This window comes from Zea mays, chromosome 6, assembly GCF_902167145.1.
Source record: "Zea mays cultivar B73 chromosome 6, Zm-B73-REFERENCE-NAM-5.0, whole genome shotgun sequence".
Taxonomy (NCBI): Eukaryota; Viridiplantae; Streptophyta; class Magnoliopsida; order Poales; family Poaceae; genus Zea; species Zea mays.
In genome coordinates this window covers 144,502,241-144,573,793 of record NC_050101.1, presented here as the reverse complement: position 1 = coordinate 144,573,793, position 71,553 = coordinate 144,502,241, and the positions used below count along the sequence as shown (strand labels likewise).

At 46.3% G+C, this 71,553-nt stretch overlaps 3 protein-coding genes across 7 annotated transcripts; 1 reads left to right on the top strand and 2 right to left on the bottom strand.

Moving 5' to 3' along the window:
* The first annotated feature begins 14,338 nt into the window (after positions 1–14,338).
* Positions 14,339–20,885, top strand: LOC100275296 (protein kish). Of its 5 annotated transcripts, none has more exons than XM_008651231.2 (5): positions 14,339–14,549; positions 14,644–14,750; positions 15,589–15,623; positions 20,026–20,063; positions 20,586–20,885. In XM_008651231.2, the coding sequence occupies exons 1-5, from the start codon at positions 14,354–14,356 to the stop codon at positions 20,651–20,653; spliced, it is 444 nt and encodes a 147-aa protein (XP_008649453.1). In that variant the 5' UTR covers positions 14,339–14,353; the 3' UTR covers positions 20,654–20,885. The 5 variants fall into 5 exon arrangements, with proteins under 5 accessions (XP_008649453.1, XP_035816070.1, XP_035816071.1 ...); XM_035960177.1 differs by having other exon boundaries at positions 14,339–14,561; XM_035960178.1 differs by having other exon boundaries at positions 14,339–14,561; positions 19,976–20,063.
* A 2,727-nt stretch (positions 20,886–23,612) lies between these two features.
* Positions 23,613–27,058, bottom strand: sm1 (UDP-rhamnose synthase). The gene is made up of 3 exons (NM_001136825.1): positions 26,983–27,058; positions 24,361–25,935; positions 23,613–24,239 (listed from the first exon to the last, which is right to left on the bottom strand). Exons 1-3 carry the CDS (start codon positions 26,983–26,985, stop codon positions 23,787–23,789), a joined length of 2,031 nt encoding a protein of 676 aa, NP_001130297.1. The 5' UTR covers positions 26,986–27,058; the 3' UTR covers positions 23,613–23,786.
* Positions 27,059–40,574: 13,516 nt separating this feature from the next.
* On the bottom strand, positions 40,575–43,299 carry LOC542378 (protein kinase 1). The gene has a single exon (NM_001111954.2). The coding sequence runs from the start codon at positions 43,291–43,293 to the stop codon at positions 40,840–40,842; it is 2,454 nt and encodes an 817-aa protein (NP_001105424.1). The 5' UTR covers positions 43,294–43,299; the 3' UTR covers positions 40,575–40,839.
* Between the last annotated feature and the right edge of the window lie 28,254 nt (positions 43,300–71,553).

Genomic DNA, 71,553 nt, shown 5'->3' with positions numbered 1-71,553 from the left:
ATGGAGCTTCTCTCAAAGTCAGAGAGCTTCGAACAAGAAAGACAGAAATTCGATGCAAAATTTGAGGCTGAGGTAGAAAAAAGTTCAAATTTGCAAAAATTATTGACAGAGCTTCAAAACAAATGTCTGGAGTTCAGTAACCGATGTGTGCAACGGCTAAAGCAAATCTTCAATTCGGTTGGAGCCAACTGTGAAAAATTTAATCCTTCGATTGAAGACCTGCCAGGGGCCTTCGATCATATCGAGGGTGAAATTGATGCTCTTGATGAAATTATAGCTGGACATGGCGATTTCTGTGCCCTGGTAGCTTCTCGGGGCACAGTTGTTGCCTTCCTGAAATCTGGCTGCACACATGGAAAGATTGTCAATAGACCCAACTTTAGCTTATCACCAGCAGATCTGGTTGATATTCCCAGTCTTGCCCGAAGCATAGGAAATAGATTTATAAAGCTAGTATGGACGAAGGGTGGACGAAGCTTGGCTGGTGACGAAGCTCGTAGTCATCTTAAGCCGGTAACAAAATCATACCTTGCGCTTACCTTTTCCTTTAAACTTGAATTTTCCTTACAACACTTTAATATGTACTGGATGGCGAAGCTGAAGAGCACAGAGCCGAAGCTTAATAGACGATCCGAAGCTCGATAGATAATGATGAAGCTTGAATAGATAGCTGTGGGAAAAACTCTAAGAACTCTTGTATTAACCTTTGTAAAAAATATTGTAATTTAAGAATTAGATTTTACTCTGTAAATTTTGTCCATACCTTGTAATATGTTTTTACCTTTCCATCAATGTGTGGAGTGCTTCGATGTGAACGAAACTTGTACTTTTTGAGCCGAAGGCGAAAAACACCTTCCCTTCTTTTCGTGCACAATGAAGCATGATTCTGCTTTCGAAGCTGCATTGTTATAGCCGAAGCAACTGTTTGTATCCGTATGGTATGATGATGATGATGATCCTATGTATGTCTGAATGAATGTTTATGTATGCAATGTATGATGTAATGTATCGTGCAAATGAATGCCCAAACACACACACACCCGAAGCTTCATCCACAACCTTCATTCCCTAAGGAATGACTGAAATCTCTTTGCCGTTTATTTTTCGGCTGCACCGTTTATTTTTCGGTGTAAGTCCTGCATTCCCTAAGGAACGTCTTTTGAACTTCTTCGCCTTCTATTTCGGTGGTATTCGCATTGACTTTTCGTGCTTCGCCTTATATTTCGGTGGCATTTGGCTCTGTGTTCCCTAAGGAACGACTTTTGAGCAGAAAACTTACGCTGCGCTCCCTTAGGAGCGGCTTTTTGTAGCTTCGTCATGCTCTGCATCCCCTAAGGGACGTCTTTCGAGCTTCTTCCTATTTTTTTCTCTACACTCGATGGTGCATGCTCAGATTTTACATTTACAAATTTGGGGGATCTTGCTCTCGTGGAGCTAAATAAGAAAGGAAAAGATTACAAACTATGGCCCCATTAAAAACCTTTCTCCCCCTTTGGAAAGGAAAAGGGTGCCATAGAAAAATAGAAAAAGTTACATGACTCTATACATAATACCGCCGAAGCTCATTCGCATTCCAAGACCTAGGAATGTCATTGCCATCCATATCTTTCAGTCTGTAGGAACCGGGCCTTGACGAAGATACAACCAGAAAAGGTCCTTCCCACTTCAGCTGTAGTTTACCTACTGTGTCCGGATTAGCCACTCTCCGAAGCACCAGATGACCTGGCTTGATATTTTTTAGCCAAACTTTTCTATCGCACCATTTTATTGTTTCGGCTTGATATTTATTAATATTTTCCATAGCCTGAAGTCTGACCCCTTCTATAGTGTCTTTAGCCACATGATAATCAGCTTCGTCTTCAATCGAAGCTGTTGTTCTTATTGACCCCGCTTTAGCTTCTTCTGGGGTTATAGCTTTGTCACCAAATAATAGCTTGAATGGCATAAAACCTGTTGATCTTGATACAGTTGTATTGTGGCTCCACACCACTTTAATCGACTCATCTGGCCACTTTCCTCTGGGCTGATTAAAGATTAGCTTCATTATTCCTGTCATTATGATACCATTCGCTCTTTCGACAAGTCCATTTGATTATGGATGTCTGACTGATGCAAAATGGATCTTCGTGCCAATTTGATAACAAGTTTCCTTGAAGGTTTTGGCATCAAACTGTGTTCTGTTGTCCACAGTTATAGCCTTTGGTACGCCGAAGCGACAAACAATGTTTTGCCAAAAGAATTTCTGGACTGTGACCGAAGTTATTGTGGCCAAAGGCTTTGCTTCAATCCACTCAAAAAAATATTCTACAGCCACCACAACATATTTTAAATTGCCTTGTGCTGGTGGAAGTGGACCTAACAAATCCAGACCCCATCTTTGCAATGGCCAGGTTGGTTGTATCAGTTGGGTAAATGACGAAGGTTGTTTCTGGTCTCTTGCACATTTTTGGCAGTTTTCACATTTTTGAACCAGATCCGCTGCATCCGAAGCTGCCTTCGGCCAATAAAATCCTTGTCTGAAGACTTTCCCCAGCAAAGGTCTAGATCCAATGTGAGATCCACACAATCCTACGTGTATTTCCTTCATCAACTCTATACCTTTAGCTCTGGATAAACACTTGAGCAGTAGAGAGCAGACTCCATGCTTGTATAATTCCCCTTCTATTATTACATATGGTCGAGCTCTTGCCTCTATTCTCTTATTATAAGCTTCGTCATCTGAAAGGCAGTTGCCTTGGAGAAAAGATATAATCTCGGTTCTCCAATCTTCACCATAAACATGAGATATATTGAGCACTGCTCTTTCAAGAAGTTCCACCGAAGGTGCTCTTATTGTCTCAAAGAATACTTCTGAAGGTAAGGGCATTCCCTGTGTCGTTGATTTGGCTAGTAGATCAGCGTGCTCATTTCTCCTCGTGGAATATTCTTGACAGAAAACCCTTCGAAAGAAGCTTCAAGCCTTCGAACTGTATCCAGGTATTTCTCAAGCTTCGAATCTCTTGCTCTACAACTCTTGTCAACATGACTAGAAATAACTTGGGAATCAGTTTTAAGGACCGCCCTTCTTATCCCCATTGCCTTTAACTTCCGAAGCCCCAAAAGTAAGGCTTCGTATTCAACAATATTATTTGTGCAGCTGAAATCAAGTTTTACTGCATAGCATGTTCTGACTTTGGAAGGTGCAACCAAGACAGCAGCTGCACCTGCCCCGAAGGTTCCCCAGGAACCGTCGCAGAACACTGTCCAAGCTTCGGCGTCTTTATTTGCTTCTTCTTCCTGAGCCCCTGGCGTCCAGTCAGCGATGAAGTCTGCTAATGCCTGGGACTGGATTGAGGATCTATGCACATAATCAATGTTGAATTCATTAAGTTCCGCAGCCCACTTTCCAATCCTTCCAATAGCTTCTCTGTTCCTCATAATATCTTTCAAATGCTGAGATGAAGGGACAATTATATGGAATGCCTGAAAGTAGTGCCGAAGCTTCCTGGAGGACATTAAGACAGCATACAACACCTTCTCCAATTCTGTATAATTTTTCTTTGATAAGCTTAGAACTTCGGAGACAAAGTATACTGGGGTTTGTTTTTTGATTTATCCTTCTAATTTCTCCTGCACAAGCGCCGCACTCACTACAGAGTGCGAAACTGCCACATATAATAGTAACGGAGCCCCTGGTGCAGGTGGAGTTAATGTTGTTAGATCAATCAGGTATTACTTCAGCTCTTCGAAGGCTTTCTGTTGAGTTGGGCCCCACTGAAAGACTTCGGCTGACTTTAGTATTTCAAAGAATGGCAAGTTTCTTTCTACTGATCTAGATATAAACCTGTTCAATGAAGCCAATCTTCCTGCCAACCGTTGGGCCCCCTTCTTCGTACTTGGCGGTTCCATTCGAAGTATGGCTTCGATCTTGTTTGGATTGGCTTCGATCCCCTTCGTTGAAACTAGGCAACCAAGGAACTTACCCTTCTTTACTCCAAAGACACATTTTTCAGGATTTAATTTCAGGCCAACTTGCCTGAAATTAGCAAATGTTTCTTGCAGATCAGTGATATGATTTTCTTGCTTCGTGCTTTTTACTATGATGTCATCAACATATGTTAGCACATTTATGCCTATCTGAGAATAAAGGACCTTGGCTGTCATTCTGCTGAAGCTTCCTCCAGCATTTTTGAGCCCCTCAGGCATCCGAAGATAACAATATGTACCACTGGGGGTTATGAAGCTGGTCTTCGGCTCATCTTCCTTCTTCATCCAGATTTGGTGGTAGCCTGAGTAACAATCTAGTAAACTCATAAGCTCTGATGAAGCTACTACATCTACTAGAGAATCTATTCTTGGCAATGGGAACTCATCCTTTGGACAAGCCTTGTTAAGATCTGTAAAATCAATGCACATTCTCCATTTACCATTTGCCTTCTTCACCATAACAGTGTTAGCTAGCCACTCTGGGTATTTGACCTCTGTGATAACACCAGCACTAAGAAGTCTCTTCACTTCGTTTCGAGCACCTTCAGCTTTGTCATCGAACATTTTCTGAAGCCTTTGTTTTCTTGGCCTGAAAGATGGATCCACATTGAGTGAATGCTCAATGACATATCTATTGACACCGCAAAGATCATTAGCTGACCAAGCAAACACATCTTTGTTGTTGAATAAAAACCTTATCAAGGTTTTCTCCTGCTCTTCAGATAACTGAGAACCCAGCAATACCTTCTGCTCTGCTATATCTTCACACAGAAGCATAGGCTTTGGCTGATCAGCCGAGGCAGCCTTCTCTCTTCTGTACTTGTACTGTTCACAAGCTTCGTTTCCATCTATGTTGTGGATTGCTTTTGAATATGTCCAGTTTCCTTCAGCTTTTCTAGCAGCTTCCTGACTGCCATGAACAACAATGGGTCCTTGTTCCGAAGGTATCTTCATGCATAGATATGTTGGATGAAGTATTGCTTCGAAAGCGTTGAGTGTCCCGCGACCAATGATTGCATTGTAGGGGTATTCCATGTCAACAATATCATACACAACCTATTTAGTCCTTGTGTTGTGGACAAATCCGAAGGTCACTAGCATTGTGATTTTGCCGAGCGCTGCAATCTGCCTTCCTCCGAAGCCACAAAGAGGGTGTAAGCATCATGAATCTTGTCCTCTGGCTCTTGCATCTGTCTGAAGGTCTTAGCAAATATGATGTCAGCTGCACTACCTGTATCAACCAAAACATTATGGACCAGAAATCCTTTGGTGACACAAGATATGACCATAGCATCATTATGAGGATAATCCTTGAGCTGAAGGTCCTCCTGGGAGAAGGTGATTGGGATGTGGGACCATTTTGACTTGATGAAGGGTCCCTGCACCCCAACATGATGTACCCTTCTCTGAGCCTCCTCCTTCTGCTTCTTGTTGACTGATTCTGAGCATGAACCGCCTGTTATTGGGAGCACCAGCTTCGTAGCCGAAGCAACTTCAGCTTGGACGTTGGACGAAGCCATCAGCTCAATAGTGGAAGTGAGTTCACCGGAGGTGGGCGCCAATGTTGTGGACTTGTTCTCAAATGCTATGAATCAAGAACAATGCAACACAAAGTATTAAATGTTAAAGTCCTTCGTCCTTCGAAGCATTATTTCCCTTAGGATATAACGATCTTCGGACGAAGGTCATGAAGGACGTATCTTCATCATCACGGTTATAAGATAATGAAAGATGAAACATATGAAACATGAAAAGTTATATGAACAAACACATAATGTTATTCATATGTTATCATTGTATAAACTTGGATATCAAATATAATATTTAATTACATTTATACCTTCGATTTGGCGGAAGGCAAAAATTCAAGTGTGGCGCGCGAGCAATTACAAGATCGCGTGAACAGTACAAGGGTACTGTTCATCTATTTATAGGCACAGAACGCAGCCTGTGGGGAATTACATTCATGCCCTTTACAAAGGTCTACAATCATAATACAAATTATTATGGGCCGATTGGTCATTTCATCTTTAAGTCGGTGCCTTTGGAAATGTACTCCGAAGCCTTCTGATTGGTAGCTTCAGCTTTGTGTCAATCTTCCGAAGGTGTTTCTTCTTATGGGACCTTCGGCGACGAAGCATACCCCCAACAATCTTGAAGCTTTGTCAGCTCATCATCCTCTTTCTCTTGTTGTATTCTCAGAGCTTTGCTTAACATTAGCCCCTGCATTACGAAGATAAACAACTTAGTTGAATATAATTTTCCACCAAAGTTGCATCAAAACAAAAGTCTTTCTTACCTTGATACTTGTGTAAGCCAGACTGTGTAGAAGTTTTTGTTTCTTCACTTTGCTGAGCTGGTCCTTGATTTTTGAGAACCTGATGCTTAGGGTGATGTTCCTCATAATCTTTGACTCAACAACATCAAGCACTCACATTAGCATTTTATCCCCCCACCAAAAAGCATAGCTCTAGGATCGTAGCCCATGGCTTCGGCCTTGTCCTCTAGCTCTAAAGCTTTCTCTTCGCTCAACTCTTCTCCACCAAGATGTCTCAAGAAAAATCCAAGTTCATTCATCTCTTCACCAGTAGACTGAGTGGGTTCGACTGTGTCTGTTTTAAGGACAAAACTTGGCTCTCCCGCAGTTTTTTCATGCCCCGAAGTTCTGCCACCTTCGGCAGTTTTCCTTTTATCCTTTTCCTCTAAGGATGATGAATACTCAAAAGCGGCGCCTCCAAGACTTTGAATACACGGGTTGTCCACTTCTTCTTCTTTAGATAAATCATTCTTGCCTTTCAAAGTTATCGAGGTCTGCTCACCTTCGTCTGTGCCCTTCACAATTGGCAATAACCGAGTCAATGTCGGTCCCAAGGGACTTAGAGTGGGAAATAGCAGTGGTTGGGTCATTACCTCAAGGATCATTGTCAAGCCTAATGATGAAGTGGTGGTAGCGCTCCCTGTCCCCTGGTCTTGTGTGGCCGGAACCTTCCTCTCAGAAATTTTGGCCTTTTTTCTTTGTGGATACGGTCTTACCCAAAGGAGACTCTTCTTCATATCTAGAATCATTTTCTTCTGTTTCATCATCGGCGACCTTTTTTGAAGTCTTTTTCCTAGCAACTTGTGCACTTCTTTTTCTCCTTTCTCCAGTCTCGGTGCTGGCTACAGGCTTCACATAATTAGGATATTCGAATTTGATAACATTCATAACTCTATTCATCCTAAGTTTTCCTCGGCTCCCGAAGGTGGATGACATTTGTTTGTGCTCCCTAATAAGATAGTTCCTGCAAATTTCATTGCACTTTGTTTCAATCACCTTCAACCACCCTTTAGAAGGAGCTTTATACGAAGATTGCTCTTTGAATTCGAAGGCTAAGGTGACAAGTTCACCGTCCTTGCACTTCACCTGCTTCGGCGGTTCCCACCTGGTATGACTAGGAAGGATATTGTAAGCAAGTTCTTCTTGAATCAAATCATGGGTCCCAACTTTCTCTACAACAATCTTGAAAGTACTATAACATGACTCAACAACTTTGTTCATATTGCACTTTGGTTTCTTCATGCCGAAGCTGACCTTCAAAGAACTCATCAGCATACTCTTAATTTTTTTCGGGTCTCATAATCCACTTCTGCATAAAACCATTCTTTTGTCCAATCCACATACCACTTGGTCCGATATGCAAGAACTGGGGCAATTGCATCTTTACATTATGCAAAGTTATAGCATTCGAAGTTGTTGTGCAACTTATCTGTACTAGCCTTCGTCTGATAATGCAAGTCATGGACTCTGCAAAATGCATCAGCTTTGGTGCGGCCCCTGGCTTCGCACAACCCAAATAAAAACGTTAAGGCAAACAATAGCATTTGATGTCAGTTGGTGCATAAATATCTCATACTTCTCTAGAATCTTCACAATAAGCCGGTACATCAGAAGACGAAGCCCATCTTTGAAAAAACTCATGTAAACAAAAATCTCGTCTTTCTTCGGGTTGGGAATTGTCTCTTCGTCAGGGAGCCGCACGTTGACCTTGCTGTTGAAGTAACCAAGCTTCTTCATAGTCTGCAGATATTTTTCCTTCAACATGGATCGACCTATATCAATATAGCTTGGCTTCGATGACCTATCCCTGGGTAGCTCCTTCATAGGTCTCGATGATGACAAAGAAGTAGGAGTGATCAGCTTAGCAGTCGAGCAAATCCTTGCCATCTAAGGGAATTACACTCGAAGATGTTATACCGAAATTGCTTCTAAAGTGACAATGGATGTAGAGTTTTGGAGTCACAGGAAAATTTGGCAGCAAGTGATTGGGGGCAGTAAATGTGCCTGTTCTCACCCATTCTATCGCTTTTATACTGAGAAGCGGGCGTGAAGAGGCGCGAGTCGCAAAAAAGTTCGCGCGTGCAGGGAATACCGCCTTCATCTTTGCCATGTCTGGTGGACCGCAAATTTAACTCTTTTTATATCGAATTGTTTGTTTCTCCTTCCCCATAACGAGCTTCATGAAGGTGTTTTCGGGCCTTTGGCGCAAGGCCTCCCAATCATGTTTTTTGCTATCTAAGCTTGTTATGAAGAAACAAACTCATTCCACAAGGGGCTACTGTTGGGGGCCTACCTTGCCGAAGGTCCTCAAAACATCTTTACTTCGGTGTAAGCAAATGTGTTTCGTGGATATAGAAAAAGATGGATGAAGGTGGCTTTCGGCCAAAACAACATGCAAAGAAGCTTTGTCTATACATGCGAGCAACGAAGGTGCGGGTCGAGATCGCTAGCCTCGGCGTGGAGAAAGCTTCGAGCACAAATTAATGAAGGAGAAGAAGACCAAGACTTGCATATTAAGATAGAAAGAAGAAAGACAATGATGCCCCTGTAATATTTGTAAATCATGTGTGTGTACTTTGTGGGCATGTTTGTAATTTCATACGAAGTTGTACAACTTCCCTATAAATAGGTGAATAGTGCCATGCATAAATTCACTTTCTAGAGGCCTACAACTTCGTCTAGCTTAGCCTTCGAAGTTTCTTAGAGCTATCTTGTGCGAAGAAGCCGAAGGTACGTTTGTAAACTTGTTCAATACAGAGAAAGATGGAACGGATAATGCTATGGCATATGAGATGAGTATCATGCTTCACTGTTCAATGTTGTCTCACATAATATTGCCTCGTCTCCACCTTCTCTTTATGACTTTGTCCTTAAGTTATCATTTCTAAGAAGCGATAACTTAAGGACAAAGGTCCCAACTTATTAATTTGTGTTGCCTTGTTTTTGATGCCATGTAGCGATCGAAAATGAGAGACCAACAACCGCTTCCACCCAAAATGGATATGAAGTCTTGTATTCTTCAAGCATGTACCTCGCCATATCCATAAGAGTTTGATTCTTCCTCTCTATAACACCATTTTGTTGCGGTGTGTAGGGAGAAGAGAACTCAAGCTTGATTCCCCCTCCTCAAAAAATTCTTCAATTTGAGCATTCTTCAACTTTGTCCCATTGTCAATTATAATCTTATTGATCCTTAAGCAAGACCAATGTTGAGCTCTTCTTAAGAATATCTTCAAGGTCCCTTGGGTTTTAGATTTTTCCTATAGAAAGAACACCCAAGTGAAGCGAGAATAATCACCCACAATGTCTAAACCATACTTGATCTCGTTGATGCTTATGTAAGCGATCAGGCCGAATAGATCCATGTGAAGGAGCCCCAATGGTGTCTCAATTGTCTTAATGTTCTTTCATGGATGATGTGTCCCAATCTGCTTTCCTGCTTGTCATATGCTACAAGTCCTAACATTCTCAAAATGGACATTTCTTAGACCTAAAATGTGTTCCCCTTTTAGAAGCTTATGAAGATTCTTCATCCCAACATGGGAAAGTCAGTGATGCCATAGCCATCCCATATTGGTTTTAGCGATTAAGCAAGTCTCAAGTATAGTTTTATCATTCGAAAAAATCTACTAGATAGAGCTTTCCCTTTAACACTCCCTTACAAGCAATTGAATCATCACTTCTTATAAAAATGGTAACACTAACATCAGTAAAACAAACAATTGTAACCCATTTGGCATAATTGAGAGACAAATAGTAGATTGTAATTAAGTGAATCAACTAGAAATACATTTAAAATGGAATAGTCAGGAGAAATAACAATTTTACCTAGACCTTTTACCTTCCATTGATTCCCATCACCGAATGTGATTGAATCCTATGAATCATTCCTTTTCTCATATGAGGAGAACATCCTTTCCTCCCCAGCCATATGAATTGTGCATCCACTATCGATTACCCAACTTGATCCACCAGTTTCATAAACTTACAACACAAGTTTAGGCCTTGTTTTTAGGTACCCAAACGGTCTTGGGTCCTCTCACATTAGAAATAAAGCACCTTGGGCACCCACACGAAAGTTTTGGGACTCTTGCGTTGGGGCCCAACATATTTGGCCACAACCTTGCTAGATTTTCTAGTTAAGACAAGATGTATCAAATGTATGAAAAGACATATGCGGTCCAGTTGATGCAATCTTGGATTTCTTCTTAGGCATTTGTGCAAATTTATCATGAGAATCAAAATGCCTAGAGTGAGATGCATTTGAATGAGAAGCATGAGTTTGAGTATGATGAGCATTAACATTTTTAGCACGACCTTTCTTAGCATGACAACTCTTAGGATAAATAATGTAAGCATCATTACCATGAACAATTGGAGCTTTGCCCTTAACAAAATTTGGAAATTTCTTTACATTGGCATTAGCTTCTGTGTTTTCTTTGCCTCTAGTTTGGAAGCCAACACCATCCTTAATGTCAGGGTGTCTCCCATTATAAAGCATGCTTCTAGCAAATTTAAACTTTCTATTTTCTAGTTCATGCTCAACAACTTTAGCATCCAATTTTCCAATGTGCTCATTTTGACTCTTAATTAAAGCAACATTCTCAATCAAAGCATCAATATCTACATCTAGTGCATATAGAAGCATGTTCGAGTGAAGATGTAGAAGCATGAGCTACATTGAATTGCTTAATCTTAGCACATAGATCATCATTTTCAATCTTAAGATAGGAAATTGAATCATTGCAAGATTTTAGCTCATTTGTCAGGATTTTATTTTTATTAGTTTCATGAGCTAGGGCCTTTTCTAATTTGACAAATTTATCATTTTCAACAACGAGTAGATCCTCTTGACTCTCCAAGAGTTCATCCTTCTCATTGTTGGATCTAATCAATTCATTAATTTTGTTAATTTGCACTATACTAAGCCCTTAAAGAAATCAGACATATCCTCATCATCATTAGATTCATCATTTGAATCATCATCGGAGGTAGTGTATTTGGGAGAAGATCTTTGATATACCTTCTTCTTGCTTTCTTTTGCCATGAAGCACTTGTGGTCGACATTGGAGAGGAGGATGCCTTTATTGATGTCGAGGGTGGCAATGTTCTTCCCATCTAAGTCCCACACCTTGCTAACGTGGGCTTCACCTCCCTTGGTCTTGTAGATTAATTTCTTGTTCTCCATCTTCTTCTTTTCTTTCTTGTCCTCTTCCCTGTCATCATCACTAGCATATGCACATTTAGCGATGTAATGACTAGTCTTACCACAACGGTAGCAAAACCCTCTTTACATGAGGTTTGTAGTCCTTTCCCTTCCATGTCTTGAGGATTTGCCTAAAGCTTTTGATGATGAGGGCCATTTCCTCATCATCAAGCTTAGAGGGGTCGATCGAAAGCTCCTTGCTTGATGCTCCCTCCTCCTTATCGCTTGTTGTCGTGAAGGCAACAACTTGAGGCTCAGTGTTGGCGTTCCCTTGATGCAAGTCCTCAATGAGCTTAGAGTCCTTAACCATCATCTCGTGGCTAAGAACCTTCCCAAGCACCTCCTCGGGAGTCATCACTTTGTACCTATGATTTTCACATAAAAGAGTAACAAGAGTAGCATTGCGTGATACGAGTGACCTTAGCATGAGTTTAACTACTTCACGGTCGGTCCATTTGGTGCTTTGGAGGTTGCATATTTGGTTCATCAATGACTTGAGTCAGTTGTACATCTCTTGTGGGCCTTCTCCTTTATGACGACGAACCTTCCGAGCTATCCTTCGATGAGCACTATCCTTGTGATCTTGGTGATCTTATCACCTTCGTGCGCTGTCTTCAGGGTGACCCAAATCTCCTTGGTCGTTTGTAGCCCGTTCACCTCATCGGAGTCGTAGATTCATTCCTAAATCAACAACATCCCAAATACTTGGGTGGAGTGAGTATAGATGTCTTTTAATTTTAATACTACACCATGAATAATTATCACCATCAAATTGTGATGGTTTTCCTAATGGTACCGAAAGTAAAGGGGTATATTTAGGAATGCGAGGATATTGGAAAGGAATTTGGTTAGCTTTAACTGTCTTGCACTCTCGACCCTCGAAAGTCGTCGACTCGTTGCCGCTCGTCGATGGCGAAGTGTCGATCTCATAGTTGACCACTTTCCTCATCTTCTTCTTCTTTCCATCCTTCTTGTGTGACTTGGAGGAGCCATGTGATTCTTCCTTGTGCACCTCACCCGACAACAACTTTTCTTCACGCTTCTCGCTTAAGGGCACCTTCTTGCTCTTGTAGGACTTTCCTGACATCACTTCAAATGATTGGACTCTAAATGAAGTGCCAGGCTTCGATACCAATCGAAAGTCGCCTAAAGGAGGGCGAATATGCGAAACCTAAAATGTATCACAAATTATAAAAACTATAACCCCCGGTTAGGCGTTAGAACGAGAAGATGATCAATCAGAGTGAGTGAGAGTTGTTCTCCTTGCTAGAGTTGCTCAAATTGCAAAATTACGTTGGAAGCAACTCAAATGATATAGGATCAAGTGCAAGCAAGAGAATTAGAAGAGAGGGGGAGAGGAAGAACCAAATCACAAATGAACACAACATAAAGAACACGAGTGATTTGTTTCCCAAGGTTCAGTTTTGAAGAACCTACTCCCCATTGAGGAGTCCACTTAGGACGAGTCTCTTTCAACCCTTTCTCTGTCTCAAACAGTCACTTAGACTGGTTGAGTGCTTCTTTCAATCTCTAAGAGACAATGTCTCCCATAAGGATCACCACACAATTTGCCGTCTCTTGCTAGCTTTACAAAGTAAGAGAGTTAATTATGGGAATGAGAAAGAGCACGATAAAGAACACCAAGCAAAAGAGCAACAAGAAAAACTTAAGAGCACACTCTTCTTCAAAGTCTCTCACAAGGCACTAATCACTAATGTTCACTATCTCAATTATGGAACTTGGAGGATTTATATTGCTTTGAGTGTGGCTTGGTAGCTTTTGCTCTTGCAAAGGAATGTGAGTGAATGCTTGGGTTGTTTGGATCACTTGGATGGCATTGAATGGGGTGGTTGGAGTTGTATTTATAGCTTGCAACCACCACCTAGCCATTACTATCGCTCTACCCACTTACAAACGGTCTGCGTGCTCAACCCGGACAGTTCGTCCTACAAGATCAACGACTATATCACAACGTTATTTGCAATGGTTATATCAATGGCTATACTCGTATTAAATGGGTCGTTAGATGTCAGATAAAGTGAATCGCGAACGGTCCGTCAGTAGGCTCGGACGGTACGTGCTTGACGCTAAAAATCATTTTACCGAACTTGGCACCTTTGAGTTGACCTAACTTTGAATAGGAGGATAGTCTGCGCAAGTGTACTTGCCTTTTCTTCGAACAGACCATAGTTCATATATTTAATCTGACAATTCCTGCCCAAATCTGAATTTGGTGTCATGGACGGTCCACACCAACTGAGTTATGAATTGATCGTCTTGTATTACTTCCTTATGGACGTTGACAATATGCTTAGCAAATTTGCTAGCTCAAATGATTGTGATGGTCGTCAATCACCAAAACCTCAATAGAATTGGCTTTGAGGCCTATTTATCTTTCAATTGTTGTTCGGCCGACAAGTTGATTGCCCGGACATGGTTGCAAATGCTTTGTGCTATGATTCCGTTGACCTGATTCAACCATTTTTAAATTTATTATTTTTTGAATTATTTGGTTTTACTGCAAATGGGCATTTATTCTCCATGTAATTGAGTTCCTGTTGGAATAAACTATTATAGGTAGTTTATTTTGTAACATGTAATATAAAATAAACTACATATTCTATTGGTGCCATAATGTTAGTATATGAACTACATGTTCTATTGGTGCCACAATGTTTGTATATAGTGACTTATTATTAAAATAAATTACATGAATTTAGTAGTTATCAGGTTGTAAAATTACATTTTTTTTTTGTTTTGTCTTGATATTTTGTTAACACTACTCCGAATGGTTGGATTGGATGCCAGCTCCGGATTCGGTAACGGAGGGAGCCCTTCGCTACTTGAGCCAAACGGGCCTAAGAATGGAAAGGTCGGAGCAATTCCACCCATCCAAACCGTGCGTGAGGAGAAGAGCCCAGCCCATATCACCAGTCGCTGCAGCACAGCCCACACACATCACAGCAGCAACAGCCGAAACAGCAACAGCCTACCTCTTCGTGAATCGTGTCCCTTCCCTTGGCTGCAGCTGCAGGATCCAAGCAACGCGGAAGGAGGGAGGTGAGCACCATGGTAAGATCCATCCCGACCCTCTGCATCCCTTGCCACCGATCTACCGCAACCCAACTCACTTTCCCGTGTCTGATTTTGCAAGTCGGCGCTGTTCAACTTCAACTCCTTCCTGACCGTGGTGTTGCTGGTGATCTGCACCTGCTCCTACATCAAGATGCAGTTCCCGGCAATCCTCAACGACCGCACCGGGTAATTTTCTTTCTTCCGCCGCTACCCTACCAAATCACAAAGAATCTGGGAATTTCCATCTTGTGCGCTCTGTTACGCTCAGTTGTAGTAATTGTTTTCGTTATGGTGGCAAAATATTGAAGTGTCAACATCAGTGTGAAGGATATAACCGTCTGATTGTTGTGAGTTGTGTTTAACACCGTCAGGCGCCCATCCATGAGCTGATTCAGAGATATATATTTTTTTCTGAACTTATGATTCAGAGATAGTTAAAACCTGTAATAAGGATGAACCTTATTGTGAGAGAAAGTAAGCTAATTTATTTTGACTTTGATTGATACCAGCAAGGTATTGTTTATTTTGACCTAGATTGATACCAGCAAGGTATTGATGTTCATAGTACACCTAAGGTATTTGGTTAGCACAGGACCTAAAGTTGTTCTATTTTGCACTGCCTTTGGTGTGCCAAAATGAATTGATGTATTAGATCTGCGCAAGTGTTTTATTTTTGTCTACTTTCTTTTTTTTTGGGGCAACACCAGTTGATTTGCACTTGTGAATAAGGGAACCTCAGTTTTGACAAAGTTGATAGCTTGAGCTTCATATTTTTTATCCATACATATAACTTTATAACTTATAAGGAATAAGATATTGCATGTTGTTTCCTGTTCTTTACAATCATTGACACGCGCTGTACTTTTAAACAATTAGATTTATTTTTAATTTTTTAATGGCCGGAATCCCACCAAATTTAGAGGCAACATAGGGCTGTGAAGGTACCAACATCTGTACATGGTTAGTTGTAGTTATCATCTGTTTTTCTTATATTCTCACTTACCCCCATAATCTCTAATGGCAGATTCCGTGGTTTCTTTTGGAAAGCTGCCAGGATAGGTATGCATCTTTTTCTGCTTCTGGCTCATGTAAACTAAAAAAAAAAAGATTCTTTCTACTTTTCTGATGACTATTGATTGCCGCATAACCCCTTTCATTTATCTACTGCTGTACATTCATGTATACATCATATGTACTTTGGAGGGTTGACTATGGTTCAAGGTGCTAATAGCACTAGTGCATATTCAGTGCTTTACTGCTAGATTCAGTACCTAGTAGCTGTTCAAATTCTTGAAGTTATCTCCATTATGAATTGATGAAAAGCTCTTCTATTCCTTGCATTTAATTTATACTGGCATTTCTTTTATTGGACTAATGTATGGCTGCCCCTACATTAATTCTAACTTCTGATTTGCCCTCCTTTTCCCAGATTTGCATGTTTGCCCCTGTTTTGACATGCTTTGAGTTGGAAGTAGATTTGCCAATTAAAAAACCTGTGAAAAATGGATCAAAAGTGTTTAAAACAGCCTTGGCCCTTGAGCCTTATAGCTCTTATCCATGCCGTGACATTGAACCGACTCTCTCCCAGTGTTATCAAGTGATCACGATTATCGGTCCTCGGCCCTTGATTAGGCACTACGACTCGACTAGACTGACCAAAATCAATTCATACAATTAGTCATGATTAATCGAAGCGTTATCAAGTGTTGGATGACTGGGCGTGAGAATGTGAACTGAGCTGTAGGCTGTGGTCCTTCACCTTCCCATCAATTCTGGAACTCGCCATCGACCACCATCCGTTAGAAGAAAGATATGTAGGCTGCGGTGACAGGAGTTGAAGGCCAACGAACTCTGTTGGGGAGGGAATGACCGCCCCCTCCTGGTATTATATTAAGAAGAGACCAAAACATTGGTCCTGACCGAGAAAATCCCTGAACCCTGGCCTCCCATCACTAACGGGCCGACGTCAATTGTCCACTCTGCAACAGCCCAACCGGAGGGTGTCACACAGGACATCGTAACCCGAGAGCGGATGATGCACAACAAGGGGATTTTTTTTAACCAAGCCAGAAAATTCGCCCTCGAGAGGAATCGAACCCAGGTCTTGGAGGTGCTACTCAGAAGCCTTAAGCACTAGGCTAGAAGCCCTTTCGCTGAAGGCCAACTGAATACAACAGTGAAAATTAGAAATGACGGGCAAAGGAGCAGTTGACTAGCGAGTGATTTATTGTTTCGGTGCCTGATCACAAAGGGGACAACGAGTAGGATGAGGAAAGCTTCTCTTCTCGTGGCAAAGGAGCAACTGACCAGCAACCGAACCTCTCAATTTAGTGGTGCCTCATAATGGTTATCTATTTCAGCAACTTGTCTTGATGCTTGGTTAGTTGGTTTATATAGTATATTTGTCCAGGTATATACAAGAATATATGGGTGACCAGGACCGACTATGGTCGATGAATAATCGTGACTAGCCATCTAGTCAGTCCCATGGTGACTATGGTCGATTAGATAATTTGAAAACATTGATGTTATGACCGGGATTAGCTATCATAGGAGGCGAGTTCAGCAGGATTAGATCAAGGCCTGCTCAGTTAAGATTTCCTTAGGTATCCATTTGTTAAGAGTTGCTCAGTTTGTTAGGATTGCTCAATTTGTTAGGATATCGTTCTGTTAGGATTAGGATAACCAGTTGTTAGGATTTGGTTTGTTACCAAATTAGGATAGATTCAACATGGTTATCCAGATTATTGTATTACCTATATATATAGACAAGAGAAATAAAGGAAAAGGCAAGCAAGGCAACAAACCTGTTGTTGTGCTCCCTGAGTCTCCATCCCTCTTCTCCAACCAATCACCATAGGGTGCAAGAAGCTCCATCCTAGGCCCTCTGTCCAACACTCCTACAACCTGAGAAGTAGTAGTTCTACCAATTTGGTATCAGAGATGCCGGGTTCAAATAGCGGCGATGATGCTACATCGGTGGCAAACGCCGTCGCCCAACACCAGGCAATGGATACCCCGATGTGGATCTCCAGCGTCAGCTCACCAGCTTCGCCACCCAGATGACATCCTTGCCCTCACGCATGGCTGCCGTCGAAAATAGGCTGTTGTCATAGTTTTATTATGGAATGTCCGGCTACGACGACATCCCTTCCCTCATCACAAACTCAATTGCAGCGCCACCCTCGCTACCGCCAAGCATAGAGTGCATCAAAACCACCTCCGTCCCCATCACCACCGCCACAAAGATCCTCACCACGCTGCCATTGCCAGCCTCTGCCACCACACAAGCACCTTCCGTTCCCATCCACCAGATAGCCTTCCCACATTCACCTTCACCTATTCCAGGCCCATACTGCTCCACAAGCATGGGGCCATTTCTGGAAGCACCATCCCATACACATGGAGTCACTCGCTTCCATAAACTATCATTCCCCACCTTCGATGGCAAAGACGACCCCTTCGGCTGGCTCAATCGATGTGACCAGTTCTTCCGCAGCCAACGCACATTGGAGGGAGATAAAGTTTGGCCTGCGTCATACCACATGGTTGGCGCTGCCCAGACCTGGTACTATATGCTCGAGCTGAATTTGGAGCTACCCATCTCCTGGCCTCACTTCAAGGAGTTGTGCCACAACACTTCGACTCTGCGGTACAACACAATCCTCTGGGCGCATTGGCATGCCTCCATTTTCGCACCACCGTCGAGGAATACCGAGAGTGTTTCCTGAACCTGCTGTGCCACACCAAGCATCTATTAGACCAACTTCCCCTCATCCACCCTGCCCGTCGTGCCGCTCGCTACCCTCTTGCACACTGCAATAGCCACTGCTGCCCCGTTCGCCCCTCTTTCCATCCATCTGATTAACTTTCACTCGCCATCCCCGTTGCCAACGTTTTTGCAAGGGTAGCTTTTCTCATATGAGCGGACACCCTCCATTGTAGGCGATGTTGGCACGTCCGCCAGTTTGGGCATTCCTCGCTTCAGCAGGCCTGGCTTCTCCACCTATGACGACAAAGAGGAACCCCCTGAACTAGCTTAACCATTCTAAGTAGTTCTTCCATGGGCAATGCTGCAATGTACACTTGCCTCGTATCAGGTCTGGCTTGCTTTGTACCACTTTGTGGCCTAGACATGATACTATGTTCTAGAGCAAGATGAGGGCATGTTGTGGGAGCGGTTCAAGAACCTTTGCCATCTGTGGTTCGTCGACTGACCATCCCTAGCAATTGTTTCGTCGGACTTGTGAGGCTCCCCCTCCACGCCACGGTCTAGGACTACTAAGAGAGTTTCAGCGCGTTGGTGTGCCACACACCGAATCTTCTGACAGTCCAGAAGATCGTCGTCTTTGTCACGGGCTTAGTAACTGGGAACGTGGCCATGTTCCTCGTTCCGTTCCGGGAACGTGGGAACAATCTCGTTCCCGTAGTGTTAAAACCTAGTTTTAGTAGCGCACCGTGTACCACGTTCCCGTTCCTCGATCCGGGAACCTGGTTACTAAGGTCACGGGGGTTTTCCAGAGCACATTTGGGACGACATCGTGCTCCGGGAACCACAAGACATGTGGACAGACATGCACCCGACGTGGGCCTATGAGGTTACCACCGCAACCACCATGCCAAGTTCTATACATTGGGCCGCTCGGCCTCCCTATCACCTGCCGTTGGCGCTACCTGTTTCGTTGCGCGTAACTGGTATGGGCGTGGTCGCACTTGTGCTGCCCGCACCGCATCCAATAGCGGTGTTGTCTACTCCCCCACGCCAGTTCTATCACCTCACACCGACTGAGATGGTCGAGCGCCGTTGCCAAGGGTTGTATTACAACTGCGACGTGCGTGTGCTCCCCTCCCCCCCCCCCCCCCCCCCCCCCCCAGTGCCAACACCTGTTCTATCTTGAGTTTGCTGACTACTTGCTCGATGAAGCACCCAGGGACGAGGGCACCGAGATGGCCCTTAAGGATGGGCCTGATGCCCCAATTATCTCCCTCCACACCATCACTAGCATATGCACCAAGGACACCATGCACATTGACGCCTACATCATGGTCACCAGCTCCTTGCCCTCCTAGACAGCGGCTCGACCCACAAGTTCATCAATACCAGGGTCATGCTGCATCGAGCTGGTGATGGCGGATAACACCAACATGCGGGTTATGGTGGCCAATGGTGACCATCTTCCCTGCAAGGGCGTGGCACGCAACACGTGTCCATGCATATGGATCGGGAGTTCATCATCAGCTTCTTCAGCATCAACCTAGGTGGGTTCAATTTCGTCCTAGGTGTCGACTACTTCTGGATCTTGGGGCCCATCCTCTGGGTCTTGAAGGCCCTCTACATTGCATTCTGCATGTGATTCCTGTTGCCTATTTTGACAAACACTGCTCACATATTCACATATGACATGTCACAGGTTCTTTGGTGAAGCAGGCGCTCATTTCTTTGATAATTTTTTTGTTGTAGATCTAAATTTAAAGTGCTAGTGCTGCAGCACATTGATGGTATGGCTAATCAATTTTGTTTTTGTTTTGGATTAAACACATGGTTGAACCATTTTGATCTACAAACTCCAAATCCTACATGGATCTGGAGCTGAAGCTGGCCCATAGCACAAGGGTTAATATCTGTTTAATGGAGGTCTTACAACAAGAAGGAATTACACTTGTTGTCTATCTGTTTAATGGAGGTCTTACAACAAGTAGGAATTACACTTGTTGTCCAAGAAGATGAACTCATTTAGGTCTCTTTTGGAACAGAGGAAACGTTCCTATTTCCTACTTTTTTCCTGTGAAAATGAATCGATTCCTGTGATATTCCTAGAAAATTCCTGCGTTCCAAAGTTCCAAAGCGGCCCCAATGGAAATTTGAGAAACTAGGCCAAGTAGTAGGGCACTCATTATTCAAATCTGATTTTGCTAGTTGATAGCAAACTGTGTTGCGCAATAATTTGTCATTGATTGTTAATTCATCCATTGTTTGTTAAGAATGTAGAACTGAACATTTCTCATGTCTTTCTTTATCAGGTGAGCGATTGAGCCCTTGGGTATCAGTCGGGTGCTTGGCTATGGGAATATCCACTATTTTCTTCTAAGGCCGAAGTTTTAATCTCCACAAATTTAGTCTAGGACGCAGCACCTTGTTTCACTTGTAGAGAAAAAAAAAACTATTGTAAGCATTTTGCTTCAGTTTTTAATGGTGGGCACTGTAAGATCTGTATCTGCACTGAGATTTCTGATATTAACAAAAATGTTTTCTCATAAGATTTCTGAGAAAAAAAAAACTTTGTAGACCTTGTAGCTGTTTGAAGAGTGGTAATTGATGAACTGCTGAGAGAAAAATTTGATGTTCCAGTAGTGTGGCCGTGAGTGATCAGATCCATTAAACTGTAACATTTGTTGTTCGGTTCTCTCGAGTTCAATCCCAGAAATCTTATGAGAAACCATCACCATTTATTTAGTCATATGTAGACAATAAAGCTTAACATCCACATCGGGTTATAACTAGAAAACAACATAGGTGTCGGCCTTCCTTCCAACCACTGAGACTCCCGTAAAACCACTCTAGAACATTTTTAGAGACTGTTGTGAAAAGATCAAGATGCTTAAAAGGATATGATTAATTGGGATTTAATTTTTCCTACAAAAAATAAAACATATAAGCAAGTCCAACTTCATCACCTTGTGGCTGTAATTGTTTCTAGAGAACATATCCTATGTAATCAGTCATGTTGATGCAACTATGTATATGTAACCTAACGATCTGATGCATTCAATCAAAATCCAACGATGATTACTATTTTAGCTGGAAGGAGTTAAATATGAAATAGCTACCATGTTTTAAATGAAAGGAGTTAAATATGAAATATCAGTCGCCGTTAGATTTTGATTGGATGCATCGGATCGTTTAGTTGTATACATGTGCACCAACATGACTGACTGTATAGAATACATTGCTTTTTCTTTAGGATAGATCTAGCCATTCCAATAAAAAAACGGTATTGCGTGGATCTAGAGTAGGTAAATGGTTTCACGGTAAACCATAGGTACGTATATGATAAATTTTAGATCTAAATGTTCTTTTTTATAGATGAACTAAATAGACTGTCTGTGTCATGACAATCATACGGGTCAGGTTTCTCCACAAGGTCGCTACCAATAAATAGTACAGGTCAAAAGGAACACCGGATGTGCCATGGTATCATTAGGCACACATCACGCAAAAGTGGAAGCATAATCATGTTTCACAAGATACCGGGTGGGAGAACAATTTTAAAAAGGAATGGATAGGAAGGTACAACCAAGACCTTTCAGTGTGCCAGCTAAGATAAAAAAAATATGGTTTACTCCTTGAGTTACAAAGGATAATAAAACCTACAGCTAAAGAACGAACTGAATAGCTCTTCAGCTGATAGGAGACAGCAGATTGACATGAGTAGTGTAGAATCATTCCTGCATGAAAAAGTGGTGGTATACATAGACTGAACATTTTAACTCCTCAAATAGGTGATAGGTCTAGAAAACAAAACTGGGCAAATGACCATACTGATATCAACAGATTGCCTATGCCATCTATTCAGATGTGAATCGACCTATAGTCGAGATATGCTGCTACGCACGACTCACAGAATTCTAACGGATCATCTGCGGCGGTTAGCTCATATAACCTTTGCTTATTGTAGGAAACTGTAGGACTTAATGTATTACATAGAAGACGAGGTACAATATATAGACTTATGAGACTCTAACTCTAATGGATCGGCAGCTCAACAGTGGTGCCGACCCATATACACATAATCTGACCTCCCCGCATGCAGTCGCAACGGGGGCACCACACACGATGAGACTGGAGTATAAGCCGAAGGTACAAGTCGACAGGTTGATATCCCCCGCAGTCACAGCGTCGTGAGGGTGCGAATGTTACGGCTAGAGTAGAGACAGGAGTGGACTCCGAGAAGACGATAGCCCCTGGATGTCAAGGTAGCTGAAGTCGAAGTGGCTATGGTCGGGAGACACGCAACAATAGCCTGTTCTTCGGGAGGGGTCAATGTTCGAGCATCAACGGTCGGCGGGGCGATACAACAAAAGAACACCAGCAGGCCGGGAGCCTTCTTGCTTCTTCATTCATCCGGTCGTCGAGGAGCCCCGCCAGGGAGGCCGGCGGCAGCGCACGTGTCTGCGCCGGTCAGGGTGGACGCGCCCGAGGCAGAACAGTAGGGGTATCAGCGGATCCGGCTGGGAAGGTCACAGCAGCAACGGATCCAGCTAAAGAGACGACGATCTGACCAAAGGAACGACAGATCTAGGCAGGAAGGCCGTAACAACATGGATCCGGCCAGGAAGGCTACGGCAGCGACGGAACCAACGATGGCGACGATGAAGGGGAGGGCGACGGGGCGTTTCCAGCCAGGCAGGGCCTGCGCCGGGCATGACAGGGTGGTGTGACGCCGGCGATGGGAGAAGCACAATAAAGGAGAGGCGCTGCTAGGCACTAGAGCGGGCAGGGAGGGGGTGGCCAACAGGGATGCTCTGTCGCTGGACATGAGTCGAGGCTATGGCGATGGCTAGCCGCGCGTGGCTAGCTGCAGCAGGGCACCCGTTCGTCGGAGCGGCGTGGCTGCACACCCGCACGTGCACAGGTCGATGGGGCGGGGAAGGGTCGCTGGCGTCTGACCCGATGAGGAGGAGGGCAGGGGATCACGGTGGGTGGCGCGTGGATCTAGCTAGGGTGTGTTTGGTTGAATGTACAAAGAGGGATAGAATGAGACAGCCACATTTTATATAGTGTTTGGTTGAGAGTTAAGCGGGGGCGAGGTGAACACCGAAGTAATTTTTGGGGGCGGCATGATCCCAAAAAATCGAGGGGACGATAGCGCCCCCGACTCATCCTACTTTGACATCAAACCAAACACACTTAGTGGCCGCGTCCAGCGGCCGCAGCGATGTCCGTGCGGGGGAGGTCCAGGTCACGACGACCTGCCCTAGAAGCGGCGGCGGTGTGGATCTGGGCGGACAGCCCCGCCCTCGACCTCCTCTGCTGTTCGACAATATATAGACTCACAGCCCAAAAATGTATTGTATAAGAGATGAGGTACAATATATAGACTCACAGGACTCTAACCCTAATAGACCGACAGCCCAAAAGTAAAGTAGTGCTGGCCCACACACATAGTCTAACACTAATGGTTGCTGTGTTGTACGGTATCAGCTGTGCCAGCCCTTCGGGCTTCAGTCTGTGGGCACCTTTCTGTTGGGCTCAAAGACGTACTTGATCAACGAGTCCTTGATCGACAGCAGCTCGGGGAACTCGTTCTTCAGCTTGGTTGCGTCCATCTCGTTGTTGCTTCGCGGAGCAACGATGACCTTCGCCTGCTCCTCGAGGGTGAAGTTTGTCCACTTGAAGCTAGGGTCGATGTACTGCTTGTACATCTCTAGGATCTCGTTGTGGCTGACGACGCCGGGGTTGGTGAAGTTATAGATGCCCCGCAGGTTCCTCTTCGCCATCTCCACTGAGATGGGCAGGAGTTCGTCCAATATCGTCATGCTGTTGGGGATGTTCACCACCTTGTTGTAACGGCTGATCTTTGTCACGAAGTTCCGCGGGTTGCTGAGGTCAGAGGATATCGGCATCCGAACTCGCAGAGTGCAGACGTTCTCATACTCCTTCAATAACTCCTCGACCTGCATTTTTCAAGAAAGAATAGCCACTTGTTTCTTTCACTATTCGAAACATGAAATATGTCAACTTAGGAGTTGAGACAAAAGTAACAGTTGCAAGGGTAACAAGCATTTACCGACTTACCATTGCCTTCGTCTTCGAGTAGAACGAACCAGTAAAATTTGGTGTATCTTCCTCTTTGAAGCCGATACCTGACCCTTCAGGATGATGTGCATCGTATTCAAATATGCACCCAGTGGCATAGTTCATCATCAATAAGCCATGCTTCCTACATACATCTGCTAGATTCAAGGTGCCCACAACATTGGTACGGATGGTGTCCGGCTTGTGCGATTCACACCAATCAACATTGGGCCTTCCAGTCACACCAGCGGCATTGAAGACATGTGTTGGCTTAATAGTTTGGATGTCTAGGACGAGTGAAGAACGCTCTTGCAAGCGGCCATTTCCATATTCATATGGAATTCCTTTCTTCTCACATATTTTCCCAAGAAGTCCGCCGATCCATCCTGTCCTGCCATATATCAAGAACTTGAAGGCATGCGGTTCTGGAGCATTATCTGATGTTGAACCGACCTTTGTTTGAATGTTATTAAACCGGCTGAGTATTCCTTTAATCTCCTCAGACCCCTCGCACCCTGGCATCATCAATGTCCTTGGATGAGGCAGTAAGGCCCCAGAAACATCACCCCAATAATCAGAATTTGCTACATACCACTCCATTGTCTTTTTTAAGCCTTCTTCCCATGGGGTGCGCTCAGCCCATCCAAGGCTCTTGAGCTTCTCATCGTCCAAGAAATACCTCTGGTCATTAAAAGGTCTGTTCTCGACAAACATGATGACTTTGTCAGGTTCAAGATTGAAGAGTCTGCAAACATCTTTTGCCACATCAAGCACTGTCCTCTCCCTTTTTGTTCCAATATTATAAACATGTCCAACTTCTCCATGATGAAGAATGACCTCAAATGCCTCCGCAACATCCTCACAATAGAGGTAGCTACGGACATTGACTCCATCACCATGGATAGGGAGGGGCTCCCCTCTCATGGCCAAGAGAATGAACTTTGGGATAAGCTTCTCAGGGAACTGATTTGGGCCATAGACATTGTTTCCCCGAGTAGTGATAACTGGCAGTCCATAGGATCTCCCATATGCCATTACAAGCATCTCCGCTCCCGCTTTGGTGGCTGCATATGGGTTTGTAGGAAGCAGCTGTGATGCTTCATGGTTGCCAACAACTGCATCCTCGTCAGTCTCCCCATAGACCTCATCAGTGCTGACATGGATGAACCTCTTGATCTGGCCACTAATCCTGCAGGCCTCAAGAAGTACATGTGTACCATAAATATTGTTCTTGGTAAATTCGAAAGAATTCCCAAATGAATTGTCGACATGTGTCTGGGCCGCGAAGTGCATTATGGTATCAATGTTCTCTGTGACAAGAAGGAAGTTGACAAGATCAACACTTGCAATATCACCCTTCACAAACTTGAAGTTTGGTGATGAGCTCACAGGAAGCAGGTTCTTCAGATTAGAGCAGTAGTCAAGTTTGTCAAGGACGATAATCTTGTAATCGGGGTACTTCTTGGTAATGCGGATTGCGACATGGGAGGCGATAAAACCAGCAGCTCCTGTAATGAGGATATTCTTAGGTTTGTAAGGCCTCGCCATAGCCCCTGTATGATTGCTTTTGGAATCCTGTTGTAAGAGCAAAGTGACTAAACAGGATTAGAGCTGACAACATGCTGAAAGATCAAACTAATGCTGCAGATATGAATTGCATTCAAACAGAGCAAAGCTAATTAATTTTCGCAGTTAATGATGAAGATTTACATGCCACACAATGGGAACACGACACAAAATTTTTAACTATAAGAAGTTGAAATTAGTATTGCAAAAAGAAAAGAAACATTCAGCCAAGAAGCAGGAATCGATTTTCCAAAGCACCATGAAAATAGTTCCATGTGCACGTGGGCGCAATTGGTTGTCAGTTCATAAATAATTGTGTGGATCCATATATGCATGAGAAAATATATCATATTAAACAATTACAACACAGAAACTGAAAGCGTGTTGACAAATGCCACCGTGCGTGTACAAACAATTGAGAGCTCAGATCAGCGTGGCACATGCTATATTACTAAGCACATCCTTGCAATCAAGAAAGAAGGAACGCTGCATTTAGTTGAATCTACTGGTAATTTATCTGTTACCACTATATATAATATCTTAATCATCCCAACACAAAACAGGAGAGAAGAGCACATTCCTTTACTAAAAATAGGATACCATTTCACTAATGAAATCAACGGACGTAATATGTATAGATAAAGCAAGGAGATCAGCAAACATGCACCAAGATCCCAACGCATAGGATACTGTCCTTTTGCAAGAAGATGACCAAAATCTGGTGGAGCATAATGTATATTTTTTTTCATCTGCACATCAGGGAGCAAACAGGCCAATTTACCCTAGAGCAAGTTCAATTAAGCTACTAAATTGAATATATTGTCACGCTAAATAGACCAACTTCGGATCACCCGGGGACGGTAATGAAATGAGAAACATCACAAGGACAATATTATCTGGCCGTCTGGCGTTCTCGCCTTCAGACCCGATCTGGTGCCAGACAAACAAGCGAACACCAAGCATGCAAATACGCAATGCAGGAGGCTGGGCGGCAAAGTTCCGCAACCGGTCTCAGGTACCAGCATCGATTAGAGAGAGAAGGTTTGCGGTTTGTACCATACACAACGCGCGGCTCGGCCGGGCCGGGAGCGGATGGCGTCGGAGGATGAGAGAGACGAGATGTTGAAGGAGCTCCCAACAGAGACACGAGATGTCGCTGGGGAGGGGAGGTGGTTAATAAATGCAAGCGGTGATGGAAGGGAGGAGGGGTAGGCGGAATGCACGGTGCAGCGGTGTTGGGTTTGGTGCGTGTGTTTTTCAGAGAGAGGGTTGGTGCGTGCTCTGGTGGAGAAGGCTCCAACATTAGTTCATTCGTATATGTCGAAAAACCCCACTGTTGAGCTAGTTTAGGAACCTCAATTTCTCACGTGATTTTTAATTTTCAATAAAAATTAGTTTATTTTTTCTTAGGAAAATAAAAATCTCTTAAAAAATATAGTTCTCAAACTAGCCCTTAAAAGAAACTGGTTTATAAAAACTGAGTTAATTCTAACATACTAGTTTATATCTTAGTTTATAGAAACTAAATTCTTAGTTTTCTTAAAATCACGAAATTAGCCTCTCCTAGCTAAAAGCAATTTATAAAAACTGTGGTGATTCCAAACACCATTAATTAGTTTTTTTTCATAAACTAATTTCTAGAAACTTTATTTTAAAAACATAGGTTGCTTTCAAACAAGGCTTAAGTCATTTTCTACCAAAGTTAGTGGTTTTAGTGGAGCCATGAGCTTGGTTAATTTAGGCGAGTTAGGAACAACAGGTGGATATCGAGCAGAAAAATAGTATTAATTCGCATTAGTTTCACTTAATAATTACACAGATGTGGATGATAATATACATACCTTATTAGCTCGAGTTGTATTGCTCGCCTTTTCGTTACTAGCATATAGTTCAAGCTAACGCTACAATTCTGGAGAAGGGATGGGTCGATGACGATGGCGGCGACACGAGTGGATGGGTTGACAGCGGCAGCGCGAGTGAGGGAAGGAGGCGACGGGGACGCAGGGGAGGGAGGGTTGATAGATGATCCAAATAATATTGTTCATTATATTTGAGTGAGTAAGAGAAAGTGGTATTTAACGATGGTGTGTTAAGTCTGAGCAATTTGTTTGGTGGATTTAATGTAGGTTACGTGGCTGGAGTGATTTAGTTTGGTGGGTTTATGTCCTGTTTGGAAGCACACGATTTTTAAGAAACTGGTTTATAGAAATTGAGTTGGTTCCAAACATACTACTTTATGGATCAGTTTATAGTAATTAGATTCTCAGTTTCTTAAGAACCAAGAAGATGACCTCTCCTAGCTAAAAAAATAAAAACTAGTTTTTAAGGATTGCTTCCAAACAGGGTATTAGTAAAGTTTTACTGGTGAATTATATAATGATATAGATATAGATGTTTGCTAGAGCTAATTTTATCATAACTACTTAGGAGGTGTTTGAATGCACTAGAGCTAATAATTAGCTAACTAATAAGTTGCTAGCAAAAATAGTTAGCTAACTATTAGTTTGGTGTTATTTGGATTATAGCTAATAGGTCAACCTAGCAGTTCAGTTTGGCCGAAGCAGCCATTCTTTTAGGTCAACCTAGCAGTTCAATTTAGCCAAAGCATCTATTCATTTTAGCTGTTTAGTCGTTCATTAGATTTCAGTCGTTTTTTATCTAATCAATATTTGATTTTAGTTGTACAACCGTCCATTTCAGCTGCCCCATCTCAATCTCATTTTTTCTCCAAAAAACAGCCATTATGAAAATGTACAACCGTTTATGAAAATGTATAGAAACTTGTCTCATAGCAATACAAAATGAACTACTTTGTAAACATAAATAACATGTCCAAGTTGACACCCTCTCATGATGAACAACACATTTGCAATGTTGTCTCGAAAAATGTTCATGCCTTGTGCTTCTTCACAGTCTTCTTCAAACAAATTATTGTTCTGAATCGGTATATTGTTCTCATCATCGTCACACATTTCAAAATCCGCATCCACCATAGCGCTTTCCCTAATAAAGTTATGGAGGGGCATGCACACAAGTATAATTTTTGTTTGCTCTATCATTGGGTACGATGGTGAGTGCAACAAGATTCTCCCTTTCATCTTCAACATGCCAAACAAACGCTCGATGACGTTGCAAAGAGACGCGTGGCAAAATTGAATAATGCCTTCCCACTTGGTATAGGGTCTTATCAAAACTCTGGTATATGATACTTAGTTCCCTTGTAAGGAGCTAGGTAGCCTTCACGGTTAGGGTATCCCGAGTCAACAAGATAAAAATTTTCCTACAAAAAGTTAGACCATTAGAAAATGAGAAAAGCCATGAGCATAAAATAACTTTGTAGTATATATGTTTACCAGGAGGAGGATGAAGAAATTTATCACTATATTTGCGCAGAGCATCATTAAACACTCTCATATCATGAACTGACCCTGGCCATCCGACAACCATAAAGGTAAACATCATATCAGAGTCACATATGGCCATTACATTATGAGTTGTATACCCATGACGCCCTGTATGTTGCAGCGCCTTCGATGATGGGACAACAACACGCACATGTGTCCCATCTATAGCTCCAATACATTTATCGAAATACGGTGAAAATTGGGGAGCTTGTACTCTTAGGTATACAATAGAAAATTTTGGATCTTTTGGTTTAATGATATCATCAGACATCTTATAAACACAATGTAACACTTCCTCAAATTCTCTACTAGTTGTGTCTTTTGACCTCTCAAAACGATTGTCAGTTGTCTAATTGACTGAGGAGCACCAATGATCCACAAAAACATGGCTAAAGCTTCTATGGAGCTCATATGACATGTTGATGTGAGCACATCATGAAGGCTTTCAAATACATGCTTACTCATTCTAAACATGAAAGGGAAATAGGGTCAAATATTTTTTATAAATAAATTTGGTGGTTGAATGCCAAATACAAATAATTGGACTAACTAGTTTGCTCTAGATTACATATTCTACAGGTGCATAAAGGTTCAACACAAACCAATAAAAAGATTAAAGAAAGGGGTTCAAAAAGAAAGGAGCAAAGGAACCCATGTGTGCCCTGGTCTGGTGCACCGGACTGTCCGGTGTGCCACCGGACTATGTCCGGTGCACCAGGACCGTACAGCTGCGAACTCTTCACCTTCGGGTTTCTCCAGCGCCACTCTGCTATAATTCACCAGACTGTCCGGTGCACCAAGCGGATCAACGGCTCTCCAGCGCAACGGTCGACTGCACAGTGCCCTGACAGCGCTACAGTACGCGGCAGAAGTCAGAACAGAAGTCAGAGGCGCACCGAACAGTGAACAGTACCTGTCCAGTGCGGCACCGTACTGTCAGGTGCCACTAGAAGACAAAGCCTCCAACGGTCGTCTGCGTCCGAACCCTAACGATTGGGTGACGTGGCTGACGCACCGGACAGTGTCCGGTGGCGCACCGGACTGTCCGGTGCGCCCATCGACAGCAGTCACCCCCAACGGTTGTTTTGGTGGTTGAGGGCTATAAATACTCCCCAACCACCTCTACTCCAACCATCCAAGCATTCATCACTCCTCATTCAATACAAGAGCAAAGTGCAACACTCCAAGACACAAATCAAAGCCTCTGATCCGATCAAAGTCCCCAATTCAATTCTAGTGTTATAGGACTTGTGAGATGATCGTTCTTGTGTTTCTTGTTGCTCTTGTTTGCTTGGTTTGGGTTTCTTTTCTTTCTCACTTCTTACTCTCAAGCTTTGTAAGCGAGGCAAGAGACACCAATTGTGTGGTGGTGTAACGCCCTGAATTTGGGGGTAGATTTTTTTCTTCTTTTCTCTCACCAAATTCGGGCGTTACTCTTTTCTTTTCTCGTTCCCTCGCTAAACTTTGACCTTTTCCAAAGTTTTAGCGGGGTTCGGCTTGGGATTCCCGTGTAAAGAAAAACCCTAAATTACCTTATGTTGTTTGATGCACCATGCCGAACTATGCATTCTTTGATTGCTTAGGAATGTAAGTGCATTCATCTAAGAAGATCGGATTTCGAAAAGAAGAAAAACCTTTTCTTTTTTTTCTTTTTCTTTTTTTCTTTCTCTCCCTCTTCCTTTTCTCTCCCCCGCGCCGTGGGCCACGCCCTGGCCGGCCCAGCCGCCCCCCGCGCGCCCCTTTGGGCCCAGTTGGCCCATGCCGCCCCCTCCCTTTATTTTTCCCAAAACCCCTCTCCCTCCCTCTCATTCTCTCTCTTCCCCACCCCAGCCGCCGCCCCCCTGCCCTAGCCGCCGCCCCCTGCAGCTCGGCCGCCCGTCCCCGTCCCCGGTGAGGTCCCCCTCCCCCTCTCCTCCCTTCCCTCTCCCCCTCCTCTCCTCCCTCCCCCTCCCCGGCCCAACCGCTGCCCAGCTCGGCCGCCTGGCCGCCGCCGCCGCCCCTGCGCGCCCTGCCCCGCCCCCTGGCCGGTTCGGCCGCCCGCCCGCCCAGCTCGCCCCCCCCCCCCCCCCGCCGGTTCGGCCGCCCAGCCCGGCCGCCCCCTGCGCGCCCCAGCTCGGCCGCCCCCCTGCCCCGCGCTCGCGCCCTGCCCAGCCGCCCCTGCCCCAGGCCGGTTCAACCGCCCCCCTCTTTTTTTATTTTCATTTTATTTTTATTACTGGTATGTGTTTTATTTTAGGCAGGTTAATCATTGTTCATGTTATTGAAACAGGAAATTTAATTTGGAATTCCGTTACGCTAGTTGATTCATATAATCAATTGTTTATCCAGTTCAATATTGATCAACTAAAAATGACTAGGTTCCCATTAGTGCATATAACTAAATTCTTTTGTTAGAACCAATTGTAACTAATCGTTAGTGCATAAGCTTTAACCCCTGCGAGACCTTTTCCCGTTTCTTTCTAACCATAATGAATGCGATATCGAATGTCATACTTGATGCATATTCACTTTATTTGTTCCCTTGTATGATGTACTGTTTGTTTCCCAATTTGAATGGATGAATGTATGTATGCTTGCAATCGCATAGAGAACGATCCGGTCGAAGAGCCCGAGGAACTCGCAGGAGAAGCCCCTGAGCAGCAGTCGGTTGGTGGAGGCAAGTGTCCTTTGACCTATCTCTGTCCTATTCATTATTTAATTCACCTCCCTCATTACACATTTATACCTAAGGATTGACTAGCTTTTGTTGTCCATGTCCTTGTTTACCTATCTGGGTTGGATTATTATTATTATTATTAGTTAGCTTTATGCTATTGCTCAACTCTAATCAATGAACATGATGAGATTATCTATGATACGCTGTTTTCCCTTCTCTTATTATGATGTTGTACTTGTGGCTTAAGGGGGCTCGAGCGGTTTCTCGAGTGCCTCTCCGTAAGGACCTGTTCTATGGATGACCGCCCGGGAAAACAGTGCAACCATGAGGGTAGAATGGGGTGCCCTTAGCTGAATAATTAGAGGATCCGGGATGTAGTTCACTTAGCCGTCGTGCCGTCAATGGGGCTCGGTGTATGCGGCTCGCTCTGCCAAGGTTGATTTGTCCCTTGGGAAGGAGTGCGGTACATTTAGGAAACCTAACGGGTGGCTACAGCCCCGGGGAATCTTTGTAAAGGCTACGTAGTGATGCCCTGCTAGGCCACCTAGGTAGTGGTCAATGGGGAGTAGCTCTCTTCGGGCAGAAAGGGAATCACGGCTTGTGGGTAAAGTGCACAACCTCTGCAGAGTGTTTGAAAACTGATATATCAGCCGTGCTCGCGGTTATGAGCGGCCAAGGGAGCTCCAGTGATTAGTGGTACTTGATCAGAGACATTGTGGTACAGGTGGCTATGAGAATCGATGGTGTTGGTTATGACTATGGTGCTGGTAAGTGGTATTCTTTCCGTTTGGAAAGGGTACATCGGGTTAATAACTTGGGTAATGCTAAAACTTGGCTTTCTACTAGTAAGTAATAATCTGACCAACTAAAAGCAACTGCTTGACTTATCCCCACATAAAGCTAGTCCACTACAGCCAAACAGGATACTTGCTGAGTATGTTGATGTGTACTCACCCTTGCTCTACACACCAAACCCCCCCATCCCCAGGTTGTCAGCATTGCAACCACTGCTCAGGCGAAGATGAAGCTTTGGAAGGAGACTTCCAGGAGTTCCAAGACTACGACGAGTTCTAGGAGTGGGTTAGCGGCAACCCCCAGTCGGCTGCCTGTGAAGGCCGCAGTTATCTATGTTTCTTTTCCGCACTTTGATTTATTGTAAGAACTATATGGACGTCTCAGACGTATGATGTAATCAACTATTATTCCCTTTTAATACTATTTTGAGCACTGTGTGATGATGTCCATGTTATGTAACTGCTGTGTACGTGAATAACTGATCCTGGCACGTACATGGTTCGCATTCGGTTTGCCTTCTAAAACCGGGTGTGACAGGTGGTCCTTGCGGGGTCTAAGTGACCCGTGGGATTAAGGAAGAAGCCTCACTCGATCTAAGTGACCGTTTGAGAGAGGGAAATGGTTGAAAGAGACTCAGTCTTTGTGACCACCTCAACGGGGACTAGGTTCTTTAGAACCGAACCTCGGTAAAACAAATCACCATGTCATCCGCTTTATTTTCTTGGTTGATTTGTTTTTCCCTCTCACCCGAACTCGGATTTTATTCTAACGCTAACCCTAGCTTATAGTGTGCTTAAAGTTGTAAATTTCAGTTTCCGCCTATTCACCCCCCTCTAGACGACTTTCAAAACATATTAAAGCACTCTCTATGATCATTAAGTGTCCTCACTACCCAATCATATCAAGTGACTTGAGGTTCTACGACTTCTTTTATTAAATAAGGTAGCGTCATAATACATACCAAATGCATACATGAAGGCACCATAGTGTTCCATCATCTAAAATTCAGCAAGAGCCACCTCAACTCTTTCATCTGTCTCATCTTCATCATTTGGAAAAAAAATCAATCTACATAGACAATAATAACAGATCATCAAACTTAATCATTCAAGGCACATGCATATGATTTGAAACACATAGAAGATTCATAAAATGTTCATGATGGTAGTACATAAAATGTTCATGACAATAGACACACATAGAAGGTTCATGACAATAGTATATAAAAGGTTCATGAAGCCGTACATAAAAGGTTTCTGACAACATACACACATAGAAGGTCTACGACAATACTACATAAAATAGTTCAAGACAGTAGTACATAAAAGGTTTATGACACACTCATGATAACTCCCAACTCAATACAACCCATAGTCCTGACAATTTCTCTTTAACCAAGATAACCTTCCTTCATTTGATTCAAAAGTAAAGAACATATCTCAGTTTTCAGCTTTCATGAACAATTTTGTAGCCATGTAATGCTCAACACTTCCTTCTGGTGCACCACATTTCTTAACCAGATTCATCGCATTCTTGATGGACTCTGTCCTTAATTTTCCCTGTAGAACCATTTTTGCAGTAGCACTATTAGATTGCAAAGTTCCCCACATTCCCCTCATAATCTTCAACATAGGGCTTTGTTGCAGTACTAGTGTTGCATGCTCGTTTCTTTCTTGCTCCACTAGCTGGACTGGCAATATCCTCATCCAAGTCATCACCTTCATTCATATGCTCTCCAGGAATACAAAACAATGAACCATCAACAACAGTGTGCTCATACGTGTGCTCATACATTTGTTGAAGTTGATCAAGGTTTTCATGTGGTTCTTATTGTAACTTCTTCCATTCCGAATGATTCTTGCAAAATTCAGAATGATTAGTACCTTTGTGTGTCAAAAAAACATAAACAGAAGGCAGGCTTCATGAGTACCTTTGTGTGTTCCCTCTAGAAAGCTTCATCAGCAACAACAGTACCATTTGCCCGGCCAAGACCCGTTTGTTTGTTGAGCCACAACCAAAAACTATAGAGACGCTTCTACTGATCCCATTTATTTTTCAACTGAGTTTTAGAATGTCTTAAACCAGTTCTTAGATAATACTTCTCAGTTATGACATGGTAGCCTCTGGTAGTCATGAAGCCATTAACCCTATTACTAGCCTTTATTTGCTCAACACAAAGGTCACATAATGTAGTATTGTTGTATGGATCTGTCTAATTTGCCTTGTCAAATGTATCACCCATCTACCATATGAAAAAGCAGAGCAAACATGAATGTCCAATAAAAATACATAGTGCAAACATCCACCAATCTTTTTCATTTTTTAAGACACAAGCAAATAGTTCACACGAGCAGTGCAATGTCTACAGACTTGCTAGTTGCTAGCACAGTTACCTCGACAACGATGGCAAGGATGCATTGAACAGTAGAGTTTTTCTATGGATGCCAACGAAAAAACATTATCTAATGCACAGAGAAAATATAGTTGCAATGCAGATCGTACTACTTAATGATGACAACTGTTCTATGGATGCCAACGAAAAAACATTATTTAATACAACAAAGTTTTTCTATGGATGCCACCCGTACTACCTAATGTTGCAATGCAGCAGAGTTTTCAAACATAATGATGCCAAGCCAGCCACTGTTTTCTCCCATGGTACGGATGCAGAGTTTTGGTGCTGCCCAAAGAACAACAGCTTTTCAGTTTTCCTTTCTATTTATTCAGAGTTCAGACTTACATAAAATCAAAGTGTTGATCAATAGAATGGTTTGCATGGAGTTAAATTGCTAACAGAAACTAACTGACTAATTGAAACTACATGCTTAACTCTGCATGCTGCCAAAACAGAATTATAAACCCATTACTAATAATGCAGTCATATCTTGCCCAGGGTACTCACCGAAAGTTCATTACCAAACACGAACAGCTCTAAAAACTGAATCCACTACCCATTGGATTTTATAAAGTATAAACAACCCATTGGATTTTATAAACATACCATCAACTAAACTAAAATTGAGTTTACATAGTTGGCATAAGCGTGCTTAGGAATTTAGGATAAAGTAAAAAGAAGCCTCATCAACTAAACTCGCTAGACTGCTACTAGCAAAAATGTAAATAATTTATAGATTCAGTCATGGAAAGAGTGTAACTATAAAAGTCGAAGGAGGTCATCTAACTATAAATACACCTATTGGGCTGATGGGCTAGAAATTTGGAACTTTCGGTGGAACATTGGAATATTGGCACCACGACCAACTATTAATCCATTCTTATAATCATAATTTAGGTACAACATTGGAACGATCAAGTCAGGAAAAGGAGTCACCTGTGCAAAGGTATCATCATTGTCCTCTTGGCTGCGAGAGGCATTTGAAGCTGAAATATTGGCACCATGACCATCGGTGGCACCACGACCACCCGAGGAGGAAGCACCAATAGATCAAGGCATACCATATGCACGAGAGAAGATGCTTCGTGCTCAATGACCACCTCTAGGACCCTCACTGGCCATCCGTGGAACTCGGAAGCCTCTACCTGTAACACCACGACCAATACCAATTGATCGAAAATGACTGCGACCCCTGTGGCCATCACGAATCAGAGTAGCAGAGTAGTTGGCAGTAGACTAGGACTGACGAAGGTCTTGAAATGATGCAATGTTCTGGAATTCCACACCACTAGAGTTGAGGTCCAACCCGTCCACTCTACTAGATCGCGGAGAAGGGATAAACTGCTCCTTATGAAGACTCAGCGCCACTTCATCTGAGAAGAAACCCATGTTCACACGATCATAGGGCGACCTAATAGGAGTTGTGTGGTACTCAGCCTCGTCGGAATCGAAGAACATGGCTGCAATTAGAGAGACCAAACAGTAAATAATGAAAGTGTATATACAAACAATCAATACTCAGAATATATCTCATCAAATATAGGAGTCCAACATTACAAAAAGGTAGCCTTCTAAGATAATCAGGTATTTGTCATACAGCTAAAAGGCACCCACAAATCCTGAGTTACGAACACAAGGTTAATTTATCCCTTGTGGTTCGGGTTGATGATGAGTGATTGTCAATGGGTAGGGTCGAATTGTGGACTGACCGAAACATGAGATTATGTATGTGCAACCATGTCGGTTGGCTTGTGGTGTGCAGGTGTGGAGCACAGAGACGGTGGTCGACGACTGAGGTGAAGGTCATGTGGGCTCGTGCTGATGGACCGAGAGCGGTGAAGGACGAGTGCTGGGTCCTGGCTAACGGACCGGAGCAACCAGGTGAACAGCCGTGGTGGCTGACACCTAGGACACACCCGCGCGAGGACGTGAGGGAGCGGCCTGTGTTGCTGGCGCGGTCGAGGACTGGCGAGACACGTGTCCAGAACGTGGGGGACGCATACGCAGTGCGATACTCATGACGATTTGGTGGTTGAGCCTCGAAACCACCCTGCGTTATGGACAACGGGTTTTGCTGAGTTTGGGCCTCAAAACTCGGCAGCGGCGGTTATGGAGGGAATCAATGGCGGCACGTGGCATCACAGCGAAGGGTGCATCAAGGCTAAGCAACTTCGTGTGGAGTGCGTGATCGTCGGATCGAAAACCTAGGAGTTGGTCTATTTTGCCCCTGGTGGAGTGGATATACTCTATGTAAAAATGGGTAGTTTAGGAAATAGAAATAACCCTCTATAAATAGAGGGGATGGTTGGTTAGTTCATCATCTCTTGGCATATCTCTTGTCTGCCATTTGTTTAGTCTCTCTTGTTTAGAACTCCTAGTTTTTCCTCTCTAGGTAATCACTTACTGTGCCAGGAGATCCGCAACGATTTTGTTTGTCGACTGTGCCTGAGAGCTATATTGTTTCATCTAAGGAAGGGTCGTCGGCCCGACCCACAACTTTCGGTTGGCTTCAATTTCAGTTTGTGCCCTTGCTGATTTTCTGAAGGCTTTTATTCTTGAGTTCTTCATCTCTTTGTTCTTGAGGATTTTGGAGAACCATCGAGTTCTTGTTTCTCTGGTGCTGTTGGGATTTGTTGGTGGATGAGATTTACTCTTTGGATCACTTCTTATGTCAAGATGGTGTTGTTTGTAGTTGTGATCCCCTTCGACCTTGTGTTGAGTTCGTCCTAGAAAACCCCCAACAAAACCCCACTTTTCTCAGGGTTTTGAATCTGCGCTTCGATTTCTGAGTTGCTCAGGTTGATACTTCATCAGTGGACATCTTTCCCGCCCGCGCAAACTATCTGCAAAGTTTGAGCCAGTTCTAGGCATTTTTCTTTGCCCGGCACTGTCGCCTACGTGCGTGGCACTGCCAGCCTCCGACACTACTAGACTTGCACGGCCGCTCTGCCCGACACTGCCGCCCTATAGACCGACACTGCCGCTCGGTGTTCTCTATGATTTTGACTTTGATTTTTTACAAACACCTGAGCAGGGCTCTAAGCTGCACTTTTGTGTGATCAAACGACATTGGTTTGATTCATACTGTGATCTGGTGCTTTGTGAGTCTATAAGAGTTTACGGGTTGAGCTTTGGGATCAAAGTCACGTGCTCACAAGTCAAGAATTTTTAGTGGCTCCCATTCACCCCTCTGGTCGCCTCACCGCTCCTTCATAAGCTCTCACAGCTAGCAATTACACGCCATTCCATTGCCAAGTTTTAGAGAAACAGTGATATGAGCACGAGGAGAATTATTGGCATACAACAACACATCACGGTACAACACAATGCAACAATCACTCTGAACTATTTCGTTATAAACAATAAAGCGCAGCAGCACAACACAGCACAATACGATACAACACTATGAATGAACCACTCGTTCTTCCTGAAAATCGAAGGACTAGGGTGCATTTGAACAATAAAGGCGCAAATGAGCGATCTATAAACAACACCCCACTGATTCCTCTCTTGAATTAGCATTAGCAAACAATATTGAACTGTCCGATCGGGATGGAGCTAGTCCTCGTCCTAATCTAATGGCAACGATTAATATGCAAGCAGTCACTAGGTGCAAGCGTACAAGCAGCTCTCTTGGTCCGTTTGATCTAGATCCAACTGTATGTGTAATCATGATTTGTTAAGGTCTTTTTTATAAAGCTACACAAGCTGGTGGTGGCAGGATTTAAATGCTACGGTTAGATCTAAATCTAATAGACAAAAGACAACGACTGCTGTGCAAGCAGTCCTTCTGTGCAAGCGTGCAAGCAAACCATCTGATCCGTTAGATTACGATCCAACTACAGATACAACCATGGTTTGTTATGGAGTTTTTTATATAGATTATTAAGCTGGTGGTGGAAGGGTTTAAGTGTTAAATATGACCTACGGTTGGATCACGATCTAACGGATCAGATGGTTTGTTTGCATGCTTGCACGGAAAGACTGCTTGCACAACAGTCGTTGCCTAGACAAAAAACCTACTTACACGCGCACTTGCATATTAGTCGTTGTCTAATCTAATATGTCGATCTTCGCACCTTGTGCGTTGGCGATGCAGGGGACGACAACGGCGTAGGTGACGATGGCGGCGTAAGGGACCGGCGACAGCGCAGGGCACCAGTAATCGCGACGAGGTGCAGCGACGATGGAGGGGATTGGTGGCTGCGGTGGTGGGGTATCAGCGATGGCAGTGGAGGGGACCAGCAGCGGAGATGAGCGCACCGCCCTGCCCTACCGGCCCGGCATCGGCGTGAAGTGCGGCACCTGGTGCCTCATGCGGTCGCAGAGCGGTGGGGAGGAACAGAAAACTCGTTAGCTGCTTTTAGCCAGGTATGGGTAGCTAGGCAACTAATAAATATTTAGGATATAACTAACTATTAGTTACACTTTTAATTGGACTGTTTGAATGCATATAGCTAATATTAATATTTTACTATTAATTCTAGTGTATTTAAACACCTCTTTTATTTTATTTGGATTTTGGATCCTATCGTATTGAGCTCAATACGTAAATTGAGGTGGATTATGGCCTTATTCGGACAAGGCTTACTCATGCCTGACACGCCTTTACCCGCACACGCCGGCGTCATGGACACTGCGTTCCACTCGAGGCACTGCACTCAGCGGCGCGGCTCGACGGAGAGGCCGAGGCTGTTTCCGGCAGGTGGTCCGTGGGCGCCCAACCTTTTATCTTTGGAGATGGTGAGCGGCGACTGTGACATGGCGGCGGCAGCGGGTTACGGTGGCACCGCCTTGACTTAGATCCCGTGGCTCGGGCTTAGGGGTCGTATCTGGGAACGGAGAGCGCTGGGTGACCGCCGCTGCCATTGATAGGCGCATGGGCATTGCAGGCTGCAAGCCTGCGACGTCGTCAGACTCTTATAGTTATAGTGTGTTTGGTTTAATCAATGAAGTGATACAACTTTTTCTCACTTCTCACTTTTTTATTTAGTTTATGAAATAGAATGGGTTGATCCATCATCATCACATTCCTTATAAGCTAATAATTAGTATATAAATGAGGAATGAGTTGGTTCCACTAAAATTGATGGAATGAACTTATGATGCATCACCTCATAAAGCATAGAGTGACTCCACAAACCAAACACACGATTAGAGTTGTAATGACAGAATAGGATAGGACGATCCTTTTGATTCAGAGGCAGTGGTTAAAACAGAATTATCTCAGTGTTGTATGGACGCCAAGAGACGTTCCTATCCTATCTGTCACCAGCTGGCCCGCAACCAAACACATCCTTACTCTTGCGCTAGGTACGTCAATTGGATTCCATATTTTTCACCATCGTGAGACCACACACAAGAGGTATTCAGAATTTCAGATAAGGGAGCACACGTAGGTCGATGGCGTTTCACTACCGGTAACTTGAATATGGTTACATCTAACTGTTCAAGTTCAATACATTACATGCTACAACTTACATCATATAGTGACAAATTGGAACGAGCACTGTTTACAGGTAATTTATATCAGGGGTAAACACCCAAAACCAACTGACAGGATGGCCTGGAGTGTTGGCCTTTTGCTTCTTCTTCTTTTTTTCCATCAAGATGTGAATTGTCAACTCAATGAAGTTGTTGTAGCATATGTTTTATTTGCCCATTCAGTCATCAGCTGACAGGAGGGTCTGGACTGCATGTTCCATAGTCGGTCTTTTGCTTCTGTCTTCCTCCAAGCAGGAGACCGCCAATTTGATCAGTGTTCTTGCTTGCACATAGTTGACTGGACGATTCAGTTTTGAATCCAGATACCCATCAATCCACGATTGTTCCTCCCCTTCAAGTTTGGCAGAAAGCATCCTGACAAGCTTTCTAAGCATACTATGCACCTCATCTGTGCCTCCCACCAACTCTGAAACTCTGGTGCCTGTCAATAGCTCCAGTAGCACAACCCCATAACTGTATACATCGACTTTTGCTGTGATCGGGAGGCTGGAAACCCACTCAGGTGCAATGTAACCTAGCGTTCCTCTGACATGGGATACGTTCTGGGTGGACCCTCCTCTGTTCAGCAACTTCACCAACCCAAAGTCAGTGATCTTGGGCTCAAAAGCTTGGTCTAACAGTATGTTCTCAGGTTTCACATCACAGTGGATGACCCACTCTAAGCACTCATGGTGGAGATAGGCTAACCCTTTTGCAACACCTAACGCAATGTTGAACCTTCCCTCCCAGTCCAATAAGATGTTGCCTCCTTCACTGAACAAAATGTTAGCCAGTGATCCATTCTCAACATATTCGGAGACCAACAACCTATGAGATCCCTCTGAACAGAAGCCCCATATCCTCACAAGGTTCATGTGGTTGATCCTCCCAATTACACTTAGCTCAGCCTGAAACACTTCCTTGCCTTGCCTTACATTCTCCAGCTTCTTCACAGCCACATGCCTATCATCTTCTAGGACACCTTTGTACACAGTGCCTGATTCTCCCCTCCCTAGCTCAACCTTGAATTTTCTGGTCGCCTTCACAAGTTCCCTGTAGCTGTACCTTCTAAAATTACTAGTCATTGCTTTGTAACCTTTCTCAGACGCCCATAGTTCAGATGGCCTGAGTTCTCTCTTCAAAACAAAGAACCACGCAAACGAAATGAAGGAAACTTCAACGACAAAAAATGCAGCTATGAACCCATAGAAGTAAAACCATTTCGATTCTCCTCCGCCGGTCTTGTGCACATCTGGAAACGGTTCTCTGATGCTTTTGTTCATCCGATCGCAGTCGAGACGACGGGGCACGGAATCGAACACGTCGGAACGTGGAATAAGGGCATTTGAAACACTGACCCCTGTTGGAAGCTTGAGATATATCGTTCGCACGTCAGATGTTGGGTAGGTTCTTCCACTGAAAAGATAAGCTTTTGGATAGCATGATCCTGTGCCTTCCTGATACTGAAAGCCTTTACAGGTGCAGTCACTGATGCAGATATCCCTACAAGTTCGAAGAGAAACCGACAGAAGATGTTGCTGATCCGACCCCCAAAAATCCGTATTGGGAAGTCGCACAAATCTCATAGACCTCTTGTCATAGCGGTCACAGGTTGTGTTGACAATAGCCATACAGCCTTCAGTCCAGTTACCCGGGTTCCTCGTCGCATAACCTGGTGGGCACGAACATGTAGGTGTGGGTGAGTAGTGGCAGATGCCATTAGGACCACACAAACCGTGAATATTGCAAGGCTGGGTCATTGCTACCATTGAAACTGACCATGACCCATCTGAATCGTTCATGCTGTACAGACGGAGATTGCCATCAGGGTCAAGAGTTAGCCTTCTCTTGACGCCCGGCCCTACGTCGGAGGCCACAAGCGCCTGACCATCAGCGAAGTCGCTCGAGGCAAGCACCCCGCTATCAGTAAGCATTCCTAACCTCGTACTGTTATACTGGTTCCGGCCATCCTGGTAGAGGTTCTGGTCAGGGTCTGGCCAGTATATGTCTGAGACTTGAGGCACGTGGTATATAAGCGACAGCACTGAGAGGTCGCTGAAGCGGAAGATGTAGTTACCAGGACTACGCGATTGGGTTGTGGGGACTAATCTGGTCGCAGCAGTGATGAGCTGCGTCGGCAGGAAAGTGTCCGTTGGGGAATCGAAACTCTGCCATACAGTGTTACCTCCTGAGTCCTCGATGACGAGGTTCCCGGTGTCCAGGAGCCGAGCACGCTGGACGCCGGTGAAGTTGTTGCCATCAGCTCGCCACACGGCTGCGCCGTCGTAGTCGGTGAGCACCATGTTGCCGTCCTTTTGCAGGGTTAGAGCCGACCTCCTGGCATGGACAGGGCGGTCAGGGTTTGCGCTCCACACGATGGTCTTGTTGTTGGCCGCCGCCGCCTCCGTCTTTGAGTACCATACTGAGAATGTGAAGGCATGGGTGTAGACTTCGTAGAAGCCAGAGGAGAATGTCCCGTCTGATGATTGTAAGGTGCTGGATTCGTAGGACTCGACTACGAGAGAGGAACCCAGTGGTAGGATGTCTCGGGATGATGCAGCTCTTGGAAACAGAGCGATGAAGAAGGAGAGGATGCAAGCGGTAGAGAGGAGAGCTGCAAGAGGACGAGGCATCGTTGCTGAGATGGGGTTTTGGTCGATGAACGCGCAGGCGCAGCTACTTGTATCCGTGGTGTGCCGAGTTTCTGTCTCAGTCCTGATAGCGAAACGCCATTACCTGGTCAAATTCAGAGTGCTATGGAGTTCAAGTTGTTTAAGTTTCCTTTATGCGCATTGATGGTGAAGTATACAGCAGCCATTCTAGTCAATCTTTGCTACTGCTAGAGCTCAAGAAAAGTCCATTTCTTGGACAGTGCATTGAAAAGAAAAGGATACAGTACAAGCTCAAACCTACTCCCTCTCTTTGTCTCTAAATATAATTGTCGTTTCCGTTTCCCGATAAGTTAAACAAACTATAATTTATAATACATAAATAATGTTATTAGACCATTGAATCTATTTACATAATAAATTTATTTAAAGATATAAATGTTGCTAGTATTTTTTATAAATCTAGTTAAATATAAGAAAGTTTTACAAATACGTTTTTTTTATTGCGACAGTTAATAATGGAACGGAATGAGTAGGCCTGTCACTTCACCGTTAAGAGATGATGTTTCTGTACGAATACGATTGAACATTAAAACGAATTGACCATGGTTTTCATCGCACACTTCCGGAGTCAGACGCGTCGAGGATAAGGTCAGCATGGCAGCTTTCATTTCAAGCGGTGATGTCGACGTTTTGCTGGATGCTCGTTTCCGATTAAGGGGGTGTTTGGTTGCTCCTGCTAAAGTTTAGCCCGGGTCATATTAAGCGTTTGACTTTTAAATAGGTAAATAGGAGTATGAAATATAGACCCAACCAACTGGACTAGATTCGTCGCGTCTTTTAATCTTCGGCTGACAAATTAGTTTTATAATCCGACTACATTTAATACCCGGAACGGAGGTTCAAACATTCGATGGGACAGGGGCTAAATTTTAGCGGGGTGTAACCAAACACCCCCTAAAACTATCTGTCGGCAGAGACAAAATATTATAGAAACAGAAGCTACTATGGATTAAAACTTGATAAAATGGTGTGTTATCGATTTTTAAGGACTGATCGGGTCTTTATATTTTTTTAATAATAGAATCAAGTTCCGGCTTTCCCCTCGTAACGAGGTTAGGGCCAAACAAAACACCACACTTGTGTTTACAGGACTCACGTCTGAAACAAAGTCACCATACCAATAACAAACGACTGAAGCAAGAATTTATTAGAACTGAATTCTATTAGAAAAACTCCATCCATATTTGGAATAAAACTGCATAGCCACCGTCTCAAAGCAGCGACACGCCTGATTTATCTTGTTCTTAGCTTCCTCATTGTGTAAAAACGTCCAACACCTAAGCCAGTGTGTCATCCGGAATAGTACCTGCAAAGAAGTTAACATAGTGATTTTATTAAAAACTAAATCATTTCTACTTATCCAGATAGCCCAACATGCTGCTGAAGCACCTATAATAATTAATTTCTTAGTTTTTAATGGGACCCAGTTAACCAGGCACCAAAAATATTTCTCACAGATCTTGGTTTAGATAACCCAAAGCACCACTGTACCAACCTCCAAACAAACTTTGTGAAATGGCAATCGATAAATAAGTGTTGTATACTCTCATTGGCTGTACAGAAAACACATTTCTTCTTACCATGCCAGTTTCGCTTTGCTAAGTTGTCCTTAGTTAGTACCACCCCTTTTATAAGATACCACATGAAGATCTTAATTTTCAAAGGAACCTTTAACTTCCACAAAGCTTTATTGTAAAAAACTTGTGGATTGTTTAGAAGGGCACCATACATGGATTTTACAGAGAACAAGTCCGAACTAGTCAAGTTCCATTTGAGTACATCTTTCTCATTAGTTAGCTGGATGTTAACTAAACAGGAAACCAAAGAATGCCATGAAACAAGATTGTGTCCTACTAATGCTCTTCGGAAAGAAATATTTAATGGTATAGTTTCAAAAACATTAGCCACCGTATCACTCTGTTTGCATACTAAATTATAAAGAGAAGGGTATTGGACTTTAAAGGGTTGATTCCCTATCCAAACATGTTCCCAGAATCTAATTTGTTTTCCCTCTTTGAGAATAAAAGACCCAAGACCTAGAAAGGTATCCTTTACCTTCATAAGTCCCGACCAGAAATGAGAGTCACCTGGCTTCCTGGACACTTGAGATATGGTCTTATTTCTTAGATATTTCTTCGTCAAAAGACTTTGCTAGAGTCCGTCTTCATTAAACAACTTAAAAAGCCATTTGCTAAGCAGGCACTTATTTTGGATCTCAATGTTTTTAATTCCTAACCCACCTTGTTCTTTAGGTTGGCAAATGATATCCCATTTAGCTATCCTGTATTTTTTCCTATGTCCTTCCCCTTGCCAAAAAAATCTAGATCGATAGTAGTCTATTTTTTCAAGGACACCCTTGGGGACCTCAAAAAAAGACAACATAAATATGACTAGATTTGTCAGAACCGAATTGATTAATATTAGACGACCTCCCCTAGACATCGGCTTTCCTTTCCAGCTACAAAGCTTCTTCTCAATTTTATTCTCAATGATCAATCCTTATTACCCAGTTTCTTGAAATGCATAGGGATACCTAAATATCTAAAAGGATAAATCCCACTTCTACACCCAAACAGTTGATGGTAACTATCCTCTTGATCCTTTGCATGGCCAAAGCAGAAAAGCTCACTCTTGTGGTAATTTATCTTAAGACCCGAAACTTGTTCGAACGCCGCTAATAAGAGCCTCAAGTTGGATGCTTTGGCAAAATCATGGTCCAGAAAAAGAATAGTATCATCCGCATACTGCAGAATAGATAAGCCCCCATCTACTAAATGAGGAATAAGCCCATCAAATTGACCATCCTCTTTTGCTCTATTGATTAATATAGCTAGCATGTCAGCAACTATATTAAATAGAACTGGGGATAAGGGATCTCCCTGCCGCAAGCCTTTGTGAGTTAGGAAATTCGCTCCAACCTGATCATTTACCTTTATGCCTACATGACTCCCCTGTCATTATAGACGTAATCCAGTTGCACCATTCCAAGGAGAAGCCCTTCATACGAAGGGTCTGCTGGACAAAAGACCATTTGAGCTTATCATACGCTTTCTCAAAATCAATTTTGAGAATGACTTCGCTTTGCTTTTTTCTATGCAACTCATGAATTGTTTCATGCAAAATAACAGCGCCTTCCATAATATTCCTACCTGGTATAAAAGCTGACTGGGTGGGACCTATCACCTTGTCAGCCACTCCTGAGACCCTATTTGTAAGTGTTTTTGTAAAGATTTTAAAGCTTACATTAAGTAAACAAATAGGTCTATATTGTTGGATGGTAGCCGCATCTGAACATTTAGGTAACAAGATAATAGTCCCAAAATTTAGACTATATAAAGGAAGCTCTCCCTTATGAAAATCCATAAATAAGGCCATCAGATCATCTTTAATCAGATTCCAAAAGAATTGATAAAATTCTGCTGGAAAACCATCAGGTCCCGATGCCTTATTATGCTCCATTTGGAAGATTGCATTCCTAACCTCGTCTTCTGTGAACACAGAAACCAGTAGTGTGTTTTCCTCATCCGAAACCTGAGGAATGTCATGGAATGAATTTTCATCTAAAGACATCTCCAAAAGCTCTTCTGGACCAAACAACCCCTTATAATAATTAGTGATATGTTTCTTTAAATTAGCATCACCCTCAATTATTTGTTCGCCATTTTTCAGCTGGAAAATCCTCGATTTCCTATGTTTTCCACTAGCTACTAAATGGAAATATCTCGTATTCGAATCACCTTGGAGCAAATCTTTTGCTTTAGCTCGCTGATACCACTTTAACTCCTCCTCCCTGAGAAGCTCGGCTAGTCTATTCTGTAAGTAATGCTTTAAATCAAGCTCTTGAGCTGATAGGCAACTTACTTCAGCTTTTTTATCAAGCCAATCCAGCTTATTAAGGATGGCTTTCTTTTCCTTTTTATATAAACCACTAGTATGCTTTGCCCAACCCCTCAAGTATTGTCTTAGTCTTCTTATTTTACTTTGCCATTTCTCTAAAGGTGTCTGTCCGCCAGACTCATTCGACCATAACTCCTGTACTAAATCGTAGAACCCATCCCGAAGCAACCAGCCTAGTTCAAACTTAAAAGCATGTTGGGAATTGCTCGAGCAGGAGTCCCCGTATTTAATAATAAAGGTGTATGGTCTAAGATATCTCGATTTAATGCTAGGACCGTAGATAATGGGTATTTTTGATCCCAATCTGTGGTAACCAGCACTCTATCAAGTTTCTCATAAGTCGGATTGGCCAAATTGTTTGCCCAGGTGAATCGTCGGCTAGACATCTCCAGCTCTTTTAAACTAAGACCATCTATAACCGCATTGAAAAGAAAAGGCCACCGTTGATCAAAATTATCTTTATTTTTTTCGCTTGGACACCTTAGAATATTAAAATCTCCACCTATGACCAGCGGCAAGCTTTCTTGACTACCAAGACGGACTAATTCTGCCAAGAACATCTCCTTCCTATCAGCTTGCGTCAGACCATAAACTGTAGCCAACGACCACTTGAAGTCGTCTTGTTTATTTCGCAAGGTAAACTTAACATAGAAACCCCCTTCATCAATGGCCCCTATATCAAAGACATCAAGATCTATACCCATTAAAATACCCCCAGCATGACCCACTAGCTCTTTACAATGCCACAAGAAGTTTTTCCCTGCACATAAATTACGAAGAAACGGATCAGTAAACGACTTGCGTACTGTTTCCGAAATCGCAATAAAGGAAAGACTCTGTTCTTTAGTCAAATCTGACACAAATTTGCGTTTTTGGGGTCTTTAAACCCTTGACTATTCCAGAAGACTCCTTTCATTTTGACACTGTATTGATATTATTTGTATGTCTGCCCTTCCCTTTCTGTTTATGAGGCACAACAGTACGAACTAGCATTTGTAGTTCACTGTTTGTGTCCATAAATTCATCCAGAATGTCATTGCAAATGTCCTTAAGAATTACCTTCTCCAACTCATGTTCCCCATACATTTCACTTTCCTCAAAATCTATCGCTTTCTCCACTAAATTCTGTTTATCGGCTTTACTTGATGGCTTAACAGTTGTAGAGAGAAAATCTATAAACTTGAGGACAGAGCTTGAATCATTATTAAAACCAAAACCAAGGGAAGCCAAATTCTCAACAATACTAGCATGTGAGGGAAAAAACAAGGTACCTTCAGCGAACGCCGAGTCTAAATTGCGTGCAGCTTTTAGTTTGGTGGCCCGAGCTACAGAGTCCTTCATACTTGTAGCTGCCCTTCTTTTGCTCCTAAGTAATTTAGCTGAGTTGTTAGCTTCCGACACAGCAGCAAGCGCCAGTACTTTAGAAGATAGATTCCCAACATCAGCCATATTCAGATCAGCACTCAGCGTAGAGACATTAGGAGATCCTGGAACCAGCGCCCCACTTGTGTCCTTTCCACTGTCAAAATGTGTATCAACAACACTTGGTTGTGAACCCAACAGTGTCTGCACCCCCTGGTCAGTAACTTTCTTCCCAATGTTACTCCATGTAGCCCCATTTTCGGTTGAACAGCATGTTGTTTGTATTGTTCCAAAGTTAGTGACCCAAAATTTTGTTTACTGGAACCATTATCCTCTGACTTTTTATCATCTTCCCCAAAGTCAGTATCATCCATATCCATTGGCTCTAGGTTAATTTCATCAATATTTTCCTCCACCCGAAATTGAAGCTCATAAATGAAATCACCAATTACAACATCCACGAACTGCGGGATAAGATTCGGATCAAGAACTGATACCTGCAGGCGACCAACCTCGAACTTATAGGTGAATTTCATATCTATAGCCTTTGTAACTCCGAGTGTAGAACCCACTGCCCATATAAGCAAAAAATTCATCATCTCCGAAGGAATTCCGATGAACTGAATCCAAACTTTCTTCAGTTCACCTTTTGCTTTTTTAGCAACCACGCCTTCCTCTATTTTCATAGAGGCGTTAAATTTGGTTTGAACCACTCCCCATTCTATCATCTGGGCCAACTGTTCTCTTGATGGAAAAAGAGTTTTAAACAAGAACGGTCATGTCTTCACTATCTCCCAATTCCATTTAGTAGAAACCAACCTCCCAAGCTCTGAAGCTATTTGTTCCTGAGATAAAGAACCACTAGTGACCCGAACAAGCGCAGAATGAGAATCATCTTTGTTTTTCTGCCGTGGAGCATGAGGAATATAATAAAAGCCAAGACCATCAACCGCATACCCACAGGTTAAAGCTCCGGGTTTATCTCCTCTAAACACCGGACACCTTCCAGAGTTATGAGCTTCAGTGTGGCAAATGTCACAAAATAATTTTGCAGTGCAGCCTTGCATCGTGTGCCCTTTCTTCAGACATCGATAACAGTATGGTTGCTTACCGGAAGTCTCTTTTTGGACATGTTTCCCAGCACCCACATGTGCAGAACTTGTGCCTTCACCATTATTGATGATTGAATTATCATCAGTTTTACCTCCAGCATTAGGGACTATCATGGAGGCTCCAGGTACTGCCAAATTCTCTGATGGATGTCCCAACGCCTGACTCAAAAGTGCCACTGCCTGAGCAAGCGTGTCTACGGATGACGCCCCCAGAACTCCAGCAGAATTCAGAGATGGAATGACAGGTAAGTTAGCTGCATTCCTAGAGCCTGTGCCACCTTGAAACCCATATGAAGAACTAGGGCGATCATACCTCCCCATGCCTTCTCTGTGCTTATTGCGGTGACCTCTCCCGAAACGGTTGTAACCCCCGCGACGAGCCTCAAAGTTCGGTCTTCTAAAGCCATTGTGGTTCATCAAACTGCCTTGCCCGTTGGTGCGGCCACCACGATTGCCCGCAGCCGAACCACGCCCAGTTTCGTCCTCCCCACTCCGCAGTCCTCCACCATCCATGTTGCCGACGAGGGCTTCAGCGTAGGATATGGTGTATCCAAATGGTGCGGCACTAGGTCTGGTTATCGATGCCCTAGGTCCCCCTGTTTTAGTTCTCGTGCGTGCAAACAGAGAAACCAGGCCCTTGGTAGGCCTGAAAGACACATGTGGGCCTGGTTTAATTGAAAACGTCCGGACCGGGACAACACCAGATCTTGCATCCTTATTTTTGAAATTTGAACATGCGACATCTGTGCCTCCATTGCCGGAATGAGCAGGCACCGATCGTGGAGTACTGCTGTGGACCGAAAAACACGGGGAGCGCCTGGGGCCTGAACTTCGAGCATCAGACCAAGAGTACGATTTCTTCGAAATCACTCTGGCCTTGCTCAGAGCATTCCCGAACGTAATCATAGGAGATCTCCTCGGTTTAGGCAGTGGACCTTGAGAGCACCTAGAGGGGGGGGGGGTGAATAGGTGATCCTGTAAAAACTTGAAACTTAATGCCACAAAACTTGATTAGGAGTTAGCACAATAACGCCAAGTGGCTAGAGAGGAGTTCTTGCAAAACACAATAACCACAAGATGATCAACACAGAGAGACACAATGGTTTATCCCGTGGTTCGGCCAAGTCCAACACTTGCCTACTCCACGTTGTGGCGTCCCAACGGACGAGGGTTGCACTCAACCCCTCTCAAGCGGTCCAAAGACCCACTTGAATACCACGGTGTTTTGCTTTTACTTTACTATATCCCACTTGCGAGGAATCTCCACAACTTGGAGCCTCTCGCCCTTACAATTTGATTATCTCAAAGAAGCACAGAAGTAAGGATGAGATGAGCAACGCACACAAGACACAAAATCAGAGCAACAACACGCACACAAGTCATAACACGAGCTCTCAACACAACTCAAAGAGTTCTCTACTCAAATGGAGCTCTAGTTGCTATCACAAAGAATCGAATGCGCGAAATTGGAGTCTTGGTGCTTAGGAATGCTTAGAGAATGCTTGGTGTACTCCTCCATGCGCCTAGGGGTCCCTTTTATAGCCCCAAGGCAGCTAGGAGCCGTTGAGAGCATTCCAGGAAGGCAATTCTTGCCTTCTGTCGCCTGGCGCACCGGACAGTCCGGTGCACCACCGGACACTGTCCGGTGCGGATTTCTTTCCTTCTATGGCGCAGCCGACCGTTGAAGATCCAAAGCCGTTGGCGCACCGGACAGTCCGGTGCCCCCTTCTGACCGTTGGCTCGGCCACGCGTCGCGCGCGGATTATGCGGCCGACCGTTGGCCCGGCTGACCGTTGGCTCACCGGACAGTCCGGTGCACCACCGGACAGTCCGGTGATTTATAGTCGTACGCCGTTAATTGCTTCCCGAGAGCGACGACTTCGCCTGTGAATGGCTCACCGGACAGTCCGGTGCACCACCGGACAGTCTGGTGATTTATAGCCGTACGCCGTTGATCGCTTCCCGAGAGCAACCAGTTGACAATCGCCAGCCTGGCGCACCGGACACTGTCCGGTGCACCACCGGACAGTCCGGTGCACCCAGACTACGCAGAGTCTTGGCTGCATAGCCAAGTCTTTTCCAAATTGGTCTTTTCCTGTTTCTAGCACTTAGACACAATACATTAGTCTCCAAAACAATGTACTAAGTCTTAGAAACATACCTTTACTCTTGATTTGCACTTTGTCCATTAATTGGCATAGATTAACACTTAAGCACTTGTGTTGGCACTCAATCACCAAAACACTTAGAAATGGCCCAAGGGCACATTTCCCTTTCAATCTCCCCCTTTTTGGTGATTTATGCCAACACAACAAAAAGCAACTAAAGAAGTGCAACATCAATGCAAATGAGAACACAAATTTGTTTTGATTCAAATTTGGCATATTTGGATCATTCTTTGCCACCACTTGGTTTTGTTTTTGCAAATCAACCTCAATTTCCTATCTCTAAGTCAAACACACTTGTTGAGACATAAAGAGAGTTGTTCCAAGAGAAATTGATCAAAGATTTCAAAAACTCCCCCTTTTTCCCATAATCAACTATTCTCCTCACAAGAAACCAACTTTTGACAAAAGAGACAACAAGAGAGTTTTGACAAACCAAAAGCTCTATTCTACTATTTTCAAAATTCTCAAGTGGTAGCTGATCCATTTATTGCTTTGGCCTTATTTTCTCCCCCTTTGGCATCAAGCACCAAAACGGGATCAATCTTGGCCCTTTAACCCCATTTCCTCACAAAAATTATCAATTAAGATCAAAAAGGCAATATGAGCATGGAAATGAACTTGGAGGTAGTTACCCTTTCATCGGAGTGCAGTGGAAGTCTTGCATGGTCCAAGTCCACCTTTCCCTTTCAATACACCTTTGAGACTAAATCAAGTAAACTCAAGCACACAGTTAGTCTCAAAGGGTCAAGTTGTAGCATGCCTCCCCCTAAATAAGTGCATCATTTGCCAATGGACTTGTGAGGTCCGGGGATCATGAGTACAACTTGAGCACCATAAATAAACAACAAAATGCATAAGGGAACATGATCAAAGCATAATACACATGTATGCTACACATCAATCCAAGTTCCGCGAATCTAAGACATTTAGCTCACTACGCAGCCTGCAAAAGGTCTTCTCATCTAAAGGCTTGGTAAAGATATCGGCTAGCTGGTTCTCGGTGCTAATATAAAACACTTCGATATCTCCCTTTTGCTGGTGGTCTCTCAAAAAGTGATGCCGAATGTCAATGTGTTTTGTGCGGCTGTGCTCAACAGGATTGTCCGCTATGCGGATAGCACTCTCATTGTCACATAGGAGTGGGACTTTGCTCAGATTGTAGCCAAAGTCCCGGAGGGTTTGCCTCATCCAAAGTAGTTGCGCGCAACACTGTCCTGCGGCAACGTACTCGGCCTCAGCGGTGGATAGGGCAACGGAGGTTTGTTTCTTAGAACTCCACGACACCAGGGACCTTCCTAGAAATTGGCACGTCCCTGATGTACTCTTCCTATTGACCTTACATCCAGCATAATCGGAGTCTGAGTATCCTATTAAGTCAAAGGTAGACCCCTTTGGATACCAGATCCCGAAGCAAGGCGTAGTGACTAAATATCTAAGAATTCGCTTCACGGCCACTAAGTGACACTCCCTTGGATCGGATTGAAATCTAGCACTCATGCATACACTAAGCATAATATCTGGTCTACTAGCACATAAATAAAGCAGGGAACCTATCATGTACCGGTATGCTTTTTGATCAACGAACTTACCTCCTTTGTTGAGGTCGATGTGTCCGTCAGTTCCCATTGGAGTCTTTGCGGGCTTGGCGTCCTTCATCCCAAACCGCTTGAGCAAGTCTTGCGTATACTTCGTTTGAGAGATGAAAGTGCCGTCATTGAGTTGCTTCACTTGGAATCCAAGGAAGTAGTTCAACTCGCCCATCATCGACATCTCAAACTTTTGAGTCATCACCCTGCTAAACTCTTCACAAGACTTTTGGTTAGTAGAACCAAATATTATGTCATCGACATAAATTTGGCACACAAATAAGTCACCATCACAAGTATTAGTGAATAAAGTTGGATCGGCTTTCCCAACCTTGAAAGCATTAGCAATTAAAAAATCTCTAAGGCATTCATACCAGGCTCTTGGGGCTTGCTTAAGTCCATAGAGCGCCTGTTGGAACTTGCTCTCAGCAGCAAAGAGGCCAACAAGGGTGAGCGGTGGTGACAACAGGGTTACGTGCACGGGGGCAATAGCTCTGTTGATCTAGCCTCTCACGGGCACTGTGCGGGGGTATTTATAGGTATCTGAGTGCCCAGCGTCTTGTGCTAAGGACGCATGTGTCCTCAGACACCTATTTTATCCCCAGAATATTCCCATAAAGCAGGGTTACAAACCGTAATTACAAGTATTCCTTTACAAGTTAGGCCCGTAATACAGAGGCGGCCACGCGGGGCCCGTTACAATGGGCCAGATCACACGTGGGCCTTGGGACTGAACGAGGACGCGCCGTGGCAGGACGTCGCCGCAGGCCTTCGTCAAAGTGCCGAGTCCTGCGAAGGGTGTCCCTGCCCGCTTTGTCTCCGTCGAACCAGCGGCTGCAGCGAAGGCCTCGAGCGAAGGGTGGCGTCTATGCCTTCGCCCCAACATTTGCCCTCCGAGGGACCAGTTCGACAAAGTCACCTGGTGCCGAAGACGTCGCTAGATGGCGGAGACGCTGCCCTCGCTCGAAGTGGTTCCGCGGGGGTTTTTGATGTGACCGTTGATGGACGGCGTACTGTTGGATTGCGGGTTTCCCGAAGCGTCGCGACCTGTCGGATTGCGGGTTTCCCGAAGAGCCGCGCCCTGCCTATAAAAGGGGGCGGGGGCGGCGCTGTTTGAACTCTGCCTTCCGCGCTCCGTAAAAACCCTAGCCGCCCGCCGTCTTGCTGCTCCTTTTCCTCCGCTGCTCCCTTTGCTCGCCGGCGTTCTGGCTCGAGTGAAGCAGACCGCCCGCCGCCGACGACGGTACGTAGCAATGCCATCCTCTTCTTCCTCCGCCGACGCCGCGTCGCCGGCCGCCGCCTCGTCTGAGGAGACGTTGAGTAACGTGGAGGTGGAGGAGTTGCGCGCCGGCGACTCTGTTGAATTTGGTGTGTCACGGATGACGTCAGCCCGTATTGAAGATATGCAGCGGTTGGGCTACTTTGGCGGCGGGGTCGCCCGTGCTCCGGGGACGGAGGAAGTCCCCGAGCCGGAGGGCGAGTTGGTTGTTTTCGAGGCGTTCTTCGTCGCCGGACTCCGCTTGCCTGCGCACCGTTTTGTCAGCGAAGTCCTGCGTAGATTCAGCGTTCAAATACATCAGCTGACACCGAACGCCATAGTGGCGCTGGCGAAGTATGTCTGGGCGACGACTTCGTACGGCGGACAGCCGTCAGTTGAAGTTTTTGCGAAGAATTATTGTTTGCATTGGCAGAAAAGGATGGTTGAGGACGGAGTTGCCCAGTTCGGGTCATGCACATTCACGCCGAAGACCGGCAAGACCACAATGCCAGTAGTGGAGTTGGTCCCGTGCGCCCGCAACAAGTGGGGCAATTGGAATGAATTTTGGTTTTATGTTGCTGAGGCTACTGTCGAAGGCCATAAAGGGCTCCCCGTGTCTGAAATGTGCTCTCACTATTACTCTGCGTATCCGCCTTATGAGGTAGCAGAAGATGACGCAGACGAAGGGGCCCTTCGGTGCGCCGCCGGTCAGAGCAGCGGTCGAGATTTAGTTGAAGAGTTCGTGGCGTACGGGGTCTGGCCCTTGGCGCACGGCTGGGCGCTGGGCGAAGTATGCCCTCGCCAGATGCCCTTTCACGGAGGAAGGGTGGTTCGAAGTCCTGCCTTCGCACTGAATTTGCGAAACCGTGACCCGGCCGCCTTTGTGCGTGATGCGGAGGGCTTGGCGGTGCGGCTCGTGGGGCGCTACGTGCCGAGGACGGAAGGCCAGCGCAGCTTTGACATCCGCGGGTCAAATGAACGTTTGAACAGGGTCTTCGAATTAAATCAGCTGCCGTACGACGGCTACCCTGGTCAAGACGAAGCGGACCGCCGTGGGAAGAAACCGGTGGTGGAGACTGGAGGCGACCCTGCGCTGGAGGCCGCCGCCTCCTCGAAAAAGAGAAAATTAGGTACTGCGATGGGAAGACTTGGGGTGTCTGATAGTTTCGCTAGAGAGTTAATGAGGACGTGTGCGGCCCCGGGGGAGAGGATGTCTTCGCCCGAGCTCCGGGAGTCTTCGGCTCGGATGCTGAGGGTTACCGGGGGTTGTTGGCCTAAAGACATTCCTATCCCCTGCGCGGCTGAGGAGGACTGTTTTACATCTCGTATGGTTCATCGGTGGAGAGTTTTTCCTTATGGGCGAAATATCGGTCATGTTGTGTGGGCAGTGATGGACAAGGATCGCCAAGGGGCGGCGCGAAAACGCCAGGCGACTGTGAGGGTTCACGAAGCTCGGCCGAAAAGGCTGCGGGGAACGGCGAAGGCGGAGGCCTCCGGCGGAGGCAAGCCGCCGCTGCCGGCGAAGGTGGGCGCCTCTGCGCCTGGCAAGGCGCCGGAGGTGACGGTGGGCGCCGGAGGCCCCAGGCTGACGAAGGTGGTGCCGTCAGCCAGCGGAGTGGCGGAGGCTGCGAAGGCGGCCCGAACGTTACCGCTGCCCGGTAAACGCGTTGCCGACTTCGGCACCGAGATTAATGTGGAGGATTATCTTGGGGGTAAGTCTATATAAATAAATATATGCACACATTTTTTTTTGTTTTTTGTTTTTTTTAATTCGTTGACGCGTTGCAGGGTCGGACGAGGGCCCGCTTGCTCTAGTTATGCCTGGCGCGGCGATCGCGACGGCTGCGCCAGCGCCGAAGGCGGGGGGAGAGGCCCTTGGCGCCGGAGGCGAGGTGTCTGCCCTCGCACTGGTCAGGGACGAGGCGGGCGTGGCGACCCGCCGGCTGAAGGGAGCGACGGAGGCGTTGAGTCGAGCGGCGGAGGCGCTGAGTCAGGTCCGCCGAGCTATTCCCTCTCCGCCCTCCGAGATATACACGCACATTTTTTTTACGTAACGGCCTTACGTGTGTTCTGCAGGTGGCTGACTTCACCAGCCGCACCGCGTCGGGGGCCCTTACGGCAGCTTTGTCTGCCGAGGTCGAGAGACTTCGGACGCAACATGCTGACGCTGTCCGTGAGAAGTCGGCCTCCGACAGCAAGTGCCGCAAACTGGCGGAGAAGGTGGCCGCCTTGGAGAAGGAGAAGGCTGACTTCCGGCGCCAGCTGGCGGGGGAGAGGAGGGAGGCCAACGAAGCCATCGCCAAAGAGCAGGCTGCTCAGGCGGAGGCCAGGCTGGCGCGGGCGGAAGGCAATATCGCCAAGGAGCTCGCCGGAGAGCTGCAGCGGCGGCTTACTGCCCTGGAGAGCCGCGCGGAGGGGGTCGAGGCCGCTATGCGAGCGGAGGCCGAACGGACGCGCACGCAGCTCATGAATACATATCGCGAGCTGGGTGTGCGGATGGGTGACTTCGAGGTGCCGGAGCGAGAGGCCGGACTTCGCTGTCTGGAATGGGTGCAGGAGGAACTGCAGGAGCTCCCCACTGTCTTGGCGGGGTTGATGTCGTTCACCTCCTTGGTCACCTGCGAGGCAGCGATGAACGCGCTCTCTCGCGAAGGCTGCCGACACTTTGAGGCCCTCGACCAGGCGGATGAGGATTTTGGGCGAGATATCTTTGAGGTCGAAGACCCCGTGGTGAAGGAATCCGGCGGGGCCCTCTATGACCGGATGTGGGGTTCATACGGTCGTGAGGTGGTTCGGGCGCGGGCCGAGGCTGCGAGGGCTCAGGTAACGTTGTCGTTTGCTCGGCGTTTTCTGGATGCGGTCTGTGCGTGTGTTTGCTGAATTTTTGTGCGTTTTGTCTTAGGCGGAGCGCGGCGAGCGGGTGGACGACTTCGGGGCGCTGAACAGCGCGCCGCCTGACCCGGAGACGACCCCTGCGGAGGCCGCGACTGGAGTCGCCCCGGGACCGACCCCGGAGACCGTGGAAGATGCACCAGGCGCCCCTGCACCTGCTGCGGCCGGCGAAGACCTTCCCCCAAAGGTGGCCGAAGGCGCGCCCGATGCCCCCGCAGCTGCTGTGCCGAGCGCTGAAGATCCAGCGGAGGTGGGGGCGGAGGCAGCGGCGGAGGCCTCGGCGGAGGCTCCCGCAGCGGCAGGGCCTTCGCAGGTGGCATAGGTGGTGTTTAGGGTTGAGGAATTTTTGGATGTTGTACTGAATTTTGGTTGCTGCGCAGGTTCAAGATTTTGGGCCTGCGCACGCAACCGCTACTACTGAGTTTTTGGCGGCTTCGACCGCGGAAGATGGAAATCAATATGGTGGGTCTGTTTCTGAGTTTTTTGATTTTACTGACTCTGGGAGCTTGGTTGAGTGGACTGAGTAGTCTTCGGAGGGGGACTTGGATTATTTTGCGGCCTTGGACGTGGCTGCGGCGGAGGCTGCGTCACACGCTGCGGACGCGCCAGACGTGCCCGGTCCTAGCACCGGGCACCGACGGCGAAGGGCGGTTGCAAAGCGTAGGATTAGTGCGGAGGAAGGGGCCCGGCTTCGCGTTAGCAGGGCTGGTCGGCAGGAGCTGCTGTCTTTGCCGGCCGACGCTGGTGCAGGGGAAGGGGAGCTGCGAAGCCTTTTTGCGGGTGAGGAGCTTAGGATAATGTTGTTTAATTATAGAGAGATGGGGATTATTCCTAAGGTTGAGCCGATGTAGGGCGCGGTGTCCTCGCTTGTGTATGTGTAAGGGCTTGTAAAATGGAGTTGTGTGCCCTCGCGTGCCCGTGCCTGCGAGGGCTGTGTACTTTGTCTGGTGTGATTGGTTATGCTGTGCCAGCATGATTGTAATTGGTCTTGGTGTCGTTTCCGCTTTTGTTGTACTGGGTCGGCTGCGCCCTTAGGCGGCTCTTGCGCGGATAGTCTTCGTGATAGACTTCGGATTTTTGCGCGCTTGTGCTTAGTCCGGCTGCACCCTTAGGCGACTTCTGCGCGGATAGTCTTCGCGATAGACTTCGGATTTTTGCGCACTTGTTGTGCTAAGTCCGGCTGCACCCTTAGGCGACTTCTGCGCGGATAGTCTTTGCGATAGACTTCGAATTTTTGCGCACTTGTTGTGCTAAGTCCGGCTGCACCCTTAGGCGACTTCTGCGCGGATAGTCTTCGCGATAGACTTCGGATTTTTGCGCACTTGTTGTGCTAAGTCCGGCTGCACCCTTAGGCGACTTCTGCGCGGATAGTCTTCGCGATAGACTTCGGATTTTTGCGCACTTGTTGTGCTAAGTCCGGCTGCACCCTTAGGCGACTTCTGCGCGGATTGGTCGCACGCGAGGGTAGCTAGCGCTTAGCCTCGCGGTGACTTCGAATTGGTCGAATGCCGAAGACCGTTGTTGCGGTCTTTTTCGACACATGCTTTTGCGGGGGATTTTTCTCACATGTATTACATGGCTCCGCCTCATTAAAAACCTCACCCCCCGGGAGGAAAAGAGTGCGGGCCGGTACAAGATTGTTTGCGGCGAATTACAAGGGCGAAATCAGCCCTAAATGGGTCAAACAAAAAATTTGCGAAGGTTGTCGACGTTCCAGGAGTGCTCTAGGTCCTCGCCGTTTGGCGTTGTGAGCCTGTAAGCACTGGGGGAAGCTTTTGACTTGACTATGAAGGGGCCCTCCCACCTGGGCTCCAACTTGCCCTTGGACTCCGTCCGAGCTGTTCGGATGAGTACGAGGTCCCCCTCGCTGAACTCCCTCGGGATGACTGCGCGGTCGCGCCATGCTTTGGTCTGGGCCTGATATTTGTTTAGGGCCTGTAGGGCGAAGACCCGGTCTCCGTCGATGAGATCTTTTGAGGTTGGCTCATCCACGTCGGGGACGGCTGACGGAACTGTACGCGGGGACCCATGCTTTATTTCTTGCGGGGTCATTGCCTCCGATCCGTATAGAAGGCGGAAAGGAGTGAACCCGGTCGCCCTGCACTCGGTTGTGTTTAGCGCCCAGACTGCCTCTGGTAATAAATCGGTCCACCTGCCTTTTCTTTCATCGAGGAGCATCTTTTTGACAGCTGTGAATATTTTCCCATTGGCGCGCTCCACGACCCCGTTGGACTGCGGATGATAGACTGAAGCGAAGGCAAGCTTGGTGCCGATGGAAAAACAAAAATCCTTGAAATCTTGGCTGTCGAACTGTTTGCCGTTATCGACTGTTAGCTCGGACGGTACTCCGAAGCGGCAAACGATGTTCTGCCAGAAGAATTTTTGGGCAGTCTTTGATGTGATTGTGGAAACAGCCCTCGCTTCAATCCATTTGGTGAAGTATTCGACAACTACGAAGGCGAACTTAAGGTTCCCCTGAGCGGTGGGCAGGGGCCCGACGATGTCCAGGCCCCAGCGCTGGAGAGGCCATGTATGGGCAATCAGCTTTGTATATTGCGAGGGGTTGCCTGACCGAGGGGAGAACTTCTGGCAGGCTTCGCAGGACCTCGTGACCCGATTTGCGGCGCAGATCATTGCGGGCCAGTAAAACCCTTGACGGATCACCTTGGCAGCCAGGGCCCTTGGCCCTGCGTGCGAGCCGCACGTGCCACTGTGGACTTCGCGTAGGATCTGCATGCCTTCGGTTTCAGTGACGCATTTGAGCATTGGCTGACTGACCCCTTTCTTGTACAGTTGGCCCTCGATCAGAGCGAAGTCCCGGCTTCGATGTCTGAGGCGCTTTGCCTCACTGACGTCGGCTGGATGATAGTACCCCTGTAGGAACAGGGTTATTGGTGCCCTCCAGTCTTCTGTCATGATTAGGTTGACTATACGGTGGCCTTCGCTATCATTAGTTATCTGGAGCCCTTCGGGGCTCCGGACAGCTGGAGTGCCGATGGTGTGGAAAAACACGTCGGAGGGCAGGGGCTCGCCCCTGGCGGCGGCCTTGGCTAAGGCATCAGCCTCCTCGTTCTTGGCCCTATCCACATGCTGCAGGGTGAATCCCTTGAATTGTCTCTCGAGACTTCGGATAGCCGTGAGGTATTGCATGAGGGCGGGGTCTTTTGCTGCATAGTCTTTCTCGACCTGACCGGCAACTATCTTGGAGTCTGTTTTGATAATACATGTGGTGACTCCGAGGGCCCTTAGCTTGCGGAGGCCGAGGATGACTGCTTCATACTCTGCTATGTTGTTTGTACATTTGTCGGATTCCAGAGCGAAGCTGAGGCGTGCTGCATATCTGTGTTTGACTCCGGCTGGCGAGGTGACGACTGCAGCGACGCCTGCCCCCGCATGACACCATGCACCGTCGCAATGGATAGTCCAGACCTTTTCTGTGGATGGGGCCAGCTGTGTTACTGGCCCAGTCCAGTCGACGACGAAGTCTGCCAGGACTTGCGACTTGATAGCTGTTCTGGGCTCGAAGCTGATGTGGTAGCCGGAGAGTTCGGCTGCCCACTTGGCAATCCTCACTGATGCCTCCGGGTTCCTGAATAGTTCGCCTGGCCCCCTGTCTGAGGTGACTCGGACCTTGAATGCTTCAAAATAATGACGCAGCTTGCGCAAGGACATAACAACTGCGTAGGCTATCTTCTCCAGCTCTGTCATGTTGCATTTGGACGGTGTCAGGACTTCGGAGACATAGTAGACAGGGCACTGTCTGACTGCGCCCTCGACTGTCTGCTCCTGTACCAGTGCCGCGCTGACTGCGTGTGGCGAAGCCGCGACATAGAGCAATAAGGGGAGCGAGGGGTCGGGGCTCGTGAGGATGGCCAGCTCCGACAGGTACTGTTTTAGTGAGGCGAAGGCCGCTGCTTGCTCCGGTCCCCAAGCGAAGTCCTTCGCGCCGCGGAGTGTTTTGAGGAAGGGGAGACTTCGCTCGGCGGACCTGGAGATGAATCTGTTGAGAGCGGCCATCCTGCCTGTCAGGCGCTGGACGTCCCTGGCGGACTGCGGAGGCGACATATCGACGATGGCCTGGATCTTGGTTGGGTTGGCCTCGATGCCGCGGCGGGACACCAGGTAGCCCAATATCTTGCCCTGGCGAACACCGAAAACGCACTTTTCCGGGTTTAGGCGGAGTCGTGCATCTCGCATGTTCGCGAATGTCTCTGCCAGGTCGGCGAGATGATCCTCCTTATTCTTGCTGGCGACGACGATGTCGTCCACATATGTGAATATATTTCTGCCGACCTGCCCCTCGAGCACTGTTTTGGTGAGTCTGGAGAAGGTGGATCCGGCGTTCTTGAGACCCTCCGGCATTCTGACAAAGCAATAAGTGCCGAAGGGTGTTATAAAGCTGGTGCTAGCCTTGTCTTCCTCCTTCATGTATATCTGGTGATAGCCGGAGAAGCAGTCGAGGAGGGACATGACCTCGCATCCGGCCGCGCTATCGACTATTTTGTCGATCCGCGGCAACGGGAAATTGTCCTTTGGGCAGGCCTTATTGAGACTGGTGAAGTCTATGCACATGCGCCATTTTCCGCTTTTTTTCTGTACCATCACAACATTGGAGAGCCACGTGGGGTAAGCCACTGGCTCGATGAATTTAGCCTCCAGGAGGCGATGCACCTCCGCCTTGGCGGCCTCTGTCTTTTCGTCTGACATTTTGCGAAGCTTCTGCTTTTTGGGTCGCACCGAAGGGTCAATCCCCAAGCTGTGCTCAATTATGGCTCGGCTGACTCCGACCAGATCGAGGGCAGACCAAGCGAAGACATCTTTATTCTTGGCCAGGCAGCAGAGAAGTCTCTCTTCTTCAAGTGAGGTGAGGTCTTCGCTGATAGTTACTGTCTGCTTGGGCGTGGCCTGATCGAGGGGGACAGTCTTGGTCCCGTCTTGGCACTGCAACTGTGCCTTGTCGTGCTGCTTGTCGGTTGGGCTGGCCGGCGCGGGGACCTCGCGCTGGGTCGTGAGACAGTGTACGTTTCTCTGACCGGGCACGAAGTCCCGCTCAATGTTGCGCGCCGTCTGCTGGTTGCCGTAGACTGTGATGGCGCCTAGCGGGCCTGGTATCTTTATACATAGGTACAACCCGTGGATGGCAGCTTCGAACTTGTTGATGGAACCCCGGCCCATGATGGCGTTGTATGGATATACCATGTCGACAATGTCGAAGGTTACTTGCTCACTTCGGGCATTGGGCGCTACACCGAAGGAGAGGGGCAACTCTATCTTGCCAACTGGAAAGGTGCCCTTGCCGCCGAAACCATACAACGGGTTGTCCGAAGGCTTCAGCAAGCTGTGGCTTATACCCATGCGGTCGAAGGCGTGGAGAAAGATGATGTCCGCCTGACTGCCGTTGTCGACCAGGACTTTGTGTAAGTCCCAGCCTGCCACGCTGCAATTGATGACCATAGCGTCGATGTGGGGGGCGCTGCGCAGGTCGACGTCTCGTGCGTCGAAGGTTAGCAGTATGTGGGACCACTTCGTCTGCACGACTGGGCCAGTGACGGCGACGTGGTTGATGCTGCGGTAGTGGTCCCGCTTCTGCCGCTTGGTGTCGAAGTCAGTGCTAGACCCCCCTGTTATCATGTGAATGACTCCGCGATATGGTTGATCGGCGAAGTCTTCCTGCTTTGGGGCATGGGGGGTGTTCTGATGTTGCTGGTGTGGTGGTGGGGGTGGAGGAGGTACGATTTGTACTTCCTGATGGTGTTGGTAAGCGTGGTGCGGTGGATGCGGAGCGGGAGCGTGGATATATGGTGGAGGGGGTGGCTGGTAATTATGCGCGACAATTCTGGGATTGTCGGCTGGCTGCGCCCGCGCCATTCTGTCTCTGGTGGCCTTCGTCTCGGGGCAGTCTTTGGTCTGGTGGGCGCAGTCTTCGCCGTGGAAAAGGCAATAGAATCGGCGCGGCGGCTGCTGCGCCCGCCCTCGACCCCTGCCGCGTGTTCCATTTCCGCGGCCCTGGGGGGGATATTCCTGGCGGCGAGGGGGATCAGCAGCAGGCTGTTGATTGACGATGTTGTGCACTTGCTGTTGACTGCGGCCATCTCGACCGGAGTCTGGTTGCGGAGTCCTCGTCCACGTGCGGCTGGACTGCGGGGCATCTTTGGGCTTCCGCTGTGACTCAACCTTGCGCTGGTGGAGCTCTTCGGATTTGGCATATTTTTCGAAGAGCTGATAGAGCTCCTGCAAGCTCTTGGGTGGATCTCTGATACAATGGCTGTAGAGGACGCCAGCCCGAAGGCCATTGATGGTGTAGTGGATAGCAATCTGATCGTCGACAGAGGGCAGCTGTGACTTGAGTGTTAAGAACTTGCGGTAATACTCCCGCAGAGTCTCCTTTTCCAGCTGTTTGCAAAGCGAGAGCTCGGCCAAAGCGTCGGTGTCTGGACGGTACCCTTGGAAGTTGAGGAGGAACTTGTCCCTGAGACTTCGCCACGAATCAATGGACAGCGGAGGCAATCTGGTGAACCAGGTGAGTGCTGGGCCCTCTAGTGCGATGATGAAAGACTTCGCCATTATGGCGTCGTCTCCTCCGGCTGATGCAACGGCGACTTGATAACTCATGATGTACTGCGCCGGGTCGGTGCTGCCGTTGTACTTGGGGTATGTCCCCGCTCGAAAGTTAGCTGGCCAAGGCGTCACTTGTAGGTGTGGCGCCAGGGGACTTCGCTCGTCGAGGTAGTTGACCCCTTGGAATGGCGCGCCGTGCTGGGAGACGTAGTCATGCTGGGGGAAACGCGGGTTCTCCGGCTGCGCCCGGTGCTGCAGGGGTGGGCCATGCTGCCGGCCGAGGTGGCCTTCGCGCGTGTCCTCCGGTTGTGTGCGCTGTTGGAGGGGTGGCTCTTGCTGTAGACCGAGGTGGCCTTCGCGCTGCATCAGCGCGATCTCGCGCTCGAGGTCTTGGGCTTTCTGCTCCTCGTCGCGTATCATCTGCCGCACTTTGGCTAATGCGGACACACGCTGGCGCTTGGCCTCTAGTATCTCTTTCTGCCTCTGGAGATTGCGGTTCCTGAGGCGCAGGGCGCGCAGCTGCAGCTGTTCTTCTGTTGAGACGCCGAGGACCTCACCGTCCTCGGTGAGGTCCGCGCCGTCCAGTGGGGCGAAGCCTGGGGGCGGCTGTGACTGTCCTTCGGTTCCGCAGGTGCGGAAGGTGTCGTCTTCGCCGGTGTGGGGAACATTGTCTTCAGTGGGCTCTTGGTGGGTGGATTGGGTGAGGACGAGGGCCTTGCCCTTTCTTGCGGCCAGCAGTGCTGCCTTCGCAGCCTCGTCAGCCTTGGGGTTAGCTCTCTTGGGTGCCATCGCGGGTGGTTTTATCGTAGCACGAACGGTGGGCGCCAAATGTTGGAACTTGCTCTCAGCAGCAAAGAGGCCAACAAGGGTGAGCGGTGGTGACAACAGGGTTACGTGTACGGGGGCAATAGCTCTGTTGATCTAGCCTCTCACGGGCACTGTGCGGGGGTATTTATAGGTATCTGAGTGCCCAGCGTCTTGTGCTAAGGACGCATGTGCCCTCAGACACCTATTTTATCCCCAGAATATTCCCATAAAGCAGGGTTACAAACCGTAATTACAAGTATTCCTTTACAAGTTAGGCCCGTAATACAGAGGCGGCCACGCGGGGCCCGTTACAATGGGCCAGATCACACGTGGGCCTTGGGACTGAACGAGGACGCGCCGTGGCAGGACGTCGCCGCAGGCCTTCGTCAAAGTGCCGAGTCCTGCGAAGGGTGTCCCTGCCCGCTTTGTCTCCGTCGAACCAGCGGCTGCAGCGAAGGCCTCGAGCGAAGGGTGGCGTCTATGCCTTCGCCCCAACAGCGCCTTAGAGAGCTTACACACGTGGTCGGGGTACCGTTCATCCTCAAAGCCAGGGGGTTGCTCCACGTACACCTCCTCCTTGATTGGCCCGTTGAGGAAAGCGCTCTTCACATCCATTTGAAATAACCTGAAAGAATGGTGAGCGGCATATGCTAGCAAAATACGAATGGACTCTAGCCTAGCCACAGGAGCAAAAGTCTCCTCGAAGTCCAAACCTGCGACTTGGGCATAACCTTTTGCCACAAGTCGAGCCTTGTTCCTTGTCACCACCCCGTGCTCGTCTTGTTTGTTGCGGAACACCCACTTGGTTCCCACAACATTTTGCTTGGGACGAGGCACCAGTGTCCAAACTTCATTTCTCTTGAAATTGTTGAGCTCTTCTTGCATGGCCAACACCCAGTCCGGATCTAGCAAGGCCTCTTCTACCCTGAAAGGCTCAATAGAAGAGACAAAGGAGTAATGCTCACAAAAATTAACTAATCTAGAACGAGTAGTTACTCCCTTGCTAATGTCACCCAAAATTTGGTCGACGGGATGATTCCTTTGAATCGTCGCTCGAACTTGGGTTGGAGGTGCTGGTTGTGCTTCTTCCTCCATCACATGATCATCTTGTGCTCCCCCTTGATCACACGCCTCCTCTTGATGAACCTGTTCATCATCTTGAGTTGGGGGATGCACCATTATTGAGGAAGAGGGTTGATCTTGCTCCTTTTGTTCATGTGGCCGCACTTCTCCAATCGCCATGGTGCGTATTGCGACCGTTGGAGCGTCTTCTTCATCTACATCATCAAGATCAACAACTTGCTCTCTTGGAGAGCCATTAGTCTCATCAAATACAACGTCACTAGAGACTTCAACCAAACCCGATGATTTGTTGAAGACCCTATACGCCTTTGTATTTGAGTCATAACCTAACAAAAACCCTTCTACAGCTTTGGGAGCAAACTTAGAATTTCTACCTTTCTTTACTAGAATATAACATTTGCTCCCAAATACACGAAAGTAAGACACATTGGGTTTGTTACCGGTTAGAAGCTCATACGAAGTCTTCTTGAGGAGGCGATGAAGGTACACCCGGTTTATGGCGTGACAAGCTGTGTTCATGGCTTCCGACCAAAATCGCTTGGGTGTCTTGAATTCTCCAAGCATTGTCCTCGCCATGTCAATGAGTGTCCTGTTCTTCCTCTCTACCACACCGTTTTGCTGTGGTGTGTAGGGAGCGGAGAACTCGTGCTTGAACCCTTCCTCCTCAAGGTACTCCTTTACTTGAAGGTTCTTGAACTCAGACCCATTGTCGCTCCTTATCTTCTTCACCTTGAGTTCAAACTCATTTTGAGCTCTCCTTAGGAAGCGCTTGAGGTCCCTTGGGTTTCAGATTTATCCTGCAAGAAGAATACCCAAGTGAAGCGGGAAAAATCATCAACTATAACAAGACCATACTTACTTCCTCCTATGCTTAGATAGGCGACGGGTCCGAAGAGGTCCATATGAAGCAACTCCAAAGGTCTTGATGTGGTCATCACATTTTTGGTATGATGAGAGCTTCCCACCTGTTTGCCTGCTTGACAAGCTGCACAAGGTCTATCTTTTTCGAAAGTAACATTTGTTAGACCTATCACATGTTCTCCCTTTAGAAGTTTGTGAAGGTTCTTCATCCCCACATGTGCTAAGCGGCGATGCCACAGCCAGCCCATGCTAGTCTTAGCAATTAAGCATGCATCTAGACTGGCCTCCTCTTTGCAAAATCAACTAAATAGAGTTTGTCGTCTAATACACCCTTAAAAGCTAATGAACCATCACTCCTTCTAAAGACAGACACATCTACATTTGTGAATAAGCAGTTATATCCCATATTACAAAGCTGACTCACAGACAACAAGTTATATCCAAGCGACTCAACTAAAAACACATTGGAAATGGAGTGCTCGGATGAAATAGCTATTTTTCCTAACCCTTTCACCTTGCCTTGATTCCCGTCACCGAATATGATTGAGTCTTGGGAATCTTTGTTCTTGACGTAGGAGGTGAACATCTTCTTCTCCCCCGTCATGTGGTTTGTGCATCCGCTGTCGATAATCCAGCTTGATCCCCCGGATGCATAAACCTGCAAGGCAAATTTAGGCTTGGGTCTTAGGTACCCAACTCTTGTTGGGTCCTACAAGGTTAGTGACAATATCCTTAGGGACCCAAATGCAAGTTTTATCTCCCTTGCATTTTGCCCCTAATTTCCTAGCAATCACCTTTCTATCCTTTCTACAAATTGCAAAGGAAGCATTGCAAGCATAATAAATTGTAGAAGGTTCATTGTTTACTTTCCTAGGAACATGAACAACATTTCTTCTAGGCATGACATTTTTCCTAGTCAAATTTCTATTATGCATAATAGAAGAACTTGAGGCAATCATTGCATTTGAATTGTAAGCATTACAACTCCTATCATAATGAACATTTCTAGAAAATTTCCTATCATGGTACATGAAAGCATGGTTCTTTTGACAACTATTAGTCATAGGGGCCTTCCCTTTCTCCTTAGCGGGAATGGGAGCCTTATGACTAGTTAAGTTCTTGGCTTCCCTCTTGAAGCCAAGCCCATCCTTAATTGAGGGGTGTCTACCAATAGTGTAGGCATCCCTTGCAAATTTTAGTTTGTCAAATTCATCCTTGCTAGTCTTAAGTTGGGCATTAAGACTAGCCACTTCACCATTTAGTTTTGCAATGGAAACTAGATGTTCACTACGAGCATCAACATTAAAATCTTTGCACCTATTGCAAATCACAACATGTTCTACACAAGAGTTAGATCTATTTGCTACTTCTAACTTAGCATTCAAGTCATTATTAATACTCTTTAAGTGAGAAATAGACTCATGGCATGTAGATAGTTCACATGAAAGCATTTCATTTCTTTTGACTTCTAGAGCAAGAGAATTTTGCGCACTAATAAATTTATCATGCTCTTCATACAAAAGATCCTCTTGCTTTTCTAACAATCTATTCTTATCATTTAAAGCATCAATCAATTCATTAATCTTATCAATCTTAGTTCTATCTAAGCCTTTGAATAAGCATGAATAGTCAATTTCATCATCACTAGATTCATCTTCACTTGAAGAAGCGTAAGTACTAGTATTACGAGTGCTTACCTTCTTTTCCCTTGCCATGAGGCAGGTGTGATGCTCGTTGGGGAAGAGGGATGATTTGTTGAAGGCGGTGGCGGCGAGTCCTTCGTTGTCGGAGTCGGACGAGGAGCAATCTGAATCCCACTCCTTTCCAAGATGTGCCTCGCCCTTTGCCTTCTTGTAGTTCTTCTTCTTTTCCCACTTTCCACTCTTCTTTTCCTGGTCACTCTCATTATTGGGACAATTAGCGATAAAGTGACCAATCTTACCACATTTGAAGCAGGAGCGCTTCCCCTTCGTCTTGTTCTTGTTGGGGTGCTCCTTGCGACCCTTTAGCGCCGTCTTGAACCGCTTGATGATGAGGGCCATTTCTTCCTCATTAAGCCCGGCCGCCTCAACTTGTGCCACCTTGCTAGGTAGCGCCTCCTTGCTCCTTGTTGCTGTAACGCCCCGAATTTTGCAGTTGAATTTTTTCTTTTCTTTACTCGCCAAAATTCGGGCGTTACCTTTTCTTTTTCTTTTTCCCCTCGCTAAACCTTGACCTTTTCCAAAGTTTTAGCGGGATTCGGTTTGGAATTCCCGTGTAATGAAAAACCCTAAATACTTTATGTTGTTTGATGCACCATGCCGAACCTTGCATTTCTTTTTATTGCTTTGAAAGTGCAAATGCATTCATGTAGAAAGATCGGATTTCGAAAATGAGGAGAAGATCTTTTCTTTCTTTTTCTCTCTCTTTCTCTCTCCTCTTTTTCTCTCTCTCCCGCGCCGTGGGCCGACCCCGGCCGGCCCAGCCGCCCCTGGCGCCCCCTCTTGGGCCTTGGCAGGCCCAGCCGCCCCCCCATCCCCCCTTTTTTCCCCAAACCCTCTCCCTCTCCCTCTCATTTTCCCTCTCTCTCTCCCTAGCGCCGCCCCTACCCCCTGCCCAACCGCCGCCCTGCCCTAGCGCTCGGCCGCCGCTCCCCGCCGTCGGCCGCCCCCGCCGGTGAGCCCCCCCTCCTCCCTCTCTCCCTCCTCCCTCCCTCTCCCCTCTCCCCTCCTCTCTCCTCGGCAGCCCGCGCCCGGCCGCGCCGTGGCCGCTGGCCGCCCTGGCCGCGCCCCCAGCCGGCCGCTGCCGCGCCGCCCTGGCCCCCGGCCAGCCCCAGCCGGCCCCGACCCGCCCCTTGGCCAACCCCGGCCGCCCCCCGGCCCGCGTCCCGGCCGCGCGCCCGGCCGCGCGCCTGGCCGACTCGGCCGCCTGCCAGCCCGACCCCCCCCCCCCCGCGCGCCCGCCTGGCCGGCCGGTTCAACCGGGCCAGCTCGGCCGCCCCGGCCCCCAGCTCGGCCGCCCAGCCTAGGGCCGGTTCAACCGCCCCCCCTGTTTTTTTTATTTTTTTTATTTTATTTTATTTACTTTCTGTGATCATAGCTATTTTATTTTAGGTAGGCTAATCATTGTTCATGCCATTGAAATAGGAAGTTTAATTTAAAATTCCGTTATACTAATTGATTCATGTAGTTAATTGTTTATCTCGTGCGATGTTGATCAACTTAAAATGAATAGGTTTCCATTAGTGCATATAACAGAATTCTTTTGTTAAGAACCAATTGTAATTGATCGTTAGTGCATAAGATTTAACCCCCTGCGAGACCCTTTCCCGTTTCTTTCTAACCATAACAAATGCGATATCGAATGTCATACTTGATGCATACTCACTTTATTTGTTCCCTTGTATGGTGTACTGTTCTTTTGTATTAAATGTGGATGGATGTATGTATGTTTGCGCTCGCATAGAGAACGATCCGGTCGAAGAGCCCGAGGAATTCGCAGGAGAAGCCCCTGAGCAGCAGTCGGTTGGTGGAGGCAAGTGTCCTTTGACCTATCTCTGTCCTAATCATTCTTTAATTCACCTCCCGCATCACACATTTATACCTAAGGATTGACTAGCTTTTTGTTATCCATGTCCTTGTTTACCTATTTGGGTCGGATTATTACTGCTTAGTTTGATGCTATTGCTCAACTTTAATCAATGAACATGATGTGGTTATCTATGATACGCTGTTTTCCCGTTCTTATTTATGATTATACTTGTGGCATTTAAGGGGACTCGAGCGGTTTCTCGAGTGCCTCTCCGTAAGGACCTGTTCAATGGATGACCGCCCGGGAAAACAGTGCAACCATAAGGGTGGAATGGGGTGCCCTTAGCTGAATAATTAGAGGATCCGGGGTGTAGTTCGCTTCGCCGTCGTGCCGTCAATGGGGCTCGGTGTATGCGGCTCGCTCTGCCAAGGTTGATTTGTCCCTTGGGGAGGAGTGCGGTACATTTAGGAAACCTAACGGGTGGCTACAGCCCCGGGGAATCTTTGTAAAGGCTTCGTAGTGAATCCTTGGCCATTCACCTCGGGAGTGAATAAGGGTCTTGCAAGCCCGGGCCAGAGAGGGAATCACGGCTTGTGGGTAAAGTGCACAACCTCTGCAGAGTGTTATGAAACTGATATATCAGCCGTGCTCGCGGTTATGAGCGGCCAAGGGAGCTCCAGAGATTAGTGATACTTGATCAGAGATACTTTGGTACAGGTGACAATGAGATTGATGGTTCTGATTACGATTATGGTATTGGTAAGTGGTATTCTTTCCGTTTGGAAAGGATACATTGGGCTAATAACTTGGGTTAATGTTAAAACCTGGCTTTCTACTAGTAAGTAATAACCTGACCAACTAAAAGCAACTGCTTGACTTATCCCCACATAAAGCTAGTCCACTACAGCCAAACAGGATACTTGCTGAGTATGTTGATGTGTACTCACCCTTGCTCTACACACCAACCCCCCCCCCCCAGGTTGTCAGCATTGCAACCACTGTTCAGGCGAAGATGAAGCTGTGGAAGGAGACTTCCAGGAGTTCCAAGACTACGACGAGTTCTAGGTGTGGGTTAGCGGCAACCCCCCAGTCGGCTGCCTGTGAAGGCCGCGTTATCTACGTTTCTT

What these genes read in the sequence shown, in the direction of transcription:
- LOC100275296 (XM_035960177.1), top strand. Translation starts at nt 14,354, where the DNA reads ATGGAAAGGTCGGAGCAATTCCACCCATCCAAACCGTGCGTGAGGAGA. An exon ending in GGAGGGAGGTGAGCACCATG is followed by an intron (nt 14,562 to 14,643) that starts GTAAGATCCATC and finishes TGATTTTGCAAG; the next exon opens with TCGGCGCTGTTCAACTTCAA. An exon ending in AGTGCTGCAGCACATTGATG is followed by an intron (nt 20,064 to 20,585) that starts GTATGGCTAATC and finishes TTTCTTTATCAG; the next exon opens with GTGAGCGATTGAGCCCTTGG.
- sm1 (NM_001136825.1), bottom strand. An exon ending in ACTCGAAGACGAAGGCAATG is followed by an intron (nt 24,240 to 24,360) that starts GTAAGTCGGTAA and finishes TGAAAAATGCAG; the next exon opens with GTCGAGGAGTTATTGAAGGA.
- LOC542378 (NM_001111954.2), bottom strand. Translation starts at nt 43,293, where the DNA reads ATGCCTCGTCCTCTTGCAGCTCTCCTCTCTACCGCTTGCATCCTCTCC.